The 67,962-nt window shown below is 50.0% G+C and overlaps 1 protein-coding gene across 2 annotated transcripts; it reads left to right on the forward strand.

Moving 5' to 3' along the window:
• The first annotated feature begins 7,704 nt into the window (after window positions 1-7,704).
• On the forward strand, window positions 7,705-44,245 carry Slc6a2 (solute carrier family 6 member 2). 2 transcript variants are annotated; one of them, XM_046435309.2, is made up of 15 exons: window positions 7,705-8,011; window positions 9,042-9,361; window positions 20,283-20,414; window positions 22,237-22,474; window positions 28,098-28,236; window positions 34,726-34,860; window positions 36,231-36,334; window positions 37,397-37,521; window positions 38,819-38,931; window positions 39,845-39,973; window positions 40,422-40,521; window positions 41,524-41,624; window positions 41,897-42,064; window positions 43,366-43,437; window positions 44,064-44,245. In XM_046435309.2, the coding sequence occupies exons 2-15, from the start codon at window positions 9,094-9,096 to the stop codon at window positions 44,085-44,087; spliced, it is 1,848 nt and encodes a 615-aa protein (XP_046291265.1). In that variant the 5' UTR covers window positions 7,705-8,011; window positions 9,042-9,093; the 3' UTR covers window positions 44,088-44,245. The 2 variants fall into 2 exon arrangements, with proteins under 2 accessions (XP_046291265.1, XP_058431897.1); XM_058575914.1 differs by lacking the exon at window positions 7,705-8,011 and adding an exon at window positions 8,361-8,539.
• Window positions 44,246-67,962: the final 23,717 nt, after the last annotated feature.

Below are 67,962 nucleotides of genomic sequence, written 5' to 3' on the forward strand. Positions count from 1 at the left end.
ACTGTGCTGCAACCTCATGAGCATCACCCCCAAGAGGGTGCAGCTCACACCTGCATCCCACGCCCATCCCACACACCTGCTCGGGGGGGGGGGGGCTATGGGTGCTGCTGGTGCCCTCAGGATGGTCCCCTAGATAGTGAGCGTGAAGCCATTTTTCTCCCTTCTTTGCCCCAAAGGTGACGCACCTCCCTGGGAAGACGGTTCAACTAGGAAATGGCTGTGTGTTTTCCACTAGGTGTGGTCAGACATTCTGGGGCTAGAGAAGAAGGGACTCAGGGTGGACAAAGAAAGTGCAAACCTCTAGGGCCACTCTGGGCCAGGCCAGCAGTTATGAAATGTATATCCCGACTCTGGAATTATAAAAAAAAACAAAAACAAAAAACAGGAGTGAACATGCTCTAAATATACAGATTCCTGACCCCACTGATGACCCACAGGATCCAAATTTCTGGAGGGGAGCCTGGGAACCCATGCTTTTAATAATCTGCTAGATTGACATGAAAAGTGGCAAAAAGGCAAACTATTTCTAGGAAAAAGCAGTGACCTTTGAGGATATGATTCCTCCCAGCATCATGGAGACTTGATAAATGTGACCCCTTGACTATCCTAACAAGTGTTGTTACCCCCCATTTTACAGGTGGGGAAACTGAGGCTCAGAAGAGGAAGTTCATCAAAGGCAAGGCTTAAAACCAAGCTTTTATTTGGGAATAAAATCACTGAAAAGATCACATTCATAATTGTTAGACCATTCCACATTTGCTATTTCAACTTAATCTTGAAATTTTTAAAAAAATTATTTATTTATTTTTAGTTGTAGTTGAACACAATACCTTTACTTATTTATTTTTATGTGGTGCCGAGGATCGAACCCAGGGCCTCGCAAGTGCTGGGCGAGCGCTCTACCACTGAGCCACAACCCCAGCCTTTAGTCTTGAAATTTAAAGTCAGATAAACCTAATTTAAAATCATGGACAAGATCTCTGCCTCCCACAGACACAGAGGAATTAAAGATTTTTGGTACCAAAAACCAATAACCCATATGCTACCTAAGTTGCTTTGTATATATTTATTCATTTAATCATCTCAACAATTCTGTGAGGTAAGTACTATTATTCATCCTCATCATCTTTCCCAATTTACAGGTGAGGGAAACCGAGACATAGAGAAAAAAGGGAACTTGGTCAAGATTTCATGGATAGTTAGTGGTGGAGCTGGGACTGAAATTCAGGCCATGTGCCTTCCAAGGCCAAGCTTTTATCTGTCTTTCCAGGCTGCAGAGAAAGCTCAGCCTGTAAGTTTCCCAGGTGTAGACACCAGTGGAAAGGGTAGGAAGGTAGTTGTAAGAATCAAGGTCCCAGATGCTTTACTGGTGAAGCCACAAAACTGTGTTTCCTGAGGAAAAAGGGTGAGCACAGATAATTAAGGGTGGTGATTTTATGGGAATCTGGAAATCACCCCCAATCTGTTTTTTTCCCATATTTTATTGATACAATCTAATCTCAAAACTGTATTAAAATGTGTTATACATTAAGGAAGACAAATACATGGAAATGTGACCTCTGTTCTTGGAAGAGAAAACTGAATATTGTAATGATATTCATTCTCCCCGAATTGATCTATAGAGTCATTGCAGTCACTGTTAAATTGCAATAAAATCTTCCAAAAAATTCTGAGTTGATTCTGAAACTTGTAGGGAGGAGCATTGTCAAGACATTTCCAAAGAAAAAGAGCTGGAGATCCTTGCTCCATCAGATAAGATAGTGTGGTACTGCTCAAGCACAGATAAACAGATGAAGAGAGAGCCCAGGAAAAGCCCAAACATAGAAGGAATCTTGGTTAAAGATGTAGAACTCTCTGCTGATCAGAGCAGAGATGTTAACTGCATAATGACTGGATGAGGACAATTTGTTTTCAGTTATTTGCATAAAAAATAATGAATTGAAATCCCTACCTCACACCCTACCCAAAAAGGAACTCTTGGTACTGACTAAAGACATAAATATGAAGGGCAAAGCTCTCAAATTTTGAAGTATAATTTAGGAAATTATCAGTTAGGAAAGGACTTTTAAAAATTAGACATACATATTTAAAGGATTTAATTATTGTAAAAATAATAATCTCTACGAAAATCACCCTCAGTAGAACAAAAAAAGGCTATAACACAACCAAGTGAAGGTGTTTGCAACATATTGGACAGAGGTTAGTAGGACCAGAATATTTGATGAACTACTGTGAATTAGAAAAAGTCAAGCCAATGAAAAAAAAATGTGCATTTCACAGAGGAAAAATAAACACAAATGAGCCACAGCACGTGAGAAGACGCTGAGTGTCTTTAGAAATCAGGGAAATGAAATTAAAACTAGAATAAGACACCATTTCATACTCAAAAGATAATCCAAAGTTAAAAGCCTGGATACTACAGGTTAGTGAGGAGGTGAAGAAATTAGAGGTGAGGAATTGATATACTGCTAGAGGTGTAAGGGCCATAAGCACTTTTGAGAATAGTTTAACATTACCTGGTAAGGCTAAACAGACACCTACCCTACAAACTAGCAATGCACGTCTACAAAGAAACCCTGGACAGATTTGTGCACGTGTATAGAGGAGACATCTCGACATCATAGACTGCCTGGTTTAAAGTTTTAGAAAGAAGACAAAAATACAAATGTCCTTCACATCGAACAAGTAAAACGATTGTGATTATTCATTCAATAGAGCCAATACGTACAGCAATGAGGATAAGCCAACTATGGCCAACCCCATGCTCACAAATAAATCTAAAAAAATTATAGTGAACCAGAGAACTCAAGGACAATATCTACACTGTAAGGCCTTTCATATGAAATTCATAAAAGAATAAAACTAAACAGAGTATTGTTTAGAAATATATTCATAGGTGGTAACACTATAAAGAAAAAGAAGGAACTGGGGATTGCTAAATTCAGGACAGGGGTGACCTCTCCGTGGAGGGAAGAGAGGTGAAGGAATCTGCTGAGGGAGAGACACAGGGGACCTGTGGGACATGGATGTATCCTCCTTAAACTGGAGAACTGGGTGAGTTCTTGTAGGTTCCTATAATAATAATTACTATTATTTAAACTGAGGACTGGTCACACCTGGGATCTAAACTTTTTCTTACGTATGATAAATTTCATATGTAAATTTAGAAATGCTGAGCTTCTCTGCACATTCATGTGTTTACCTTTGGACTATCTGGTCTCCTGACAGAAGACAACAGGGCATGAAGATTTCTGAGATTTTGTCTTATTCTGTGGTTCCTAGAAGGACAGAGACCTCATGTCAGGCAGATCATGGCTCATCCCTGTCAAGTAGCCACAACCCCCTCTGCCTTGGAGAGGAGCACTATCCAGGTGTGAGACTCTCTCCCCATCACCTTCACGATCATGGTCAAAGGGCGTGTCTAGGAACTCAGAAGGGAGGGAAAAGCTCTTCCTTTCCTGGACACTGAGCTCCTATCTGGACACCTTCTTGTCTCCTTCCGGGGCTCTTCTCCTGACATGGGCACTGTCTTCCGTCTTTCCACGGTGCTGCCCATCTTGCTGGTCGACTTGACCACCACCACAGTTTCCAAACACATCAGAGCTGGGTGACGGCTCCCAGCCCGGAGCCCTTTCCGCCACACCACCTGCACTCTGTCCTCTGCCCCAGCACCCTGCTCTTCTTGCTCCACTTGGCTTCCCATGCATTGGCCAAGTCCACCCAAGGATGAGTTCAGTCATTCATTCCTATCAGCCCTGGAAGGACTTGGATTTTATTCTGAATGAGACAGAGAGGAGAGAGGGGGTGGAGTTGGGGGGAGAAGGATCCAAACTCATTCCCAAAGGTCTTTCTAGCAGCTGCGTAGGGCTCAAGCTTCAAAGGACAGAGGGAGAAATCGAGGAGGCTACTTAGAGGCCATCATGTCATCCCAGCAGGAGATGGTGGCTTAGAACAGAGAAGTCACCCCAGCACAGAGATGCAGAGATGTGACATGACCTGGAGCCCACAGAGTGTGCTGCAGGGTCGCATGTGGCAGTGAAAGAAGAAGAGTCCAGGCTGACTCCGGGGTTTGGCCTGAGGGAGGGAGGAAGATGGCCATTCCCTGGGACGGGGAGCAGGGTGGAGAAGCCGGCCTGTGCCTATGTTAGGGAGGGGACCTCCACGACTCTGCTTTGGACATGGGCAGTTACAAGGGCCTTTTATTACCCACATAGAGATGTCCAGTCTCCTGTTGGATGAAGGCATGTGGAATTTGGTGGGGGTGGGGGAGACACAGACAGAGGACACACTTGTGAAGGTCAACAGTGAAAGACATGCCAGTACCTGGATGGGGTCAGCTGGGCTAAGAACTTTAGGGAGAAGACTCTAGGGATTGAGTCACATCGGGATGGGATGGACACCTCGAGGATCCCCCAGGGGGCTTTAGTCAAAGTGCCCTGAGGGAGATCGATTTCAGCTGAGGACAGTCTTCTTTTTGTTTTTTTGTACCAAGGATTGAGCCCAGGGGCACTCAACCACTGAGCCCCATCCCCAGCCCTACTTTGTATTTGATTTAGAGACAGGGTCTCACTGAGGAGCTGAGCACCTCTATGTTGCTGAGGCTGGCTTTGAACCTGCAATCCTCCTGCCTCAGCCTCCAGAGCCACTGGAAGTACAGACGTGCTCCGCTTGCCCAGCTCAGAGGGGTCTTGTGATGAGGAAACTTTCATGCTATTTGTGAATATTGCACAATTTGAATAAATGACCAATGACCCTAGGGAAAGTTAACTGCAATGAAACAGATCTAATGTCCCTAAAGGAGTGGGGAGAGGGAGGGAGGCAGGAGGCAGACTCCTTTCCTCTTTCCCCTTCTTTTCCCCCTTGGTGCAATGGAGGTGAAGACTGACTGTATCCTGAGGACCCAGCCCCCTGTGCCAGGCCCCTGGTGTCTGCAGGGAGATGGCCAGGGCTGGACCCACAGCACCAGCCATTGCCGTGCATCCCATGGCCTGTGTCACCAAGGGCCATAGTAAGTGGAAGTGACGCCTCCCCAGAGACCATGTTAGCTCTGATAATGCTCCAGCCTCCTGCCCACCACTTGCCCTCAGGCTGCCTGGGGGGCAGGATGCAGGGCACCAGGAGAAGCCACATGGCCCCATGGCTTTTGGAGCTGGGAGCGGGGAGTCTGGGCCGGAGATGTAGGAGACGCCTTCCCTTCTGCTCAACCTCAGCCTGGTGTCCTTGGTGCTATATCCCAGATGTCTCTGAAACCACAGAAGGAACTCTTGCTGATTGGTCCTCTGAGGTTGTGCATATTGCGGGTGGCGGGGGGGGGGGGAGGGGGGCTCCTCTGGCCCTGCAGCGAGTACTTCTTCCAGGGCCCTGCCCACACCTTCCTCGCCAGTGCAGACCGGACCCTACAGCTTCCTGCTGCAAGTGTCTGGGACTCTGTGGGAAGCCTTTCCTTGGCAGCAGAAGCATGATTGCCCCATGTCAGGTGGGCTGGAAATGTGGGAAAGACAGTCCTCAGGTGCCACCCAGGTGGATCAACACGCCAGCTTCCTTGCCTCTAAATGAGACGACTCCAGGCCATACTCTGTGTCTCCAAGGTCCCAGCAGCAGACATACCAGATGCCCCCAGCACTAACTAACATTTACCCTCTGTTGAGGGTTCTTTCCCTTTCCTGTCTCACTCCCATAATTCTCTCCCAATGCTTCTAGCAACTACCTCCTAAATAAACTACTTGAATTTGAATCTTTGCTTCAGGTTCTGCTTCTAGAAGAATCCAATACAAAACCACCCTCAACCCAATCAAAGAATGAGATCTCTTCTAGTTCTGTTTTATAAACCTTTTCTGGATACTATTTATATACTAGGATACATCCAGCATTGTCCTTGTCCCTGGTAGGGAAGTCCTATGTGTAACTGAACTACACAAATATATACAGCAGTATAAAAGCAGCCAAAAGGTATTTGACTCTGTTGTGAGAGACAGTTATCAATCAGGGAAGGCTTCAGAGGTGACGTAGGAGGTTTGGGAGGATGAATAGGAGTTCTCCATAAAGACAATCAGATGGAAATAGCATATTTAAAAATTTAGTAATGCATAAAAGAAGAAGCATGAGTTCAGGGAACTACGATTCATGGAGTTTCCCATGTTGCATGTGTCAGAAGTAGCAAAATCTTTAGTGAAAATGAGGAATTAGAGTGGCAGAAGATACGGTTACCCAGACAAGTCGAATCTTGTCTACACAGCTGAACATGTTTAGATATTGTCTTGGAAAGATGAAAAGGTTTTTTGAAAGTTGTGGGTTATCTTTTCCTGATTGCGAAAATATCAACTTCTCGTTGTAGAGAAGTTGGCAACTACAAAGAAGCATAAAGAAGAAAATAAAATTACCTCGAGTCCAAGGTTAATTAAATCACATTGATGTCTTGGTGTGTCTCAGAGGAGTCTTAAGCAGAGGAATGAGGTGGTCAGGCTTGAGTCGTAGAAAGAATCCCGGCAGCTGGTGATGATCATGTGGCTGGAAAGATACTGGATGTGGGGTGACCAGTCAGGAGACATGAGGACCCTCTGCTGGGCTGCTGTGGGAGGGGGGGTGGGCTTTGCAAGGATTTTAGGAATGGGAGTCTCAGAGTTTGATAATCAGATGGATGGGGCAGGGGGTGGAGGGCAGGAGGGACCCAAGTGTCTCCAACCATAAGTTGTGGGAGCCAGGCAACCGGGGTTCTCATTTCAACTCTGCCACTTCCCACCTGTGGGAACTAAGATAACTTGTGCCCTCAGAGCCACAGTGTCCTAACCTGAAAACTGGAAAGATGATTCTGAGCACTCTTCCTTACAGACTTCTCACAGTGGTCCATAGTCCAAAGGGGATAAGTAGCCTTGATGGATGGGAACCTGTGTTCCCAGAGCTTATCCTAAAACCTCTACTCCTCGCTTCCCCTGGTCTCCTGCCCTCTGCCTTCCGTCTCATTCATTCACCTCACTTACTAACTGATGCTGTATTACTGTATGTCACAGGTCCTGGGAACACAGTGGTGTATCAGACAAAGTCTCTGCTCTCGTGGAGTTCATATGACACCCAAAGGGAGTTGTCGAATCAATAATTTTGGACTGTGATGTCATGAAGGGAACAAAATAGGGTGGTGTGTTTGAGATGGAGAGTGTATTTTTGGATTTGAGAGGTTAGGAAGGGATCTGAGTAACTCAGGCAGAGGAAACAGCAAGTGTAAGAGTCCTGGGGTGGGTTTTATCTTTGGATGCTAAAAACAGGGTGAGGGCAATGTGGCTGGCTTTATCCAAATTCCTACCACACCACCCCTTACTTGCCTATCCAGCTTTACCAAACTTCCATACTCTTATGGTTACAATCAGTCCCCACTATACTAAGATGCGACCCTCTCTTTACACACTGGGTTGGGAACTCCCTGTTGGCAGGAACTCCCCATAGCTCCTCCAGCCTGCTCTGTTGAAGCCGGCGGCAAGTGATCATGAATCCGGTGTCATGAATGAATAAATTAATCACCTGACAAGTGAATAAGTAAGCAAATGGCCACCAGGCAGTCAGCCACCAAGTGGCCAACTCTTTGCTAAACCCTACCTTCTAGAGTTTGCTGACCCCACTCCTCCCCCACCATCCCCTTACCTTGCTGCGCTTTCCCCCATAGTGCACGTGACCTTCTTCCCTACTACATAATGTGTTTGTTATGTTTCTTGTTTTCCCCTGTCTCCCCGGACTAAATATCAACTCCATGTCATCAAGAATCTTGGTGGTGTCATCCACGAACGGGCCTCAAGGAGCAAGTAGGAGGAAAAGGCAAGAACCAATGAGCGAAAGGGTGAACTAATGACTAAATAGATGAATATCAGTTCTTCACCTTATAAAACAGGGGTCACAACCTCAAAGGTCACTGCTCAAGACAGTAACCTTTCCGCCCGCTGAGCCCGTCAAAACCACCCAACGGCCCGAAGACCACCAGTTGGAGTCCAGGACAGCGAGCAGAGCTTTCGTCCCCACTGAGCAGGTAGTGTAAGTGGCCTGCTGCGGATGACAGCGCTGGCTGCGCACAGGTCGCCCTTGTTCAGTCCTTTCTTGGACCTTCTTTGAGGCGACTCAGACCCCAGTTCTAGGAGTCTGTCGTCTTCTGGTGAGAATTCGGAATCCTTTGGAGTGCTCCAGCGCAGGATGGAGAAAGTGCGCTCCCGGGTCCCCTGAGTCCTCGGGTAGCCCGCTCCGGCCGCCCTTGGCCCGCAAGGCGCCCCCGCCCCTGCCCATCCCCGGCTGTCAGTCTCCATTAGTGCTAACAGGCTCCAGACAGAGCGGGCTGGGCGCTGGGCTAATGCAATCGGCGCGTTACCTGGGGCGCAGGCTACATTACCAAGCCGGCCCCCGCCCAGCGTGGCCAGAACCAGCCAGCCCACGTCCCGCCGGCTGCCCCGGACTCCAGCGCTCCTCTGGCCGCGCCCGAGTGCCACGCGGCGGAGCCCAATCCCGGCTCACTCCCCAGAACCTGCAGAGCGCAAGGCACCCGGGTCCCCTTGCTGCCCCACACGTGAGTGCGCCTTGCGCGCGGGACCGGGTTAGGTGTGCAGGGAGACAGACCCAGGCTGACGCCCACGAACTAGAGTGCCCACAAGTTTGAGTGCAGAGGCTCCTGGGGCTGTTGGAGGTGGCCAAGACCCGCTGTGGGGAGGAGGGCGGAAAGCGCAACGGGCACTGTCACCGCGGGAAACTTCAGCCTTGGTATGTCCAGACCCGGCTGTTTGAGGGCGAGAGCGAGCAAGAAAGTGAACCAGAGAGAGCGCTGCGGGGTCTTCTTCAGTCGCACTCACAGGGAGGTCCAAAGCGGTCTCCACCTCTGAGTTTTGTCCCAATGGTGCGCGTCACAACCTCTATATCCAATATTTTCCAACAGACGTAATCCCTTTTCTGCGAACCGCGAGTCCGCTCAGCGCGCGCCGATCCCAATCTCCCCAGTGGTCTCTGTTGGCACAGGCAGGAAGGACCCCCCCGCCCTCACCAAGTGACCACTTCTTTTCCTTTGATACGAGCAGAGCTTCTGCGTGTCTCCGGTACCGCTGAAAGTCCCTCTAGCCAGCCGCACCCATGCTTCTGGCGCGGATGAACCCGCAGGTGCAGCCCAGCGGGGAGGACCCTGAACCCGAGCAGTCCTTGCCCGCTTGCCAAACCGCGGATCTGCTGGTGGTGAAGGAACGCAACGGCGTCCAGTGCCTCCTGGCGCCCCGCAACAGCGATGCGCAGCCCCGAGAGACCTGGGGCAAGAAGATCGACTTCTTGCTGTCGGTGGTCGGCTTCGCGGTGGACCTGGCCAACGTGTGGCGCTTCCCCTACCTCTGCTACAAGAATGGTGGCGGTGAGCACGGGGTGGGGCTGAGGCTTTAAACTCCGGAGGCTACCTGCTGTGGCTGGTAGGGAAGCCAGGATACACGTGGGGGAAGAAGGAGGAGACACACGGGCAAGTCTGGGGCATAGGAAGGTACCAGACAGGCCCAGGGAAAAGAGAATTGCCCCAGGGGAAGAAAGAAATCGAGGAAGGACCTTGGGCCAGGGCAGGGACAGGGGTGAAAGGATGGATCTGGGGCACCTATTGAGTGAGGAGCTCTGACCCTTTAATGGTCCCCAGGAAAGGAGGTGGAGATTTGGAGAGTTCTGGAAGGACCCCCAGGAATGCCTGTGATGCAAGGTGATTAAACACTCTGAGCCTTGGGGCAGGGATCTTGGGTAGGGAGAGGATAGAGGATTTGGGTTGAGACACAGGGTGATGGAAGCCTGAAAGAGACTCTGGCATCTGAGACAGTTGTTTTGCTGCTGAGGCAGTTGTTTTGCTGCAGGGGTCCGTGTGTACCCCCCCCCCCTTGTAGGATTGGGTCAAGAGATGCCTCAAGCTGGCCTGGGCCTTGAGGTGGGAGTCCTGGGTAATTGGGTGAAGCCTCTAGCTCCACAGGTCCTGGGAACATTGCAGGGCCGAGTGGGAGAGGGGCCTGGAGAGGACAGTGGAATTGTCCCCTGCTCCTCCTGCTGGGTGGTCAGATTACCACTTGCCCTGGAATGGGAGCCTGGAGATCACCAATAGTCCAGTCAAGTAAGATAAGGCAGAGCCCTTGGAAGCAGCCTGGGAGTCAAGAGGCTATGTCCTTAAAGACTAGCTCCTTCCCAAGGGCCCTTGTTCCTGGGGTATCCATCCAAGTCACCCCAATCCTACCATTTGTTCAGGGATGAGCTATGGGATGCCCTGCAGGGATCTCAGGAAACTAAGAGGAAGACATTGGTCCAGTTCTGGAAAGTTCTCTATCCCCTGGACCATCCTTCCAGGTTGTGGCTGTGGCCCAGCACTTGAGGGAGGTCAGTGGGAGGGAGCTGGGTAAAGGGAAAGTGCATGACTTTGTCCCACAGGGCCTAACGCTCACAGTTCTTGGCTTCCGTGTGTACTCTGGACATTTGTCTGGGGATGGGCAGTGATCAGTGCTTGCAGCAAGGGGCTGGTCACCAGCAGAGGATGCTGTGTATGGAAACAATCCCCACCCCCTGAAAAAGTAGATCCAACGTTTGAGCCAACAGATGAGGGTTTGTGTCCAAGATCTCCTTTAGCACTTCCCAAGATGAGTCTGTCACTGTCAGATGCTCCAGACAAGGTGGCTGGGACAGCAGTCCTCAGCTTCAGGAGCAGCTGGGGTCAGGGGCCTGATCGAGGGCCCTCTCTACTCTGCAGGCTCAGCCCTTGTGTCTGGCTCTAGGATAGCCATGGGCTACCCTAGAAAGGTTAAAAAAAAAAAAAAGAAAATTCAATCCAGAGGTGAGACTTTTCCACATTTGCCTGCTGTAGTTCCTCAGGGGTTTCAGGGCAGAGTTGAGCTTTCTGTCCCCTGGGACCCAAGGAAGAAGAAAATGCAGCCGCTCAATATTTTTAGCAGACAGAGAGATGATGAATGAAAGACAGATTGGGAGACTATAGGACGTGCCAGCCGGCCTGTCCTCAGTGACCGTCCGAGACGACTTGTCCCTAGACAGCAGAAGCCTCTGTCATCAATCAGCAATATTTATCTGGGTCCCCTCAGTCAGAGGCACAGTTCTCGACTCTGTTGGGTCACCTAGATGAATGAACCAGAACTTTTGCCTGCCAGGAGCTTGAAACTCAGAAGGTCCTCGTTGTCATGCTGTGATAAGTCCCTTTCCTTGTAACACATGTTTGTTGAAACTAAATGCACCCCAGATAGCCCACTGGACACCTGAACTAGATAAATACTCTGGGGCTTTATTGACACTGTGTTCATTCTGCCATTGCCACCAGTACAGACGGAGCACCTGCTGTGTGCAGGACAATAGACCAAGTGTCTCGGGGACAAAATGGAGCAAATTGGTCCCAGGTTTCAAATCTGAGGTGAAGTTGGCCAGAAGCTCCCTGTCCTCGGCTAACCAGCCCCTTAATGGCCCAGAGTGGCCCAGTCATTTGTCTCTCTGTGGGTCTTGTCTCCCAAACAGGACGGAGCCCTGGAGGGCAGAGACTGTAACTGTTTTCTTTTTTTTTTATCTCTGGATTTCTAATGCCCAAGATAAGGCCTAGCTAGACTCTGGAAATGTGGTGGGAGGTGCCCAACAAACTCCTGTGGAATAGATAAATTGGTGAAATGGTCCAGGCTCTCAGAGACCTGCTGCCAATCCAGAAAGCACCACAGAGATACAATGATGACTAAGGAAACAAAGCATCATGTGCAGGGGCCCTGGTGGCCTGGACCGTGGAGATCTTGGCTGTAGAGTCCAGGGCTCCAGTTTCTAGCCAGGTGGTTTGAGCAACTGTCCAAGCCTCTATTTCCTCCTCTGTCAATCTGAAGTGCTGGTGTTCAGCTTAAAGGGTGCTTAAGGTCCAAAGGCAAGAGAGCCTGGCCCAGAGTGTGACCTAGCAAAGGTGGCTATGGCTTTTTTTATTATCATCATCATGATGATGAGTGACATGGATGGGAGAGGGGACATGTGCTGTAAAGGTTTAAGGAGTTGCTTAGGAAAGGTTCAGTGGAGAGGGGCTGTGTTTGGAGTTGAGCTGCCCAGGATGGAGGGGGCAGGGGCAATCTCCAGGGACAGGCAGTATTTCTAGCCGTGCATCTGGGACAGGCATGTACAATTCCACAGCCATCTCAGAACAGGAGGCAGGCTGAAGAGATAAAGTCAGAAGAGATAAAGATGGAGAGGCAAGTTGGGGCTAGGCTATGGAGGCCGTGACTGCTAGGCTAAGGGCTGGGGATGTATGCCAGTGGATTTCAATTGGCAGGCAGGAGAGCACAGGCTCCCATCTGGGAGTAGGCAACAGCTACTTTTCTAACTTACTGCTCCAGGAGATGCTTAGCAGGTCCCCTCTGGGCTTGGTCTCTGCTGACACCTCCTAGCTGGCTACTCCTGTGGATCAATTCTCACCCAGGAATTCTGAAGTCAGCCCCAGAGATGAGAAGTGGACAGGCAGGTGGGAATTCCTGCACTCGTGGAAACAGTCCAAATAAACTGAGTTTGAATCCTGGCTCTGTCACTCACGAAGTGACCCCAGCCATCACTCAGTCCCTCTCTGAGCTTCAAGTTCCTTAGGATAGAGGGACATGCGCTTAGAGGATGCTCAAGATCCATCCATCTGCAGTGCCCTGGCTTAGGGCTGTACCCAAGCCGTGTCTCACCACCCTGTTCTCTAACAGCCTCCGGTCTGTGTGCTCTTCCGGTGCCAGTGTTAACACAGACACTCTCAAAGTCTTGCTGTTCACACTGGCCCAGCTTGGAGGATGTTTTCAAATGATGAAGGTGCCAATAGTTTAGGCCCCTGGCTAATATTTTCTGAATGGATTGCTGGGAAAGATCAGCCTGTCTGAACATCTTCCCGAGGCCAGCTGCTGGGATGACAGGCGGTGGGTGGTGGTGGGAGGGGAAAGTCACTCTCAGTTTGGGGGCTTTGTTTGGACCCTCCTGGACTCAATCAAGAGGCAGCAGCAAGCAGCGGGCTATTTCCAGGATCTGAATTTTCCCTCTGGTGATCTTGGGGCATGCTGGGGATTTGAATCATTGACATTTGCTAGAAATGTGGCCTCGGACAAGTCACACACCCTCTCTGATCTGAGCTCAGTTTCCTTGTGCAGGAAAGCTGAACAACCACTGTCCCACAGTGCACCTGAAATAGTCTCATAATCAGGCCTCAATAATATTGATGCGACTCTTTTGCTATTGGTGGATGAGGGCAGCTGTATTGGAGATCCAGGAGTGGAATCCAGGTCCTGATTTTGCAGGGGGCAGAATTGATCCTAAGAAGGAACAGATGAAGGTAAATAAGGTATTGGCCTGGGGCCCTTGCCTGGTAGGAAGACTTAAGAATCAAGAGTTGGGCTTTGTTCCAGTCCCTGACAGCCTAACCTTTTCTCACTCTAGATTTTTTCCCCCTGGAAATTATGGATTGACCTTCCTGGAGGTGGTCCATGGGGGTCCCATGGGATGCTGTGGTTCTGAGCCCCCCGTGGGTTTCTCATCCTTCTCTAAGAAAGCTCAGGGTCTCGGGTGCACATGGGCCATTGGAAATCCTCCTGGCTAAAAACCTTGGGAGTCTCAAAGCCAAGTGAGGTGGTGACTGGTACAGAGGACTGGGGTTTTCCAAACTCAGTGTCTTCCTATCCAGCCTGACAGTGGGGGGGCGCTGTCTACACCCTGGCCTTGCCAGGCTGACTCTAACGGGTTAGCTCAGATGCACAATGAACCAGCCCACTCGCGTGACACCAAGCTGACACGTGTGCCCACTGCTTTACAGGAAGGAGGACCTCATCTAGGACCTCAACCTGGAGTTACCAACTTGATTTGTCCCTGAGCAGGAAAAGGATCTGAAGGAGCCGTTTCCATCGAGATGGAATTTATAAAGAAAAATGTTCTGTCCTGCCCTGAGGTCCCAAACCTAACTGCCTAAGTAAGGATTAGGCCACAGCACAAGTAGAGAAAGACCCCGGGGCTGTCATTAGCTGCATTCTCAATGTGATTCATTGCTGAAACTTGTTTATTTAACCAAAAATCACTTACTAAATGCCTACCATATGCCAGGAATACAGAGGTGAATGAAAGAAAATCCCTGCCTTTCGGGAGAGTTCATAGTCTCCTGGAGATAACCCAAAAGCTAATGCCATTTCATTTATTTATTTATTGGTACCAGGGATTGAACCCAGGGGCACTTAACCACTGAGCCACACCCCTAGTCCTTTTTATTTTTTTTACCTCGCTAAGTTACTAAGGCTGGCTATGAACTCAGCTGCCTCAGCCTCCCAGGCCATTGGGATTACAGGCATGTGCCACTCTGCCCAGTTGCCATTTCAGATTCTGTAATCTAAGGTATTATATCCCAAGTGAGCAAAGGTGAGGTCCTCCTCTGTTCTTGGTGGGTCATATTTTCCTCCAGACTGTGGTCCTGAGCATCCCAAACACCTTCTAATTTGCTCCTCTTAAAGAGATCAAGATGGAGGAGACAGGAGATCTTCAAGGATCTTTTAATGAAGTCACAGCTTTATCAGTAAAAATCAAGTCCAGATGGGACCGCCACATAAGTAGAAATAGCTCCGCCTCCATTCCACCCCCGCCATCCGCCACTGGAGCTGGGTTTAATCTACCAATAGAGTGGGTCTGCTGCTTCTCTGGGGATATTTCTGGGTCTTGGAGCTGAGGCAGGAGGTCAAGTGGGGGACCCAGGGTGAAGGTGAGGAATCGAAGCCAGTTCCCATCGTTTTGTGTAGAATTCTCTTGTGTAGCACCAGAAATGAATGCAGTTTGGTAACTCGTGCCGATGGTCCCAGCCTGTCAGTGAAGTCCAGGGAAAGGAGCAAAGAGATGCGAGATCCTACTTGGGCTGAGGCTGGAGGGCCCTTGAAACCAGTGGGCAGGGCCCTCTGTGGTCAGTGACGGCCCCGAGAAGATCATTCTTGGGGAGAAGGCTGGAGTTGACACCACAACTCAGTTGCCCCACGCCAGAGGAGAGTCTCCGTTGCCAAACTCGAATCATCTGGGTTTGGTTTATTATGGGAAAAGAGTGTTTTCCTGCAGAAATGACCACGGGAAGCCAGCCATTTGACTGGCAGAGATTCTGAGGGGGATCCTACATCTGACGTCAAAGACACAAAAATTTGCTTTAGAAAAAACTCATTTGTCTTGTTCTCCATGGATGGAGGGATAGAATGGAGCAGAGGAGGCAGGCAGAGGGGGGAGGCTGCAGGGTGGGAAACTTGGCCAGAGGAAGAGGCTGGGCACTCAGGCGGTCTTGGCTGAGTGTCAGCTGACCTCGGGGAAACCCTGAAACCAGGTGGCTACTCTGACTGGTGCAGAGTTGGGGTGGGGGGGCTGGGACTCTATGCTCTGTGTTGGTTTTTCATTGGATGGGGACAGGGTATGGCCTTGGATGAAGCACTCTTTCCAGATGGCTCCCAAAGGCCAGCTGTGGAGGACTGAGCTCTCTCAACCACACATGGAAGGTCCTTCATCTCTGAGGGGGGTCTGGACAGCTCTATGGGAGCCCCTTGGGGAACAGAGTTGGCTGTGGCCCAGGTGTCCTTTGTCCTGTTCTTGCTTGTGGTTAGCATATTTGTTTGGACCCACAGGTAAATAGATTCCCTTGGGATGGGGACATGAGGGGTCTGAAGGATTGTTCCCTGCGCCTCCAGGTTGTGTGCATGGCCACGTACCACACAGGCCCCCCCGCCCCCACCAACTGCATGGTGAACCTTCACTGGCAGTAAACAGTTGATAAAGGTGTTTCCCATCAGGCCTTGTGTGCGATGACAGGACCCGTTCCCATTTACAGAACACTGCCACGTCCCTGCACTTCATCTCCATTGTATCAAATTATCACAGCAAACCAATGACAGGTTTATTTCCCTCATTAATGAAGTGGGGTGGGGGTGGTGAGACTCAGAGAAGGCGCATTAATGCAGGGATTCGTGGGTATAAGTAGAAAGTTGGGGTCGAGGATCATCCTTAGATCTACCCTTTAGAAAGCCCAGCCCTGCCCGCGCGAACCATTGCTCTCACCCGCAGCCTGCTCCAGGCAGGTCTCCCTGCTCAGTCCGTCAGTCCCAAGCCCCCTTCCAGGTCTGCGTGACCCTCGGGCTTGGTTCCTTCTCCCTATGTGTGCTGTGTTGCAGGTCTGCTCAGCCCCAGGTCTGTGGGGCGGCCAGCGGCGCATGGGCTACAGGGGCTAGAGACAGAGTTTAGATACAGGGGTCTGAGAGTCCACGCTTTCATGCTAAATGTAAGCTGGACGTGGCTGGCCAGAGCTGAGGTGGGAGAGCGGAGGGCAATCCAGTGGAGTTCCCTCGGGGCCACCAGATTCTGACCAAGAGCTGAAAATTTCAAACTTGAAGTTTGTAATAGGACAAAGACCACGGCAAAGATCACTCTGTCAAAGTAAGAAGATGCCACATGCTTCAGTTAGCAGTGGTGGCTTGATTTATCATTTTGAACTTGTCACAAAAAGGACGACGGACCTCCCTGTGCTGTTGGCTCAGTCCTGAAAGCGTCTGGCCAGCCTGTGGCAGGCAGCCCTGCTGCTGACGGATGCCGTGCCTCCCTGGCACTCTGTACACTACGCCCTTGGGGTACTGGAGGACAGGGACAAACCTAGCTCCCCTAGGAATTGACCAAGATTTCCTGTTCTCTGGGGAAAGCCACAGTCAGTGACAGCCTGCAGCTGAGCTGCAGCATCAAGGGGACAACTTTGCGGACTTTCACTCCTGGGATCCACCTGGGTGTGGCCAGAATTGACAGTTTGAGGAACCCCGTTGTCCACAGACTGATCTCAGGGCACCCACCTCTCCTTCTTTAGCTCCTCCCTGACACACTTCTCCACCTCCCCCCGGCTCCCCTCAGGCCTGCGCCTCCCCATTCCTTGCTGAGCCCCTCCTACCCGTCCCCTTTCCAGAGGATCTCCTTACCTGCCCTGGTGAGCACTTAGCACTCTTAGTAACCACTGGGCTTCCCTCCTGAGGGCTTGGCATTGCACAGAGGGCCCAGGATTCTTGTGTGGCCAGCAGGGTTCCTCTCTAACGGTTCAGTGTCAGTGAGTTACACTCATGAGACAATCTTTTTTTTTTTTTAAACTAAGTTTGTCCGAAGGCCCCTGGCCAGAAGCTCTTTCACCACAAATATTTCTTTTTCCTTGTGAGGCTGTGTGAGTGCGTTGGTGTGCAGAAGTCTGGGTGTGTACTGCTGCATTCGTGTGCACAGATGTGCATTTGTGTTTGTGCGTGTCACGTACTCCCAGTCGCTGAGCCCCTTACGAGGTAGGCCCAGCTCAGCCCCTGTCAGCCCAGCGTCACACAGCAGAGCAGGCCGGAGTCCAAGCAGGACGCCGGGCTCATGGCCCCTGAGACTCTCAGGCCCTGTGTGAGACTTGTTGCAGCCCGCATGGCCCCGTGTGAGACGTAGCAGGGCCACAAGAATGTGGCAGTTATGGGCTTTGCAGGGCAGTGACGTCTAGGGGGTTCGTAATAAGCCTCAGGTTCCAAGGAGCCACTCCAGGGTCCTTTAGGAACAGGCGGCCTCAGCTGACCTCTTCACCAATGAGGCCCGTTTCTGACTCTTGAGCCCTGCCCTGGTTCCCCACCACAGGGGGCTTGAGCCAGCGAGCTGGCCACATCCTCTTTCAGAAAAAGGGCCTGGCAATGGGACAGCTTTCTGCTTTTTATTTGTGCACAACCGTTTCACCATTCCTTGACAACCCCGCGGGCTCCTGCAGACCCTGGGGCGACCCCTTCCTCTGCTGTGACTCAGCCAGCAGGAGAGGAGGTAGATCTCAAGCGGGGACAGTTACTGCTGGCTGGCAGTGCCACCCAGAGGAAACCAGTAGAGAGCACGGGCCTGAAGGACGCCTGGTTGGTGGCCGATGGTGCTCTCTCCCTTTGCTGGCGCTGTAGGAGAACCCGGGAGTCGCTCACAGCAGAGGGCAGGGCCAGGACCTGAACCACAAGGCCCGGCTTTGTCCTCCTTCCCGCTCCCTTGGCCCTGGCTTCAGTCTTCAGGCTCCTGAACCACTCAAGTTTCTATTTCCCTGTCTGCTCCAGCTCTGCCCCCTGCTCCTGGTGTCCAAGAGGAGCAGCGGGTGGCCCCCAAGGCACAGGGGAGCTCGGAGCAGGTTGGAAAGCACGCCGCAAACTTACGAGTTAGGATGAGCACCTGGACTTTTCTAAGTCTCAGTTTTCCCACGTGCAAAATGGAATTGGTGGCAATTATCTCTTAGGGGTGGTTTTAAATGGTTATGTACATGAAATCCTGCATGCGGCTTGGTATACAAAAAGTGCTCCATAATTGATACTTGTTACTTTCACCACCCCCACTGCCTACCTTTACCACCTTCACCACCACTGTTAGCCAGGTGCACAGGTGTGGGTTTGAGTGCCAGACCAGCCTTCTCTGTGTGGGAGGGGGTGAGGGGGGCAGGGAGTAAGTGGAAGAAATGAGAATTTTCCCCAGAATTTCAAAGAAATCCAGCCTGGAGCAGGGACTGGAGCATGAACAAGCCTATAACCAAGAGACTAAGTGGCTCCACTGGTCCCAAACCCCCAGAGCATCTCCTTCTCCCCACATCCTATCCACACTCATGTCTTTCATCTAAGATGGAATGTTCTGGAATTTTCAGGGTATGTTGGGAACAACTCTGGAACTTGGGGAGCCAGGAAGGTTTAGGCCCAGATCCTAGATGCATTTAGCAGTTGGATGACCTTGGTGAAGTCAGTTCTCTAAGCCTCAGCTTCCTGAGAGCACCAGAGCTGTTTTCTCAGAAGGTTCTGGATGGTGTAAATGGGATCTTAGATATCCAATGCCCAGCCCTGCTGCTGGATACATAGGAGGTGTTCATTTCCTATAGTTTTCCCTATTCCCCACCTGCAGGCCCCTCTCCTACTTGGAAGGGCCGGGTCAGGCAGCATTCAGGCTGACACTACACCCTTCATCCTTGAGGGCCCTGGGCTTCCTGAAGAAGGCAGAGGCCCTGGGTGAATTTGCCTCTGGTCACCTTAGTTCTTTCTAAGCTTAGAGCCTCAGTTTCCATCTCTGCAAAGTGGAGATAGTAATTCTCTTTCTTTGTAGAGTCATTATGACATTGTGTGGCAAGTGCCTGGAACTCAGTAGGGGCTCAGCAGGTGTGAGCTGCTGATATCTGATGTTAAAATTTCATGTAACTGTCTTTAATTATTTCCCAGTTTCCCCATTTCAGGGTGTGGACAGGTCAGAGTATTTGGTTTCCAAGGTTACAGAATTTCAGCCAAAAGCCAATGGCAAGAGGAGTTTGGATCTGGCCTGGCCAGCTCTGGCTGCATCAGGATAAGGAGCTGGCATATTGCTTGGGTCACACTTGGCAGCCCTGGCTGATGTGGCATGCACCCTAGTGAGTCACCCCCCAGTGCCAGAGCCCACAAAGCTCACTCCAGGCTACCAGGGCACCCTGAGCATTGACTCTGGAACTCAGATGTGTCTAACTTCACCAGGGACTAGCTGTAGTTACTGCCTGTTGCCTAGGACACCCTGGAGTTTCTGCTGGGCTCTGGGTGGGCATCTTTCCTGGCTAGAGATTGGGCTCTCTGGCCCCGTTGCCCTGGGCTTTGCCTTTAGCCACCTTAAGAGGTAAGCCCAGTGGATTGGATGACCTAAATACAAGTCCTGCTTCTGTCACTCACCAGCAGTGCCAACAGGAACAGTCAACTGCTTTCTCTGTCCCTCAGGGTTTAAAATGAGACTGCCTGCATATTGGGTCTACAGGCTGTTGTAAGCATTGGGAAAAATCCAGTGAGCTAGTGTTTGGGAAAGCTACGTGCAACCTAAAAGTGATATTCACATGAGAAAAATCAGAAACCCAGTTGGATGTACCTTTAGGCACTGTCTTTCCCTCTCTGGTCTCAATTTGCTTACCTGTAAGAGATGGGCGTTCCTGGAATGATGATCCATAAAGGAAAGATTTTCTGCTTAAGCAAATTTGGTGAAAGCTACGCCTAGGATTCTTCTTGTGGTGTTTCATAGCAGAGGCTAGGAGAAACCTACAGACTTTACCAATTCAACTAGAGTCCCTCATTATTGCAGTTAGGACTACTACTGTTATTATTCCTGGTCCTGTTTGTTGTTATTCACTTCTCGGCATGACTCTCTTTACCTGCCACACAATGCTCCTTGTGAAATGGCCAGGTGATAGAGCAGCTGATGAGGGACCCTGGTAGCTCTTGCAGACACTGATCCAAGTGCTGTGAGGGGCAGGGATCTAGTGGGTCACACTCTGCCTCTGTGTCCCCCAGGTGCCTTCCTGATTCCATACACCCTGTTCCTCATCATTGCTGGGATGCCCCTGTTCTACATGGAGCTGGCTCTCGGGCAGTACAACCGGGAAGGGGCGGCCACCGTCTGGAAGATCTGTCCTTTCTTCAAAGGTAAAGAAGGAGTCTGGGGGAAGTCAAAGTGCATTTGGGGAAATGCACTCCAAAGATGAGATCTGAGATAAACCAACTATCTGTGGGATTCATAGGCATCAACAAGGTCAGGAGCGTCCACCATTCAAAGTTACACAGGGAGCATTTGATGTGTCAGGAAAAGGAGCTGGTAACCCAAGTTTCAGAGTCTGGAGTCCCAAGTTTCAGTCTAGCTCCATCAGCTGAGTGGCCAGAGAGAGTCTATTTTCATGAAAGACAGAAATGTCAGAAACCCAGCATATACACCTCTGCTGCTCCCCTCTGGCTCCCGTGGCAGACATGACAAATTGATTGTGGAGCTTCTCAAACTCAGCTGGAAAGCTGCCTCACAATTCTTAATGCAACAGCCATAGCTAATTGATTGAAGATGGGATAGGATTGAGCCTATTTGCATTTGGAACTTATTACACATCTGCAGAAAGTACCATGACAACCGTCATCCCTTGGCCTCCAGATATCTGGCAGAAGGGTGTGGAGCAAAAGTAAATATTGCCCAAGCGCTGGTTAGAGAACCAGTAGCAATAAGGACAAATGTGACTACCATGAGCCTCTTCTCAGCTGGCAAGTGTCCATGGAGTACCTTCTGTTTACTCAATCCTGAACTAAGTTCAGACTGATACAAGAGTCTTGTGTGTGTATTAGCATCATTTTTGTTTACTTGCTGGAAATATGACTCAAACTGGCTTTAATATAACAGAGATTTTTTTTTTTTTTTTGCTGGGGGAATGCTAGTCTACTCAGGTACAGTTTGATCCAGGTGCTCAAATTGTACTCTTAGAATATGTGTTTGCATCATTCTCTGGTACATTTTTCTCAGTTGCTAAAAAAGATGGCTGTCAGCAACTCCAGGCTTAAATCCTGCTGAGTTTAACAGTGACCAAAAGCAAATAAGCAACGAATAAACTAACAAAACACCTTTATGCATCCGTGGCTTCATTAAAGTTCTGGGTGAAGACTTTCCTTGGTTTGATTTGAGCAATATGCCTATCTCTTAACCAATCATTGTGGTTGTGAGAAAGCAGCACTCTGATTGGCCAGGTCTTCACAAGATCATGAGCAGATCAAGGAAGTGAGGGATTACTTTTACCCAAGCCTCACAGGCTGAGTTACTTAAGGAAATCCCTTAAAGCAGTGCTGAGCAGGCAAAAATAATTTCTGCTCTAGGCAAAACTGTAGAATTAGCGTTAGAGGTGCGTTGGACACATTCAGGAAGATAATGTGTGGGCACGTGAAGCAGGTGATTGAGAATGAGACCCAGAGAACTCAGTGGGCTGAGGGCTTGCTTGAGATCCCCCCAGAAGCAGATTCGGAGGTAAGGATTTTAGTGTAAGTACTTATTTGGGGAAGTGGTCCCAGGAAGTGCCAGATGGCGTCAGGAAAGGGGGGGCAGCCCATGAAGTGTGTCATCAGGTCAAGTCCACCATGGGTGAGTGGAGAGGGTGTGAAACACACCTCTTCATTATCGGGTCCACGGGGCGAGGGAGTGGGGGAACTTATATTCCAGCTTCCAACATGGCTGCTCCCTGGGGCCATCAAGGACCTTCTGACCCATCAATCAACAGGCAGAGAGGGCTACCGTGGTGAAGGAGAGCTCTCAGGCAAAGGGGTGGTGAAGGAGAGCTCTCAGGCAAAGGGGTGGTCGGTACCCAAGGAATGCGGGTAGGACTGGAAATCTGCTACAAAACAATGTAGGGGTTGGGGACTGCGGTGTTTGGTGCCAAATCCTCAGGGGGAGGTGGCTCTGGGCCTGGGCTGGGGGCTTGACCTCTGTGTACCCACCCAGGAGTCGGCTATGCTGTGATCCTCATTGCCCTCTACGTTGGCTTCTACTACAATGTCATCATCGCCTGGTCGCTCTACTACCTCTTCGCCTCCTTCACCTTCACCCTGCCTTGGACCAACTGTGGCCATGCCTGGAACAGCCCCAACTGCACCGACCCCAAGCTCCTCAATGGCTCCGTGCTGGGCAACCACACCAAGTACTCCAAGTACAAGTTCACGCCAGCAGCAGAGTTTTATGAGTAAGTCGTAGACTCCTCGTCCTGGGCTGACTGAGGCCTGGGCAGGATCTGAACCAGACTCCAAGGAAGACCTCAGGTGGAGAGAGACAGGGCACGGATCATGTGACAGGCCTGAGGCTGAGGGGGAAGCAGAGGATGCAGCCCTGTCTGCGGCTTCCTGGGGGGCTTTTGATGTGGGTGGGAGAGTGGAGTGGGGGAGCAGTACCAGGAAACACACGAGGACCCCAGGAGGTGTTAGTTCTCTAGGAAATAACCGTCAGTTTGGAGAGAGAAATTGCTCTTAAGAAACCACAGCCAGTTGTGAATGAGGAAATAGGCACAAACAGGAAGTGTCTTGTCCAAGGTCATCCAGCTTGAAAGTGGTATTGGAAAGTGAGTTTGAACACAGGAAGTTGGGTCCCAAGGCCTAAGCTCTGAGCTCAGTGGTTCTAAACTTCAGCTGCATGTGGAAATCACCCAGAGAGCTTTTAAACACACTCCTTCCTGCTGGATCCTGTGTCCAGGGACTTGAGTTTCGCAGGCGTGGGTGTCACCAACACAAGTACATTATTATTAACAGCTACTTCTGGGATTCTAATACCTAGCCACTGCACCCACCTGTCTCAGAATAAGATACCTGTGGAGGTCAGGCTGACATCTCTACATGTCATGGAAAAACTAGGGTTTCTTCACTTTTCCCGAGGAATGTAACCTCAGAAGACCCCAGAATGTTTGGAGAACGTGCTGGTGGAAGTCTTGGTCTTCTCAGTTTGAGTGTGGTCTGGACAGGGAGACAGTAAGGGCTGGGGGGCGAGGAGGTTTCTGATCCCTGTAAGTGGTTGCGAGCTTCTCCCACCTTGTTTTCTCAGGCAGAAAAAAGCATGATCTTTCTTTAGCTCTTGGCAAACTCTGTTCTTATTAATCACAGTGGAAACTGATAGCCTGGTCATCTCTAGTCTGGTGGGTATCAGATTTCTCCACGGGTGTCTTTATGACCAGCTTGTCTGCCCCTGCAGTGGCAGGTCTCCTGCAACAGGTCTGGGGACCATGGTACCTTTCATGCAGCCACCCACTTCCTCCAGGCCTAGCTGTGAGCAGAACACAGTGGAGGGTGACATTCCTGTGTGCAGGCTTGGAGAATGCAGTGAAAGAGGGGTGCAGACCACCCCTCTTCTCCTCTCCTTAGCCCACCCCACTGCAAACCTTCATAGCTACCCTGAACCAGGGACTGACAATCTCTTCATATCCAAATCCCACTTCATCTGCACCGTTCACAGTGGCGGAAATTACCCTGCTTCACAGACAAGAAAGCAGAGGCTCTGTTTTAGGTTCCTGGCAGAGTTATCTGAGCGCCAGCTCTCTGACCCAAGGCGCCACCCCGTCCACAGCTCTCTGGGCTTTCTCCTCTCCAGTTAGTCTCCAATTAGTTCTTGTCCAGTTAGGTTCCCTGCTGATAGGTGGGACCCCTTCTTGGGCATGTCTGTCTCCCCTCTTCCCTGCCTACGGACTGCAGAGAGCATAGCCCTAGGCTGCGGAGTGCCTCTGGATTTTCCATGACACATGAACTTTCTGTCTAAAGGCCTCTGCTTTAAGACAAGTCAGCTCAGTCGGGGGAGCCAGCAAGTGGGGCTCCCAGGACCGATACTAAAAGATTAGATATTTTTTTTCTCTTTCCCCAAGACTCCTGGCCAATGTTGCCCCCACCTTGTACTCTGTTAGGCAGATGGATTGAACCTATCATTTAAGGGAACAAAAGTGCTCCTCTCCCCAGGCTCCAGGCCTGAAGCCACATGGCTCCACGGCAAAAGAACCTCTGATGCTGTCCCTTTATCTGTTAATGTGCACCCTTGGTGGATATGCGTTCAGCAATAGGAAAGTTCTGCCTCGCGCTGGCTCCTAGGGGAAAGAGGAACCTTTCTCTACCCCAATCCTAACCCTCTGAGCTTTTAAATGTCAAGTGAAAAATTGAGCTTTTTGGCCCATAGACTTTGGAAAGCCTGGACTGTACCCCTCACGATGATTCACTTTTATTAAACTGCTGGAAAACTAAACCAAACCCAAGGTTTTTGTGCAACCCCCCCCCCACCCCCCGCCCCTCGCTCAGGCCTGCAGAGGAAGCCGGATTCACTTCTTTTCTTGGAAATCAGCTCTGGTGTCTGGCTCTTTTTACTGATGAAACATCTAGTAACCGTGACACCCCAAAGTGGCCTTCAAGTGCACGTAGGGCTCATTTTGGCTATTCCAGTGGACACTAGGAGACATTTTAGCAAGTTTAGGGGCAAACAGATGCAGGCCATTGCTTTTTTCATGATTTTAACAATAAATCAGGGAAATGGTGATTGACACCGTTCAACACTTTGCCCCCGAAAGCACGGGAAGAAGCCGAATGAAGCATCAGGCAGGGTCAGGATGCTGTCTTTGGATAGGCCCAGCTACTCGATTTTCCTCTTCCCTCTTCTCTCTCTTTCTCGTTCTCTCTCTCGATGGGAGAAGAGCCTATGTCAGGGGATCCATCCATCCTTCCTTCCTTCCTTCTCTTTCTTTCTTTCTTTTCTGAGATGAAACTAGCAGAATAAGTTTTGCCAGGCTGATAAATTGGGCTGGAAAGTGTGTCCTAGGGTGCAGGAACAGGAAGTCCCAAGGCCAGAGCCTGGAGAGCAGAGGAGATTGTGGAGAAGTGGTCTGCTATTGTCATGAGCAAATGGCAGGGATGAGCTTGGCGGGGTGGGTTGCGACAGGCCTCAGATTCTGCAAGGCGTACATTTGCATCCTCCGGGCTAGGATTTCACTTGACAGCCTCACCACTGGACATTTTGGGTTAGAGGAGTCTTTCTTGGGAGGTGGGGGTTGGAGGGGGCGCCGTCCTGTGCATTCTGGGTGTTTAGCAGCTTCCCTGATCTCTACCCACTAGTTAAAGGGCCTTTGAGGATTTAGGGCCAGGATGGGAACCAGGTCTGTCTGACCCCAAAGCCTGGATAACTTCTGTATGTTAGTCTTCTATTTTCCTTCAAGTTCTTGCAAATATTAGATGTCTGTTTGAATGAATGAATGAATGAATGAATGAAGCAAGCAGACACAACATCAGTCATGGCCTGCAGTCCCAGAGCAAACTTTAATTCCCACCTGAGGATAAGCTGGATGGGTTTCCAGGCGGAGGGTATGTGTTGTCCTTCATGAGCCTGAAATGGACCCTCCCATGTCCTCTACTCTGATTCCAGCAAAAACCATCATCCGCCTCTCCACTGTGGACTCCTCTGACCACCCAGGCTCCTGAAATAGTTACACGCCTATTTCTTAAGAGCCTTTCTGAGACTTCTTTTCCTCAAATTTAGAAATCCAACTTTATTTTGCCAGGAAAGTAAAAGTTTCTGGAAGGCTCAAGTTGGTCTAAAAGAAGCCTATAATTTGGGTGGGCCTCTGACTCAGTGGGTCCGAGATTTGGCTGCCAGTTGGCATCGGCAGGGGTGGCACTGGTGGCCTGGTTCTGTTGCTCAAGGGTTATGAATTAATTGGTTGAGAACAGGGCCCAGATAGTAATATTTTATGACATAAAAGATCTAAATTTTTTTAAAAATTTTGATATCAGCAATTTTTAAAAAGCTGAGCCTTCAAGGATTCGGTCAAGGATAGAGTGCAAATATTTGGAAAAAAAATACATCTGTACTGAACATGTACAGTTCCTTGTCATTTTCCCCTACATGAACCAGTATAGTTGTTATTTGCATAGCATTTACTTTTGATTAACCAAGTATAACAGCTACTTATACAGCATTTATTTGCATTAGGTATTATAAGGAAGCTGGAGATTACTAGAAGTATACATAGGTATGAGTGTAGGGTATATGCAAAGATGATACCATTTTATGCAAGAAACCTGAGTATCCATGGATTTTGATATCCATGGATACCAAGGGACAACTCTATTAGCCTTTATGTTGCAGGGGCACACTGCTGACAAATGAGCCAAGAAACACAGAAACTGAAAGGATTAGAGATTAGGATCAGGGGAAATCAGGGAGCCCTCCAGGAAGAGGTGACATTGGAGCTGGGCCTGGCTAGGTATCCAGCAGTAGGCTATAGCTTCTGAGCATCAGATTCAGAGGAAGATGGGGGCAGAGACCCATTCTGGGGGCCTCTACAGCTCCCTGAACCCTCCCAACACTTGGCACACTTTATTGCTGTCTTTTGCAGTTAATGCTACCTCTCATGTTAGAACAGAAGCCCACCAAGGCGGGGACTATGTGCCAGCAGTTCCCTGAGTGTGTGTGAGGCCCAGATGGGCCAGCTAGCCACAGGCCCGAAATGAGGAATGCATGATTGGGGTGCAGAGCCGAGATGCCACACCCAAGTGTTCCCAGTCCTGCTGCTGCATCTTGTGAAGGTGTAGAATTGTTGGGGTACCCTCCCTCCATGGAGCCTGCTGTACTGGATTATCAGTTGGTCTTATTTGACCTTGATCCCAATGGATTTTGATTTGATTCTAATTAGCAAATGGACATCTTGTTCGCAATTCTATTTACCATTCCTTCACTGTATGAGGTGCCTCAATATTCTCAAACATTCTAAATGTTTATGGTATATTTTCCTTACCTAAGAAACATGTTATTGTAGGTGACCGTATTACAGAGAAGTGACAGCTTAATCAATATCACAAACTGAATGCATCCATGTGACCACGACCTAGATCAGGAGTCAGAGCATGACAAGTCTCCTAGAAATCCCTAGGAGTCCCTCCCAGACAGGAAACTTCTCTCCCATTCCAGAGCATACCTTTTCTGATTTCTAACCCTAGGTGAATTTTGCTTGTTATTGTACAGTGCTTTACTTGGATGGAATTGGACTTCTGTCTCTTTTGACTTTGACTACTTTTTCATAGCATTCGTTATGTGTGAGAGTTTCACCCATTTGGGGGTAGATGCTGTATAATGATTCATTTTAGTCAATGTGACATAATTTATCCATTCTATTGTTAATGGGTATTTGAGTATTTTGCAATTCGGGGATATTATGCTCAAGGCTGTGATGAACTTTCTAGAACATATCTTTTGGTAAACATATGTACAAATTCTATTGGATAAATACCTACAAGTAGACTTGCTAGGACACAGAGTATGCATATCTTTGATTTTAGCAGATATTCTTAGACAGGAGACTTGTTTATTCCTGTCTTAGTCTCTAGACAAGAGATTCTCAGGTTCAGCAAGATGAGCATTTTGGATGGGATAATTCTTTGTTATTGGAGACCGTCCTGGGCATTTAGGATGTCTAGCAGCACTGGAGTCATGTCAATAGAAAGCACCTCGGACATTGTCAAACATGCTCTGGGGTGCAAGATAGGCTCTTCCTCCTCTAGAGACCTGCTGCTGCAGAGGGTGAGCTCTAGAAAGCAGAGACCTTCCCTGTCTTATCACTGTGTCCCCAGTGCTAGCCATGCAGCAGGCACTTTGGAGAGCCATCCTGGGGTACAGGCCATGGCTGACCAGAGCCAGTCCATGTGATGCCTGCAGTGGCCAGTGCCCCCGAGTCAGGGAGAGTGGCTGACCCCTGTCTCCATCAGGGTGCATGTGGGACAGGCCCATGAGCCTGGCCTTGGACATGCTCCTTGACGCTGTTTTCCCTGGCCCCCCACCTCTCCTCCCCACAGGCGTGGTGTCCTGCATCTTCACGAGAGCAGCGGGATTCACGACATCGGCCTGCCCCAGTGGCAGCTCCTCCTCTGTCTGATGTTTGTTGTCGTCATCCTGTATTTCAGCCTCTGGAAAGGTGTGAAGACATCAGGAAAGGTAATGTCCCTGTTTTTCTTTCAGTTGGGAGCTTGGCCTTGGGGGGAAAAAAACTTCTAGCTATAACCATGTGGTTGATGAAAAGACAAGGGAACTCTAAGAATACTGAGCCTCGTTCAGCCCTCAGCTCTGCATTGACACGGATGAATCCCTTCCTTCCCTAAGCCTGAGTCACCCCAACAGCAGGGTGAATGGGTGCAAGTAGATCTGGGCTCTTCATACTTTTCAGCCAAACTCCCCTAATAGCAGAGACCAGGTACTGGGACACCCCTAAAGACTTGGGGATCAAACCTAAAACAACACTTGACCCATCTCTACCTTGATAGATCTTGAATTTTGACCTAAAGCTTCATGCAAATGTTGCATAGAACATAATTATTTGGAATATAATGGAACCTAATCATTTGTCTTACTATAAAATTAGTAAATCTCCACCCTTCTGAATTTTTGAGTAAAAGAGAATGCTCCAGAAGATATCCAGCTGTATGCTGTGGGCTTGTGTTTCCTCTGAAACAGTGCTGAGGGCCCCCAGGGGTCTGGGTGCTTTGGAAAGAAGCACACAGGGTAAGATGGTCATGGAGGCCCAGCTGAGATGGGGCATTCTCAGCTTGGGTGACACTGCCCTCTACAGTCAGCCTCTAAAAGTGGAGTATACTCAGGGAATGGCCTGCACTGACTTGTTAGCCTGTGGAATATCATGGGGACACCAATCCCTCTGGGTTCTAGAACTTGAGTGTATGAAAAAGAATGAAGCTGGGGAATGTCTTTCCAGTGTTTTTCTTAGCAATTGGTGTGTAATGAACCACCCTGAAATGTGGTGATTTTAATTATTTAACTCTCATTCTGGGAGTTGACTGGGCTCAGCCGGGTGGTTCTTCTGCTCCTCTGTGTTGCTTGGGTATCTCGCAGCATGGTGGCTGTGTTTCCAGATCACGTTCCAAGCAGACAAGACCTGATGTGCAATAGCTCTTCCAGTCTCTCTTGCATGATGCTAGCTATTGTCCAATGGAAAAAGCAAGTCTTGAGATGAAGACTTTGAGTTCATGTGGGAGGAGATGACACACAGATGGGAGTTCATTGGAGGGGTGGGGGGTCACAAGGCAAGTCTGCCATAATCAGATAGGGATGAATTTGGAAGAAGCTTCATTCAATAACTGGCTTTAGAAAGCAGGATGCATCAGTATTCTGTCTGGTGTCTTGAAATTTTTATTATGCCTTTGAGAGCAAGGACAGGGACAGGGGACCAACAGCCACTGGGAATGTAATCTGTTAACAACTGGAGGTGAAATTTCCTATCAGCACATTGGGGAGACAGGATTTTTTCCTAAGGAAGGACTAAAATGAAATGCAGATCAGGATTGGAAGGAATTCTGGAGTGTAGAGCAAAATCAGTCTAGGACCACCACCATCCCAACAACTGGCACACAGTAGGTCTTCAGTAAATATCTGTTAAAGGACTGAAGAATGGGTGGGTAAATAAGTCTTTAATACTTTATTAAGGATTCTTTTAAATTCAGTTCAACTCATCAAACTTAGTAAACTTTTTAACTTATTGTGGACACCTACTGTGTGCTAGGCTTGATGCCAGTACCAATGATGCAAGAATAAGTAAGACAAATGTTTTCTTCAATTTCTTTTAGTCTATATTCATTATGGATGGGTTGTGGGTCAGCCAATGTCAAAGTGTCTTGGGACTCTATCCAGAGCTATATATGGGTGTCTCCCTTTACACTAATATTAACGGTTACAATCTACACATGGTATTATGTATTTTGCTTATTTATATATTTATTTATTTTGTGGTGCTGGGGTTGGAACCCAGGGCCTTGTGTGTGCCAGGCCAGCGCTCTACCACTAAGTCACATCCCAGCATTTCTTGCTTTATATTTTAAAGTTAATTTTACCTTGGAGATAATTTCCCATTATGTGGTCAGGTTATACCTTAATAGAAATACAAACAGCGGGTTTTTAAGCTGTCATTAGATCAACTTAGTGGGTTGCCACAAGTTGTTAAAATGGTATAGGCTAGATCATCAGAGGGCATTGCATAAAGAAGAGATGAGCTGTCTCGAGCCATTCAGTTTCAGTTTAGGCAGCCTATATGTTTATGTGTAGTTGAACTTGACATAGAAAGTATTCCTTACCAAAGGATATGGTTAAAAAGCCTGAGATGCTGCATTAGTAGAGGAAGGGAGATCTTTGGATTGAGGGAGTCTACAAAGACTGTGGAGAAGAGGGCATTTGTGCTGGGTCTGTGAGGACAGGCATGGGTAGAAATGAGGAGGAAGGAAGAGGTTCTCTATGGAAGGATCCACATGAACAAAGCCACAGAGGTGTGGAAGCCCCAGCCCAGCCTGAGTTAGTGCTTTCTGTAACTCTCTAGCTACCAGAGCAGGACTCTCCTGGCCTCCTCAGAGGCCCACGGCAGAGTCATAGTCTATCCCTGTGAACGACAGAAGTATAGTCTACTGGCCCGTGTGTGGGGTCACCACAGGCTTCTAATACCGCAGGCCAAGATTAAGTTCCCCACAGCCCCTGCCAAAGGGGTGCAGCCTGCACCATTTAGCTTGGAACTTGGCCAGAGCAGAGCACAAGCTGTCTACAGCCAGCCAACTGGATGCTACAGAGAGGCCAGGAGGAGCATGATCAGTTTCTCTTGCCAAATGCACTTTCAGAGGCGAGGAGGAGGAGTGTAATGAAGGGCGGGACGGTTGTGTCACCCCAGGGAAGTCCCCCATGTGGAAACAGGAGGAGCGGGGAATATGAGTCCCCCCTTGTATGCATCCGCTGAAGCCACAGCCCACACTCTGCACAAGTCCCCCAGTGTTCTGGCACTTGAGCAGGCCGAGGCCCCAGGCAGTCCGTGGGGAAGATTTTTAGAACAAGCAGCTTTGCTTAGGACATTCCTGTGCCCTGCTTTTAATAGTTTTTATAAAGTGGCTCAGGAGGAAACCAAGAATGTTGCTTATCTCTTCCCGGACGATGTCTGGAACAGCACACAGCTTTTCTTAGCAGCCTTCCACGGCTGCAGAGCCTGCCTGAGGTGAATCATGAATGCACACACTTCCCATCTGGGCAAATGGAGGCTGGGATTCAGAAGATGCTGACTCCTGGGCCCCGGAGATGGTGGGAGCAGGTCTGAATGGGACAGGGGTTATCCCAGGCCACTCACCCGATGACAACTGGGTTGGCCCATCCGGCACCTCAGGGTGGAAGGTGAGGCCTGAGCAGTGCTTGCTATGCTGGAGCCCCACCCTCTTTCTGGATCTCCCGCACCTGTCTACTCTGTGAACATATTGGACTCAGACCTCAGGCTCCCCTTCCCTGGAGAGAAACCAAGACATTGGAGTTGGCTGGGATCAGCGTCACTCATCCACTTCACTGCCAGCTTTTGGGCTGTTTGGGGGGTGGCCCTAGATGGAGCACCTCCTGAATTCAAGCAGAGATGGTGCTACTGGGAAGAGAGAAAGCCAGATCAATTCAAAGGAAACCTGAGCTCTAGAATATTTAAATTAAAAAATAGCCCTGTTACTTTCATATTCAAGTCATAATTCTAGCCAAGCCTTCCCACTACTGTCTCAATTCAGGCTGGTCCTGGCTTGCCTTGGTAACTTGTTTGGACCCAGTTGTGATGAACAACATCATTTGCATATGAGCCACACATATACCAAAATACGTGTAGCTCAGTGTTTTCTTGAGTAACATCAGTGCATAGCGCACACCCCATAAGTCTTTTTTAAAAAAAACTGTGCCTTCATTATTAATGAAAATGTCCCTGAGACCCAGTTCAGAGGTCCACAAATTCTAAGTCAGTAAAGGTTAAATTAATGCGGTATGGACATTTATGTTCTCTATTAGGCCTTGGAGTAGATCAGGAGCTTCTCTAACATGAGTGTATGTGAAGATTATTTGGGGGGCTTGTTAAAACTCAAATTCCTTGTCCTTTCTTGAGAGTCTGGGAACTCTTGGAGATGCTGATGCTGATGTTGCTGGTTCACCGACTTCACCTGAGTCTAGGCAATTCTTTTCCCAATGCCAGGATTTATTGTAAGGCTTCTATACCTTCAAGTGAGGTACATTTACCTCACTGTTCTCCTGGGCAGCTCAATTCCATTAGAGAGCTCTATCATTCAAAAGTTCTTCCTTTCTTGGAACCAAGATCCTCCTCATTTTGATGATAAGCAATTGGTTTGGGTTTAGTACCCCCAGAACTTCACGAATTATCCGCAGAAACATCAGGCGGTTAGGAAATTTCAGGTGATAGAAAAAAGTGACATTCCTTGGGGTCTAGGAACATGCTTTCTAAGACCAATGGGCTGTTCATTGTCTTATGCTCAAAGTAAAATTTGCACTCAAAGTTAAACTTTTAATAGGAGTTTGGTTTCTCGTGGCCAGAGATGCATTGTGAGTTGAATTCTGAGAGCAGAAAGGCCTGGGATGGAGACAGAACCCAAATGTCCCTCTGTTTGACCAAGGTGCATACAGGGCTCCTGTGGGCAAGGGTGAGCTATGGCCTGAGGATCTAGGAGTCTCACTTTTGACACAAAGTCTTAGGCAGTGGAACTCACATAAGCCATCAATTCTGAGAACCTTCGACAAGACTCGGATGCTTTAGTTTTGAAGATGTGTGCATGGGCAGAGCAAGCTCCTGTTCTCCGTGCTTGACTGTTGTCACGGTCAGCTCGGTCACGCTCTGACGTGTTCCCATGTTGGAACCTCACATATGGCCAATGCAGGGCCACCTCCAGGCCCAAGGAGAGATCCTCTGGAGTAAAAAATGCAAGATTTATTTTTTCTTTTTTGAAAAAAAATAAAGTTTGTGTGGTTACCTCTGACCTGTGGAGATGGGCAGGGCAGCTTGGGCTTCAGCTACTGACAAGAATTGTCGGGGCCCATAGTAGATAGGACCGCCCCCCACAAAGGTATGGGAGGAATCTCTGTGATTGCTGCTAAGGACCCACTTGCCCTGGTTAGGGAGACCAAGTCCAGGGCCATTGAGTGAGGCCACCCAGATTGAACAACTCCCTTTCCAGGTCATGTTTACCTCCCCAGTTGTCCGATCCTTCATCCAATAAGTGGTTTAAAGGACCCATTCAAGCCAGGTGCTGGGCATAATTTTTTGAAACTTTTGTTTCTAAGGTGTGACAGTCCAGTGGGAAGGACAGACAAACAAACAAAGAGAATACATTTCCGTCTTTAAGCGTAGGCATGGAAAACATAGGACTTTACTTTCTGTGTCTTGATTTTTGTTTTGAGCCCTTATCTTTCAAGGTGGACAAAGAACTTGACTCTCAGTCATGTACTGAGGGTTCCCTTTTCTCCCAAGGGACGTGCAAAGACCCTGGGGGCTGCAGAGTGCCAGAACTTTTGAGGGGAGGAACCGCCTGGTCTTTAATTTATGTGTGCTCTCCTGTTTCAGCTGAGTCTTCCTTGGGTCTGACCACCCTGGCCCTGGCTTGATTTTCTGTTCAGGGTACAGTATTTTATTACAAGGATGCCCACAGCTGCATTTGCCTATAGCAGGGATTTTTAACCTTGAAATTGATGTCACTTGGGAAGTTTTTGAAATACACCGAAGTTCAGTCTGGGTTCAGATATCACCTCAGACCAGTTAGATCGGAAACTCCGAGACTGAGAACTGAGCATAGGCATTCTTATCTAGAGCTTCCCCAGGGACAATGACATGTGGCCACCGGCACCAAGGAACAGCCAAGAGGCCTGCATAGCCCTTAGCATCCACATTTTGTAATCTCTTCCTCCGAGTGGGCAGGAGAGTGAAGTGGCTCTTTTTAGTCTGAGGATGATCTCTTCCCCTTTGCGTTTCTGAAAAAGACACTTTGTCTTTGTCCCAAATCTGCTCCAGTTAATATGGAGAAGGGACAGAGACTCTGCTTTCTGCCCAACCACAGACCTGCTTGGGCAGTGGGCTTCGGAGGGTGTGCTTAAGTGGGGGTAAAGGAAAAGCGGGAGAAGCCACAAATTTGGAGAAAAAGAAGGGAGGAGAAGAAGAAGGAGGAGGAGGAGGAGGGAGGAAAAAAAATGAAGATCTTTAAAACCCTGCCTGGGTCCAGAAAATACCTGTGGTCGGATGCATGCAGGACTGGCAGGAACAGTGGACACAAAAATGGGGATCAGCTTAGTTCTACCTGAGGCAACTCAAAGGGACCAGGAGAGGTGGCTTTGTGAGGGGGTGGCACCTGTGCTATGAGAGCCTGGTCTTTGCCCATGGCGACCTCAGCTTCCGTCTCAGCACTATGGAGATGGCCTCGCGGGTTCTGAGCTTCCCCGGGTGCGCCAGCTCTGTTCAATGTTCTGTCCCTGGAGTCTGGCTCGGGGCTGACCTGGAGGTGGAGCCTGGCACGTGTGTTGGGTGAAGGGAGCTGGCGGGAGGGCCTGACTGGCTCTCTGGGAGAGGACCCTGTGTCCCTCCAGCACCCTCCCCTCAGCGGGAGGCCGATGGAGGGGCTCACAGCCGCCATCCGTTGCCAGGTGGTGTGGATCACGGCCACCCTGCCGTACTTTGTGCTCTTCGTGCTCCTGGTCCATGGCGTCACGCTGCCCGGCGCCTCCAACGGCATCAACGCCTACCTGCACATCGACTTCCACCGCCTAAAGGAGGCCACGGTCAGTGTCACCCCGACTGGGCCAGGGCAGGGAGGGCTCTCAGGAGCAGACGGTGATGGGAGAAACTGGTCCCTCGTCCACCCCGGTCGCCCCTTCCCTGTTTCTCTAGTCCCCAGCCATGGCCTTTCCACCAGCCTGTCATGTCAGCAGAAAGAGCAGCCTTAGCCCCCAGGGAGACCTGGACCTGCCACCTCTCTCCCCCAGCAGCCTCCTCCAGCTCACCGTCCTGCCTAAAGTCCCAAATTGCAATGAAGAAGGGGTGAATTTGGTAATGAAGTCCAGGGCAGTGGGTGAGGATGGGTGCAGAGACCATCTTGGAGGGGCCTAGTGCCTTGAGCATCTTTAAATAACAGCCAAGATCACTTCCAGCCTCTTCCCACTGGTCCCCACCAGGGAGAAAACCTCAACAACTTTCTCACAGTTCTCCAGGGCTTCTTCGCTTTTTATTGGAACCCACAAAGATCCTGGCAGGCGGCAGCAACATAGAATTAGGAGAGATATATCCCAGTGTGCTTCCTGCCCCGCTCAATGTCCCAGCACATCACCATGCTATAGACCAACGGCCAAGAGAAAACCTATTGACTTAGCAACTTCCAGAAATGTAACCCAGCATGAATCTGCCTTGTTAATTGTGAAACATATGAGTCCTCTTGTTCTGCAACTGTCTCGCTGTCCCCAGTCATTCAGACACGTGGAGATCAAGCCCTTCATGCAGTCTGAAGGAGCAGACCCCCCCCCCCCGTGAGAGTGCCCCCCTCATTGTGCGATGGGGAGAGAACAGAAATCTCCCCATTCAAATCTGAATTGCAGCTCAGTTCCTATGGACTAGGTATAATGACCCCCACTACACAGAAGAGGGGTGACGATATTAGAGGGGTGACGATATTAGAGGGGTGAGGTTGACCAGGGCTGAACCTGGCAGGGAGGTGGGAGAGGGGCTCATATCTTCAGGCCTCCAGCTGTGTGCACGCATCACCCCAAAGATGCGATCAATAAACCCCATTGCTTCCCAAGGCCACCATTTGTCCTAGACTCGGAAAAGTCCACTCATTAATCCCTTGCTGTGGATGTCAACCCCTTAACTCCTACGGTGGTCAGGACCCTCTGCTCTTGCCCTGTCGACCCCCTGGCTTAGAACTAGGAAGCTGATAAACTGTCTTGGAAAATTAAGGGCTTTCAGCTGATGCCGTGAGTTCCTCCAACCTGAGGTTGCCCCTGACTGCCCAAGGCTGGGAGATGCTAGGGAGACCCCCGCTGTCTCTGGGAGAGGGGGCGTTCCCTGGTCCCAGAGCATCCCGGGGGCTTTCTGTCCACCCCGAGCTCCAGTTCTGTTGGCAGCAGAGGGTGACGGCTTTTGTCTGCGCTTTCAGGTGTGGATTGATGCTGCAACTCAGATATTCTTTTCCTTGGGGGCTGGATTTGGAGTCTTGATCGCATTCGCCAGTTACAACAAGTTTGACAACAACTGTTACAGGTAAGTTCCTTCTCCGAGCTATGAAAAGCTCAGACCTTTGTGGGGATGGAAGAGGGGTCTGGGTCTGGTCCGGATGTTCTTGGACAAGCCAAATTTCCTTGCCGTGGACATCCTGGGCATTCTGTGAATGCTGATGGACGTGTGGTGTCCTGATGAATGTGTTTACTCCGGGATGCTTTTTAAACGGTCATGAGGTACCCATCAGGGAAAGTTGGGGTCAGTAGGATCAGGAGATCCTGGATATGGGTCAGAGGAGCACCGTGTGACTTTCAGAGCAGACGGTGCTGCCTGGCTCTGTCCGTCAGATGACCAGGCAGCCAGGGGTGGAATAGCCCGGCTGATCAGGCCTGGCTGGGTCAGAGGTAAGACTGGAGGGCAGAGTGAGTCAGACCTGCTCCAGTCTGGGTCAGTAAGTTCTCAGTGCTGCCCCCTGCAGGCCCAGTGCTATGAGGACTGCAGAGATGGGTACAGATCAGAGTCCATCTGTCACCCCATCTGAGGCTTAAGCAGAATGACAGTGTCTTTGGTACAAGAAAGAGTCGGATGACTATGTGCCATCAGGGCAAGTTTCAGGATGGGGAAGGAAGGGCATGGTGGTCGGCCTTGGATAGACTACGGCTGGCAGACCTGGGGTGGAAGGCACGTGTGGTGAGGAGCAGCGTGCACCAGGGCTGGGACCAGCAAAGTGACTGGCCTGGTTCACTTAAGGAGTACATATTGGAAGTCGTGGGAAATTACCCTGATTGATGCCCAGGTGAGCCGTTGGGAGACCCTGGGGAGCCATGGAGAGTTTGGAAGAAGAAGCCTCATGACCTGATTCCCCAACAAGAGTTGGATACCAGAGTCTGGCATTGAACTATTCCCTCCACAGCTATTCACCTACTTCTTGCACCAGCAGCTACTGACCCAGCGGAGGTCACTAGGGGTCCATGTAGCACCAGGATATGGCATTTGAGGCTAGGTCCAGGCTGCAGATTCCACAGATGGGCAGAGATCTGTGGTGGGCAGCGCTGGAGGGTGAGAGTCAGGGGGACTTGAACTAGCAGCACTTCTTTCCCCCAGGGACGCCCTGCTGACCAGCACCATCAACTGTGTCACCAGCTTTATCTCTGGGTTTGCCATCTTCTCCATCCTCGGTTACATGGCGCATGAACACAAGGTCAACATCGAGGATGTTGCCACTGAAGGTGGGTGAGCAGACCACTTTGGCTCCAGCCAAGGGAGGAGGGACCAAGAAAGCCACCTCATTCCTGGCTGCAAAGCCCTCCCCTGGCTGTAGGACTGTGAGGGCTGGCGTTTCCAAACCGTCCCCTTGATAGACTTTTCCTGAGGCTGTCAGTGGGAATTCCAGGCAACGCTGGGCCCTGGATAGGCAACAGAACCTTCTTCTGAGTTGGACTAGGGGGAACAGTTCTCGAAGTGCCCCACTCTGGAAGCCCCTATGCTAATCATTTTACATATGTCTAAGTCCATTTTCTGTTGCTATAACAAAGTACCTGAGGCAGTGTGATTTATGCGTAAAAGAAATTCAATGAGTTCACAGATCTAGAGATTTAAGAGTGTGACAGTAACATCCACTGAGCTTCTGGTGAGGGCCACATGCTATTCAACTCACCACAAAGTAGAAGGGGAAATGACTGTGAAGAAGGGCTGGGTGTGGAGCATTTTAAATAATCTGCTCTCCCATTAACAATCCAGTCCTTAAAGAGCAATGTTCACTCCTACAAGAAAAATGTTAATCCTAATAACCTAGTAACCTCTTTAAGTCCCCATTGCCTCTTGATATTGCTATACTGGGGACTGGACCTCAGCATGAGTTTTGGTGGGGACAACTCTACGTTCAAACCATAGGAACTTAATTCCATTTAGTGCTCACAAGACTGACAAAAGTAAGACAACCAAAGCACGAGGACCAAGGTCACCCAGTTGGTGAACAATGATGCCAGCTATTCATCAGTCTGGCTTTAGGATCCATGTCCTTCTCCACTGCTTCCTGTATTCTTACCACCACAAAGAAGCTGAGACCTGGTAAGGGCTCCCTCTAATTGACTCTGAGGACCACCAGCTTTTGAAAATAAGAGTGGATCCTTCATGGCGTGTAGGAGATGGGTTTGCCTCATGTAGCTTATGGCTGTCTAGGCAAAGGCACTGCTCTTTGGCTGGATGTTTGAGGTCAATTTCCTTGATATGCTGGCTGTGTTAGCCAGCTATCGGTTACTGTAATAAAATACCTGAGAAAATCAACTTATAAAGAGGAAAGGCTTATTTTGAATCAAGTTTTGGAGGTTTTAGTCCATGGTTGGGGACCCGGTGGCTTATGGTCCTACAGGCTTCACGTGTCATCTCCTGACCTTGGGTGTGCACTACCCACTACACATGACTGACCAAGTGTCCTGGGGCCGAGCTTGAGCAGATGTTCCCCAGCTCCCTGCGGTTCTGATCAGTAGTTCCAGCCATTGATCAGGACCTTGATGTGTGTTACAGGAGCTGGCCTCGTGTTCATCCTGTATCCAGAAGCCATTTCCACCCTGTCGGGATCGACATTCTGGGCTATCTTGTTTTTCATCATGCTCCTGGCCCTGGGCCTTGACAGCTCCGTGAGTGACCCTGCTCAGGATCTGCCCCATCCCTGGGCCTGACCCGCCTCCCTGAGGGTCACCCCGACTCAGCCTGCAAAAGGAGCATTCCTCGTTGTGCAGACAGAGCTGAATGCAGAGGGGACATGGTGGCATCTTCTGGTCCAACCAAGCACTTTCCCATTTATTCTATTTCATCATCGACAACCAACAAAAACATATCTTAGATCCTTTTGTGAGGCTCACATGCAGGACTGGATTTCCTGACATCTTTTTATATCTGTGACCACCCCTTGCACATCGTGCCTGAGGTGTGACAAACAGCTTCCTCCCGCTGCCTTTCCGTTAACTGATAGATCTGCCAGGAGCAGGTGTTGAGTCCCAGGGGAGAAATTCTGATTTTGATTGACAATGTCTGCCAAGAGGAGAGGACAGGAGCATGGTGGCCCGTGTCTTCTTCAGCCAGTGGCTCATCCCTTAGGGGATGCGTGTGCCCAGAGCAATAGGATTGGAGAGCCATTCGGACCTAGAGTCTGGAGTCCGAGGTGACCACTTGATAGATTAGAAAGGCAGCTGAAAGTCCTTGTCAAAAACTGCTTCTTTGAAGTTGCCCAAACTAGAAGCTCTTCTCTGGTGGATATTTCTAGAAAGCCCTTTTTGTATGCAAATGTGTGCCCTGGGGAATACACTGGACGCCCTTCACTCTCTGCGGGGTCCTCAGTCTCCTTGGGGCTGAGGGAGCCATCAGGCAGCTGGAGGTGGGTGGACAGGTCAACTTAATCCTCCACCCTCTATGTCTGAGTTTGACTGACAGCAGGGCAGGACAGGGGGGAGAGGAGGGGGAGGAAGGTAGGACCACGCACTGACTTCTTGAGAGAGGCCAGGGTGCCTCAGACTGAGGGCCACCTGCTCCACACCTACCTGTTCCCTCCAGATGGGAGGCATGGAGGCTGTCATCACGGGCCTGGCCGACGACTTCCAGGTGCTCAAGCGACACCGGAAACTCTTCACGTTGGGCGTCACTGTGGGCACTTTCCTTCTGGCCCTGTTTTGCATAACCAAGGTGAGGAGGGACTCGGGCCACTTGGAGCTTCCGGGACTGCATGTCAGTCCCCAGCGGTGGAGCTGGCGCGTGCAGGGCTGGGCTGAGCCCGTGGAGCAATGGGGTCTGAGAGCAGGGGCCAGCATCGTCCTCAGCCCTGCGGCCCCTCCTCTGGGTGACCCTCCACCTCTGAGCCCGAGGATCTCCAGGCTCCCCTGCTGCTTATTGATTTGGGGGCAGCAGAGCCCCTCTGAAGTCCATCTCACCACCCCTAGAGCCCATGGCTCTCAGAGGCCTTGGTTAGAACGCAAATAGGTAGGTCCTATGTGTAGGGCCACAACCCTGTCACCTGCATTCCCTAACAGGGTTCTGAGCATGTGGGTCAGGGGACAGGTAAGACACGGTAGTTGCAACAGTCAGTGGCCTCTTCTGGCCAACGATGGCCCCAGGCCTGCTCTCTGTGCCCCAGGGTGGAATCTACGTGCTGACTCTCCTGGACACGTTTGCGGCCGGCACCTCCATCCTCTTTGCTGTGCTGATGGAAGCCATCGGAGTGTCCTGGTTCTATGGTATGTGAACAGCTCTGGTCCCCAGGGCTCCTGGGGCCCTCCAGGATGTGAGAGGACATTCCATTCCTAGGCAGCCTCCTGACTCTCCAGCGTTGGGCAGGCCTCATGTGGGGAACACGTCTCCCTGACCCCAGCTCCTCTTTGGACAAACTCCCTTTAACAGGAAGCGACAGAGGCCCTCAAGGCACCAAGGGTCCGGGTCTAAAGAGGAGCCATAGGAGTTACTGAGCCCACCCTTGGAATTCATTCTCACCCAGGGTTGTCAGGCTGAGCAGGCAAAAGACAGAATGCCCAGTTAATCTCGGATTTCAGATAGACAATGTTTTTTTCCTTTTTGTTTTTTAGTAAAATTATGTCCCAAATGCTGCATAGACGTATTGATCCTACTCCTTTTCAAACTCAACTGGGGATCTTGTGTTTTATCTGATAACCTTATTCTAGAACCTGAGAAAACATTTGATCAACTGTCAGATGCTAATTTCTGTTTTTCCCCTCTATGGGACACCCAAGTATGAGTCTTGTTCTGACTTTTCTTGGGAGGTGATTGCAGTGTAGGAGCCCGACCTCTTCTATCTGATTGCAGCCAGGGATACAATACACGTATGTATACGTGGGCATGCAAAAAGGGTGTGCACACGGTTGTTATTTTCAGAAAAAGAATAAGAAGAAAGAGCTGGGCTTTGGAGTCAGGGCAATGTGGCTCTGTAGCCTGGGGCGAGTCCTCTGCCCTGCCCGAGCCCTGGCTTCCCTCTTACACACTAATTGGGGTGGCTTATAAAAGGTGACACTGTCCTTGAGTTTGTCCTTTCCCTTGCTCTGCATCAATAAAGTGCCCTCCCAGGTCTCCTCAGCCCCGGCGGCTCAGTCTCTGACCCCCCTGTCCTGCCGTCTACTTGGAGCCAGAACTTCCAGGGATGGGGGACCCAGGGGATACCCTGGCTCTGGGGGTCCAGCCTGCCATGGGGAGGGACTGCCGTGACAGGCGTGCCCTCGTGTGCCCAGGTGTGGACAGGTTTAGCAACGACATCCAGCAGATGATGGGGTTCAAGCCCGGGCTGTATTGGCGACTGTGCTGGAAGTTTGTGAGCCCTGCCTTCCTCCTGGTGCGTACTGTGTGGCTGGGAGCCCAGGGTGGGCTGGGGTGGAGACCTTTGCTTTCGGGGAGGAGGCACGGGGCCTTGGAGGCCAGCCGTGCCGACAGGAGCCTGGGGTGCTCAGCCTGGGGACATGGTGGGCGTCCACCTCAGCAGTTGCCCTCTGGGATTCTCTTCCTCCCCCCTCTCTCCTTTCCCTGGGATCCACTCCCTCCTGCTACATCTCTCCTGGCTCGTCTCCCCCCCACGCTCTCCTCCCCCTCCCCTCGTACCCGCCCCAGTTCGTGGTGGTGGTCAGCATCATCAACTTCAAGCCGCTCACCTACGACGACTACGTCTTCCCGCCCTGGGCCAACTGGGTGGGCTGGGGCATCGCCCTGTCCTCCATGGTCCTGGTCCCCGCCTACATCATCTACAAGTTCCTCAGCCTGCGGGGCTCCCTCTGGGAGGTGAGCTCTGGGTTGGTCGTGGGGGTGGGGTGGGAAGTGACGTTTCTGTTGGGGTGAGACAGAAGGACAGGGCTGCTGGGGCCAGACAGATCTGCCTCACTGGCCAAGTTATCCACCTCCTTGAGCCTCCGTGTCCACCTCTGTCCCCGAGGACCATGTTGTGCACCTTTAAAGGAGAAAGGACGTCCTCAGCACAGGGCCCAGCATGTAGGAGCTGGGCCAGCTGTCACCATGTCACCATGGCTGTTCCTGCCACTGTAAGCAAGGAGAGGCTCAGCCCTGGAGTCAGGAAGGATCCATCAGCCGGACTGCCCGAGCTGGGCCCACTTCTGGGTCCCCTTCTAAAGTTGGCAGATGTCCCAGCTCTCCCTACCCAGCCCACTGATCTGGTCATCTGGGTTTCCGTACTTCTTTCCTGACCATAATGACCTGAGCAGCCTAAATCAAGGACTTCTAACGTGTTTTCCTTTTTTACACACATGCACACGCACAAGTCCCTGTGGATGTCTGGGACATGGAGCCCGCCCGTGTTCTGAAATTATGTCATTCCCACTATTTGACTGTGAAAATCCACCCCCCCCCCTTTTTTAATTAACTAATGGCCGTAGTCTTTCCTTCATGTCCTTACTTTGTAAAACAAAGATCCCATTCCTTCCTTCCTTGATCTGCTCACTGGAGAGGTATTCATCAAGACTCTAGTGTGTGGCAGGCACCGTTCCAGGAACTATCTTAAGAAAATCCCTGTCCTTATCACGCTGAAATCCCAAAGTCAGACAGCCGCCTTCCTGGCTCACGGGGCGGACCGTGTTCAGCCAGCTTCACCCCGGATGTGGGAGCCAGGACCTGGACCTTCATTCCTCACCCGTTGGGAGCGGAGGGCTTCCCGTCATGGAGGGTCAGCCGTTGACTCAGGCTCCCTCCTCAGTCCCTGCATTGGGTCCACCTCGGGAGGCCCTCCCTGATCCCACGCCAGCCCAGGCGCCTCCTCCGTCTCTCACTGTCCACTCACTGCGACCATAGTTTGAAGTGACCTGTATGTGTTGGCTCAGTGCCAGCCCCTAACGGCTGTCAGGTCCCCAGGGGACCCCGTGGGTCTCCTCCAGCTCCCATCCGCAGGCCTCCCCAGCACCTGAGCACAAGAGCAGGCCTGACAAACGTTCCCAGGATGAAGGACCCGAGGGGACCGAGTGGGAGGGTGTCTCTATAGATCCAAGAGGGGCTTCAAGTCCAAAGGTGCCAGCTGACTGCTGGGAAGGTGTCCCTGGGCCCAACTGAGGCCCCCCACTGCTCCATCTCCACAGAGAGTGGCCTACGGCGTCACACCGGAGAATGAGCACCACCTGGTGGCGGAGAGGGACGTCAGGCAGTTCCAGGTCGGTGCAGCCGGGGGAGCACAGGCTTGGGGTGGGGTGGGCCCCAGCTGTTCCCCGCTGTACAGCTTTGGCAGGACCCTGGAGCCAGAAAACTCAGCGACAGTGGCCGCAGCCCCCAGGACCGTAGTGATGGGTGGAGGAGGAGAAGGGCCTGCCCTCTGCCTTCACCAGCGTCCTCCTGCCCTCTGGTCCTTGGACCCCGGATACCCAATGCCACATTTGCCTACATCTCTATTTTCCTTCCATGAGTGGTCACCATGGGGTGCCCCCAAACTAGGTGAGAATGTCTTATCTTGAAGAAAGAGCTGCAGGGACATCAGTAACACATTCCTGGCCTAAGCCCTATTATATCCCTTAAAATAAAAAAAGCCCAGGACTTGGATATCAGGGAGTCCTGTGAGTAGCCAGGGTCTGTGTCACACTTCCATATTTGGGAAGGTGCCTTTGTGCCTTCCAGGCCTCCGTGATAAGTATGGCATCCACCTGCCTGTCCCCTGAGGGCACTGAAGGGACCGGCTATTTTTCCTGTCTCCCCTTTGCTTGCTGTGCCCTGCCCCACTGACCCTGGGTGCTCCTGGTCCCTGCCCCTGGGCCCTGTCTTAAAGGTCTGCTGTCTTCCTGTGCAGCTGAAGCACTGGTTGGCCATCTGAACCTGACCCCAAGGAGGAGGAACCCACCGTCCAGGCCAGAGGCAGCTGCTTCCCTCCTGCCCCGGACGCTGTCCTGTCGTTGCTCTCCTGGAGATGCCCTTTCTGACCCCCATATTCTACTTCTCCCAGTTACAAAGAATTGAGTGGCTCTGACTTTTGTTCTGCCTCTGTTCCTCTGGCCTGGGGGCTGTGAGCGGGGAGGACGGGTAAGCCTCAGGGCAGAGGAGGAAAGGAGGACAAAGGATCATGACTTCCGGGAACCCCCTTTATTTGAGGGGGAGACTCACCTCTTTGGAAGCCCCCCTGAATCTGAGCTCCATGGCTCAGGCTGAATCTCCTACCACATTCCCTTGTGCTTTGAAGAAATCCTCAGTTTGCCAAAACTGCAAGAGGATCATCTTTTGTTCAGATTAAAAACAGAACAAACCAACAAAGCAACCAACCAGAGCCCAGCTGAGCGTGGTGAGGGGAGACGGGGTCCACAGGTCCTCTTTCTCTGACCCACCCCAGGTAGCGTGCTGAACCTCAGTGTGGGAGTTTGGATGAAGTCAGCAGATAGATACTTTGGAGGATCTTGAAACTTTCATAGTTTCCCCTCTGGCTCATCCGAGTTTGATGTGTCTGTGTGTTCCAGAACATTCCACTGGCTTCTGGTGTCCAGATAGTCCAGGGCCATGGATGTCAGGGAGGCAGGTGGATGAGCCACAGAGAGCAGGTTCCACAGAGGTATCTGCACTAGGCAAACCCCTAGAGACCCCAAAGCCCTGTGCTGGTCCCCTGTGTCAGAGGCATGGCACCCACAAACCCATCTGTGGTTCCTAGGACCTTCCTACGTAAACGGGGCAGGCAGAGACCCAGTGAAGCCACCTGTGTGTCTCCTTCACAGGACTCTCTGCTGTCCTCATGGGGCCAGGTGGCTGCCCAGGGACAGCCTGAAAGGCTGTGGTGATCACTGTCCACTAACACCTGCAAGGCCTTTCCCAGCCGGGGATCTTGAGCCATGGGGACTGGCCCTGAATCTCCCTTTTGCATCTCTTCATAAACTAACTTGGCACCTTGGAGGGGAGGGTGGGGACCAAGCACCTGGCCACCCAACCAAGAGCACCTGGGTGGCTTGGAGATCCCGGGGATTCACTAACGAGCCAGCGGGGCCCTCTGGTGGTGGCTCGCTGCAGTTCCGTGGGAACCGATGGGTGGCTGTGAGGTTTCTGTTTGTGGTCTGAGTGTCTTGTGCCCTCGCTGGACACACAGATGGCGCCCTGCTGTTCTGACAAGGGGAGCCCCTCTGCAGAATTTTGGGCAAAATAAAAGAGGCCACTGCATTACACGGGGGAACGGAGGGGACACATGGAGAAGGGGTGGGGCCTGAGACGGGGGTGCCTCTGTACCTGCCGGGTTTGTCCCTGAGGGCCCTAGGGTGTCCCTGCTGCATCAGGGAAATCAGGAGACTTTGGGTCTTTCCATTCACGAAGGGCAGCTCCAGCCCAAGTGTCCTGGGCCCTGTGAAAGGTGCGGCCTGTCCTGTTCCACACCCAGCAGGTGTGGCTGCTCCTCCCATGGTGACAGTTCCTCTTAGGTGTTGGCATTTACTTATTTTTCAATAAAGCACTTTCACCCACGTCGCCTCCCAGTCCCCAGGAGGACAGCAGGGCGGGTTCCTGTCGCCTGGTGTCCCCCCCCCCCCCCGTGAGCAAACTAAGACCAGGCCTTTCAATGGCTCACGTTCGAGGTCTCAGCTCCTAAGGGGTCGAGTCGGCCCTCGGTCCAGGGCGCCGGGCATCCATCGGCCTGTGCCATGGGGTTCCCCTGACCCAGACTGACGTGACCAGAGAAGCTCACTAAATTCTGTCCCAGGGCAAAGGGATAAGAGGGGAGAGGCTGTCACTCACTCTCCCCTGGCCACCTGCCGCAGGAAGTCGCTCAGCTGCTCCTCTTTGGAGGAAGGTAGTCACCCCTGGAACAGGGGCACCCCACCTGGGAGACCCCTTCGCTGGGGCTGACAAGAGCACACACCCAGAAAGGGATCCGACCACCTCGCCGTGGGCACAGGACCCTCTGGGAGACCCTCGGGGTTCACCTCGCCACCCGCGCCACCTGAGGGGTAGGGATGGAGTGCTTGGTCATGAGTATGGCTTGACTTCTTTTTTGTGACCTTTCTTTAATAGCAGAGGTCACCCAGGACCAGGGTGCTCCTGTGTACTGTATATGGCACTTGACGCTTGGGATATTTTACCAGATTTTTAAAGAATTATTATTTTCATGAAATATGAGACACCATTTCAACAGTCCTGTCCTATCTACCTGGCGTCTGTGATTAAGCATCTACCTGCGAGTCCTCCTTCTAGACACAAAGGAGACCGAGGAGAAGGGGAGCTTCCAACTCCTCCCAAATATCCTGCTGAACAAAGTCCCCAAGCTGCCTTAATTCTCAGAGGGATTTTTTTTCCCAAGTGGGAGCCAATATCCTGCCGTATGATTTGTCTTCCAGTCTGATAGTGTAAGACGGGAGCATTCTCACCAAAGAAGTCATTTCCTATAGGAATTTCCTAGAAGAATCCCACTGGATCCACTCTATATGTTTGTTTATTTCTTTTGAAAGCTACAGAATGGAAAAGAACAGAGAGGGTGTTATGGCGTTGTGAAAATAGCACAGCATTTAGAGTTGCACAGACCTGGGTCTGTGGCTAACTAGCTGGGTGCACTGGGGTGAGTGGCTTCACTTCTTTGGGTGTTAAGGCCCTTGTGTGTAAAATCAGGGATTATATCAGATAATCAAAGGTCTCATTCACTTAAAAAAAAAAAGCCTCTGCATGTCTCCATGACAATATTCTTGTGCTAAATTTATGGTGAAGATAGCATGTCCCTAACTGCAGGGCTTCCCAAAGCGATCCCGTCACCAAAGACCTACTGAGCTTAAAAATATCAAATTTCCAAGACACTTGCTGTTTGAATAAAAGAAAAGTCTGACCCTTTGTCTTGAGGCCTGTTTTGTGGAATTGGAGGCTGGCTGTGGAGTCCCATGGTATTGGAGGCCAGTTGAGGAGTCCCACTCTGTCCCCGGACGTCCCAGGACTGTAGCCCTGCTGATGGGCCACTCGGGCTTGCTGGTGACTATGAAGTCGTTCCTGGGGTGCCTGCTGTCGTCCCTCTGTCTCTGTTTCTGTGTAAACAAGGAATGTTTCAATAGTGTCCTCTCTGAATCACGGGCCGTTTGGTGTCATGCAACTCTCTATGTCTGGTTGAGTTTATTTTAAAAGTTGTTCTCTTCATAGAAATATAAGTGTACAGAATAATAAAGGATATTTCCTGTGCCCCGTATCTGCTGATGGAGTTCAAATGCTTTCTGTCATGAGGTAAAATGCTGCCAATTATGTGAGGCAAGTGGGTTTGTCTGTGACCAGCCTCCAGCTAGTAAGGAAGAGCTTTTGGTCTTAGTGGCCCACTTTTCACCCCGATGATTACTTTCATAACCCATGGTACCGGAGACTGGAAGGGGTTGAGTCTGTGATCTTAGCTCTGAGATTCATGTCCATTTTACATTTTTAGTGCTAGGAATGAAACCCAGGGCCTCACACACACTGACCCAGAGCCCAGCATATATTTTTACCTAAATAAAAAGCGGCTACCAAGCAGCAGGTGTAGCTCTCCAGTTCTGTGTTTGGTTCTAGGACTGACTTTCAAGGGAATCAGAACTTCCAGTTGGATTGAATCAATGCACAATTTTGTGTGTGTGTGATGTTTCCTGGGACAGGGGCCACAGTCACACGTAGGTCCTCAGAGCTGAGTACTGTCACTGCTTGGGGACGACCTGAACTCACAGAGACTTGTTTTCAACCATGACGATGACACCCGTCTGGGAGGGGTTGTTAACAGAAAACCAGTCTGAGCCTTGACGTATGCGGAGGCCGTCAGAGCGGGCGGCTGGGCCCAGGGCTGAACGGAGGCCAACGGTAGGAAGCCCCAGAGGACAGCCCAGAGCACCTCAGGCCGGAACGCAGGAAGGACTGGTGCGGGAAGCCGTGAGCGCCCAGCCCTGGAGAGGCGCAGGCAGAGAGCAGGCAGTGTCTCTTGGGACCTGGTAGAGGGGACACTGTCAGGAAAGGGTGGAGCAGCAGGTTGCACACCTCTAAGCCCCTCTGTTTGAAACTTCTGGGCTCCTCTCTGACAGCCGTAAGCCCAGGCCTGGGCAGCGGTGTTGGGAGAGGCAAGGTCACTTGTGCCCAGGGGCCCGGCGAGGAGCCGCTGGCCCCCAGAGACGCCGTGACCATTCCAGCCACCTGTTCCCATGCGACCTGCATATGGAGCAAACGGCAGGGAGCAGGTGTCCCTGTGGGCTCTTGTGGGGCGATGGGGGTTCTGGAAGCTTCCACCCTGCCCCCTGGTCTGACAGGGGTGGGGGGAGCCAGAGGAGCACGGGGAGTCCTGAGCCTCACTTTTGGCCCCTGTGGGGTTCTGAATTCCCTGAAATTTAATCCCTTGCTGTGCTCTTTGAGGACATTGTGCAGATTCATCGTTACTGTCCCCAGAGGTGCCCGTTCGCCCAGTGGACCCCGAGTTGCCCAAGCCAGACGCTCAGGGTGGGCTTCCAAGTGCAGCCCCTCCTGAAATCTGATGTTGGAGGAGTTCACGTCCGGTTTCCTAAGGAAAGGACCCCCGTGGTCCTCAGATCCTCAAGTATTTCAGAGCCACAGGTGGATACGGTCAGCCCTCCTCTGTGGGTCCAGCGCCTGCAGGGTCAACCATCGTGGATCGAAATGCTGGAGAAAGCTCGGGACTGCCCGGGACTCCGGCAGCCTCCTCCCTGGTCCTCATCCCCTGAGCCTCTCCCTACAGGGACGTCCGTGGCCTTCGCATCGTGGGAGGTGTTATAAGCAATCTTGAGATGATTTAAAGCGGGCAGCGGCCGGGGTGGGAGAAGGTTCTGTGCAAATCATGGGGGGCTTGAGCGTCTGCTGATCTTGGTATTCCTGAGGGCCCTGGAACCAATCCCTTAGGGACACAAGGGACAACCATGTTGCCTCTGGCCTCTCTCTTCTGATGGTCCTGGGCATCTGTGTGCACCACCCCTTACTAAAGGTGATGTCCACTGCCCTTTCTCTGCCCACCCCACCAGTGCCTCCCGTGTTTCCACTGGACAGACCTGACGCCTGGCGCTGGGGTGAAGAGTGACCTCTCTGAAGTCGCCCTGCTGCTGACAGGCAAAGCCAGGTCCCTCGCACCTGGTCAACACTGTCCTCATCCCGTGCTCCCTCCTGACAGGAGCCCTGGGCTGCAGGAAAGGGCAGCAGGGTCATCAGGACCAATTCATGTGTCGGGGCTTGTTGCAGGGGACCGGGAAGATCACTTTGTCATCTAGCCCCAAATAGGACTGTCCAGGGAGGTCTGGATGGATCTGTGAGGTCAGGGTCAAGGGTCTGGGTAAGTTTGAGACACCCAGTGCCCGTCTGAGACAGCTCCTCTGATGTTGGGACCGAGTCCCCTGGTGCCACTCACCACTCAGGCCTGTTTTTTTGATCTGTCCAATAAGTGGCTGCCCCTTGTCCATCCTGTGCTGGTCTCCCTGTGAGAACTCTGTTTTTACAACACGGAGGCAACTTGAATTAATGGTGGTGGACTGGGTTGGGGCTGTAGTCTGTGGTTCTCAGGTCTTTGGTTTAGTAGAAAAGGTGAAGGGCTTGGGATTAGACTAGAACTGAATCTGCATCCAGCTGTCTAGCCCTCTCTTCCTCCCTCCCTCCTTCCCTCCCTCCCTTCCTTCTTCTCATGCTGCGGATGGCCCCAGGGCCTTGGGCATGCCAGGCAAGCACTCCACCACGGAGCTCCTTCCAGCCCTCAGCTGGATGTTGTGGATATTGGATAATAAGGACGATGCTGTGGAATCTCAGGCCTTCCTGTCTCAGAAGGGTGGGCAGGAGACCACCGTAGCCGAAGGTGGAAGTGGGTAAGAGCACTTAGGAGCAAGCTCTGGGCCCGCGGTGCCTGGATCCAAACCCTGGTCCCGAAGCCTTGGGCAAGTTACTCAGCTTCCCTTTGCCTCAGATTTTCATGGACAAAGGGGAGTGACAGGAGGACATCATGGGCCATGGGAGGATTGGGAGTACTGTGTGTCGGGGACAGGCCTTGCTGCACCCTCAGCTATCCTACGTTGGGTCCATACCGGCCATGGTGACCAATTTCCTCTTGCCCAACTCTGCCCATGTTAAGGTGACTTCCATGTTGTGTGGCCAGAACAGCTCTGTCCCTTCTCGTCCTGGCTCTTCCTATCTAGGATGGTGCTGCTGAGGCTCAAATTTGGGTCTGGGCAGCCAAATCCAAGTCTCACTGGATCTGAGCGCCTGTGACCACCTTGGGGGGGGGGGCTCAACCTTCAGCAAATGCTGGCTCCCTGGGCCTGGCCTCTTGCAAGGCCCCTCAAGCCTTCCGTCATCAGCCCCCTCGATGGCGGACAAGGGAGACACTACACCCTGCTGGCCCTGACCTCATCTGCAACCCAGAGGTGAAGAGACAGACACTTGTGACCAGAGACTCCGAAAATAGCCAGCAACTAACTGGCTTCTGGTGTCCTGCTTGTCAACTGCTGGCTCTGCCGGTCCCAGGCTTGGGAGGGGGCTGGGCGAGGCCAGGATAGCAGGGTATGAGGGTAAGGCTTGGGGTACAGGGAATCCAAGAGGGCCTCCCCTGTCCCCAGCGATGGTCCCAGTGAGGGCCGTGGTCTTGGCCTTCCCAGGGACCACAGAGCCTGGGGCTCTGCTGCAGAGGACAGCTGCCAGGTGAAGAACATCCCTCGCGCTCTGAGGCTCCAAGCTCTAGCCCAGAGCCCCAGCCTGGGACAGCAGCCTCAGGGGAGCTGAGGGGAGGCCCACGGCAGCCCCAGCACAGCCACTGTCACCCAGTATCGGGGCCTCTGCCTGCTGCCCACCCTGAGCCCATTCCCAGGACCCCACTAAACGCCTCTTCTTGCACCCTGAGCAGCTCTGGTAGGTGCCAGAGAACCCAGGCCACATCTCCAGCCACTCCACAGTAGCCAAGTCCTGTCCCTGGGAGGAGTGACAGGGTGGGGGTGATAGCTGAGGTCCTTCAAGGACATTGCAACTCGGGGTATGTCGAACGGGCTGATGATTCAGGTCAGCGACACGACATCTGTGAGCATCAGGGGACACCCCCCACCCCCACCCCCTGCCAGCCATCTTCAGTTTGGAATTGCAAAACAAAATGGCCCAAGGTGTGCCTGGCTTTATTCAAAAACTCCACTGGCGGAGAGGAGCCAAACCGCAGCCACACACACCTCAGATTCCCAGGAGGACAGAGACCTGAGGACATCAGCACCTTGGACAAGGCCAACGACTGGGCTGACGTTGAGTTGGCAGAGGGGTCGGCTCCTGGGGTGCCAACTGCTGTTCTTACTGTTTCACAAACACCAGCGCTGAGCCCCCTAAGAGCCCCATGGGGTAGGAAGGCTTCCCTTGTCCAGACTGGGAAACTGAGACCCAAGGAGTTGTTGGAACTAGGGTTTGAATCCAGGAGGTATGGTTCCCGTCTGTGCCGCTGTGACACCCATCTTCCTTGGTCCTCAGGGAGAGTTCCAAACCCTCATCAACGATGAATACATAAGGCACCCTTTATATAGACATATATGTAACCTATTTACAAGGATAGATAATTTCCATGCATATTTTAAATCAAAACATGCAAATGTGTACATCCAAGTGCCTACAATATGCTAAGGATAAAATGAATTCTTCTGCTAGTGTTTTAGTCAGCTTTTGGGCTGCTATGACTAAAACACCTGACAAGAACAATTTAAGAGGATGAAATGTCTATCTGGGGTCTCACGGTTTCAGAGGTCTCAGTTTGTAGAAGGCCAGCTCCATTCCTCAGGCTGAGGTGAGGCTGAACATCATGATGGAAGAGTCTGGAAAAGGGAAGCAGCTCACATGGCGACCAGTGTTGAGAGCCACAGCTGAAGGGGCCCCAGCAAATTTCCAGCTGATTGGCTCACCATGGCCCCAGCAAACTTCCAGCTGCCAGCTGATTGACTCCTCTGTGGTGATGCTCATTGGGCTGTTTCCCTGCCCTTTCAGACCACGAAGCTGCTCATTGGGGGACTCTTTTGGCTCCACCCATGCGACCCAGCCAATCGGCCTCAAGAGCGGGAGGAGTAGGGGTTGAGAGGCTTGTGGGAAGCCGGTGGTGGCAGTTGGGCTCTGAGGGAATTCCTGAAGAGGAATGTGTGGTGCAGCATGTGTGGTTCTAAAAATAAAGTTTGTTTCTGCTTGACAAGTGGCTCCTGAATTGTGCCCAGCCAGACTGCGGCATTTGGTGGCCCTCACGGGAACGACTGAGGGTAAGTGATAAGGTAAACTGCTCGCCCCTGAGGGCAGGGCGAGAGGATGGGTAGCCATTTTAAGATTCTTGTTTCTTTTTGTTTCGCTTTTAAGTTGCCTGTCCCTGGAGATGGGTGAAACTGAAGAAAAACCGCTCACATCTGAGGAAAAACTATTTGCATCTGAGGAACAGATAGGGAGAAAGGACGGATGGACATTTCAGGAGGATAGAAAGGGTGATATAATGATTTTGTGTTGTTCCATTTTTGTTTCTTTCTGTCTCGGCTTTGTTTGGCATCATCTTTTTGAGTTGTATTATAGTAGAAATATGGGATCAGAAATTAGTAAAAAACAAACTGAAAGAGTGTTAAGTAAATTGTTAGAGGAAGGAGGCATCCCAGTAAAATCAAGAACAGTCAGGGCATACGTTGATACAATACAAAAATGTAGCCCATGGCTTTTTAAGGAGGAGTTGTTAAATATATCACAATGGAACCATCATGGTGAAGATTTTAAAAGAATAGAAAAGAAAAGCCCAGGAACTCTGCCAGTTGGCATATTGCCATTGTGGATGTTGGTATCTTGTTTGCTTAGTCCAAAGCCTTCAGTTCAGACAATGGTAGAGGAAGGAGAAGACATATTGATTCAAGTAAAAGAGAAGGTCTTTCAAGTTAGTCAGACAGAGGAAAAGATTCAAGTAAAAGAGAAGGTCTCTCCAGCTAGTCAGACAGAGGAAAAAATTCAAGTAAAAAAGAAGGTCTCTCAAGCTAGTCAGACAGAGGAAAAGATTCAAGTAAAAGAGAAGGTCTCTCCAGCTAGTCAGACAGAGGAAGAAAGTTTAGAGCAGAAAAAGCCATCGGGGGAAAAGTTACAACAGGAGACTGCTACTAACACCTTTCTATCACCAGAGGGCGTAAGTGTCCAACCAAAAGCTCCACCTCCATATGCTGGGAGGCCCCCAACCCCCGTAGTTGAGAGATGGGATCCTGAGACAGGACCTCAAAGATTAGCATGCCCTGTACCCACGATATCATGGAGAAAGGCATCGGGCTCCTTTGCCAAAAAACGGACAGGGGGGCCCAATGCTCCGGGGCCCATGACCACAATTATACGGGGCACTGGAGGAACCCAGCAACACCATCAGGGTAGTGCCCAGGACACATTATCCATTAGATCCCTCACTAGACAAATCAGAGGAAGCGCAGGATTGGACATCTGCGCCTCCGCCAGAGCAGTACTAACTCCAGAGATTGAAGTTGAAATCATTCCCACAGGGGTGAAAGGACCTCTTCCCCAAGGAACAGTAGGCTTATTATTGGGACGCAGCTCTTCTACTCTAAAAGGACTTATGATAAGTCCTGGGGTAATTGATCCCGATTATGAAGGTGAAATAAAAATTATAGCCAGTTCTCCAAGGGGTATATCAGTAATTTCACCAGGAGATAGAATAGCACAGCTACTAATAATACCCAGCCTACATGATAAATTTTCCAGTCGTACTGTAGAAAGAGGTTCTAGGGGATTAGGCTCCACAGGTGTAGATTGGGCTATGCTTTTTTTAAATTTAGATTCTCGCTCCATGCTAAAACTAAATATTCAAGGACATGATTTTAATGGGCTACTGGATACAGGTGCAGACCTTAGCATCATCTCTCGTCAAGAATGGCCAAAACATTGGCCATTACAACAAGCCACTCAAATGCTTCGAGGCCTAGGAGTGGCGACTAATCCCCATAGAAGTGCAATGGTATTAGATTGGAAGGATCCTGAAGGATGTAAGGGAACTATACAGCCATATGTATTGGATCATCTTCCTGTAAATTTATGGGGATGAGATGTCCTAGATCAATTAGGACTAACATTAACAAATAACATCAATTCAAATGCGTCCACTATTATGGCTAGACAAGGTTTTAGGAAAGGAAAAAGATTAGGAGAACAAGAACAAGGTATAACAGCACCAATACAAATAGATCAAGGAACAGACAGACATGGATTGGGTTTTCAGAAGGGGTCACTAAGACAATAAAAATTACATGGAAATCAGAAAGGCCAGTATGGGTTCCTCAGTGGCCCCTGACTAAAGAAAAGATACAAGCAGCCCATGACCTGGTCAAACAACAATCAGCGGAGGGACATATACAACCTTCCATATCTCCCCATAATACTCCCATTTTTGTCATCAAAAAGAAATCTGGTAAATGGAGATTGTTGCAAGATTTAAGAGTTATTAATAATGAGATGGTTATTATGGGACCTGCTCAATCAGGGATTCCTCAATTGTCTGCTTTGCCAAAAACCTGGTATGTTTTAGTTATAGATATTAAAGATTGTTTTTTTTTTCAATTCTAATTCATCCTGAAGATAGTCCACATTTTGCATTTACTATCCCTGCACTGAATCATGAAGGTCCTGATCAGAGATATGAATGGAAAGTACTCACTCAAGGGATGGCTAACAGCCCAACTATGTGTCAAATTTATGTTAACAAAGTAATCCAGCCACTTAGAAATCAAAATCCTGAACTACAGATATTTCACTATATGGATGATGTATTATTAGCACACAAAGATAAAAACACATTGCTAGAATGTTATCCCACACTTACAAACTTATTAAAAAATTATAATCTAGAGATAGCAATAGATAAAGTACAATTAAAATTTCCAATTAATTACTTAGGAGTTCTATTATCCTCAACCATGGTCCATCCACCAAAAATTCAAATACCAGTAGATCAACTCAAATCACTTAACAACTTTCAAAAGTTATTAGGAGACATAAATTGGATAAGGCCTTATCTAGGCATACCAACAGGAGAGTTGGGACCTTTATTTGATATCCTAAAGGGTCCATCAGATCCAAATTCACCCCAAATGTTAATGCCTGAAGCAAGAAAGGCATTAAAAATCATTGAAACATATATGGAAAATATGCATTTGGAAAGAATTGATATAAGTTTGCCTTTATTATTTATTGTACTACCAACAAAAATATTCCTACAGGAGTATTTTGGCAAGAAGTTTCATTATTATGGATACATTTATCTTATTATCCTAACACTATTCTTACTAGGTATCCTGAGGCTGTAGGACAATTAATACTCAAAGGAATAAAAGCAGCAAAGGGAGTGTTTGGAATTTCTCCCAATAAAATTATTACTCCATATACTATGGATCAAATTGATGAGTTAGCTAATGAGTTAAATACTTGGGCAATAATCATGTGCAAATGTAATGTTTCATTTGATAACCACTTACCATCTAATCCTTTATTGTCTTTTTGGTCATCGCATCCTGTAATTTTTCCAAAAATGACAAGAAAAACACCTATCATAAATGCTCCAAATATATTCACTGATGGGTCAAATAATGGTACAGCAGCAATAGTTACACCTGATCAAACTTTTACATTTTTAGTACCCAAACAATCAGCTCAAAAGGTAGAGCTTAATGTCATATTACAAGCTTTTGTGATGTTTAAAGATTCTGTATTTAATTTATTTTCCGATAGTCAGTATATTGTTAATGCTATAGTATCCCTTGAAGATGCTGGTAGGATTTCTCCTTCCTCTACTGTTTTCTCTTTGCTTTCCACTATACAAAGTCTAATCTGGGACAGAAAAGATCCATTCTTTATAGGACATGTCAGGGCACATACAGGATTGCCTGAAGCCCTTAGTTTGGGCAATGATTTAGCAGATAAAACTACACATGACATACATATTTTCTCTACACTAGAAGAAGCTACAAATTTTCATAAAAAGTTCCATGTCAATGTTAATACTTTACAAAAGCATTTTAAAATAACTAAGGAACAAGCCAGACAAATAATAAAACAATGTCAAAATTGTGTGACCTTTTTACCACAAGTTAATCTTGGAGTCAGTCCTAGAGGACTGATACCTAACCATATTTGGCAGAAGGACGTCACACACTCGCCAGAATTGGGAAAATTAAAATATTTGCATGTTACAGTTGATACTTCTTCTGGATTTTTGATGGTCTCCCTTCATACTGGAGAAAAAATTAAAGATATTATAGCTCATTGCTTACAAAATTTTGCCACTGTAGGCATTCCAAAACAATTAAAAACAGATAATGGTCCTGGCTATACTTCTACCTATTTTAAACAATTTTGCTCATCATTTGGCATTACTCATATAACAGGAATCCCATAGAATCCACAAGGACAAGGCATAGTTGAAAGAGCTCATCAAACTATTAAAATGTACTTATTAAAGCAAAAATAGGAAATTGGGAAAGAGGTATATATCCCCCAAAGATAAACTTAAAATAACGCTTTTTACTCTAAACTTTTTAAATTTGGATTCATCAGGGCTTAGTGCTGTGGAAAGACATATGTGTCCAAAAAATGAACATAATCCCAAGGTACTTTGGAAGGATATTCTAACAGGACAATGGAAAAGTCCTGACCCAGTGATTGTCTGGAGTCGGGGATCTGTTTGTGTGTTTCCACAGGGAGAACAGCAGCCAATTTGGATTCCAGAGAGATTAACTAAGGTCCTGACCCAGTGATTGTCTGGAGTCGGGGATCTGTTTGTGTGTTTCCACAGGGAGAACAGCAGCCGATTTGGATTCCAGAGAGATTAACTAAAGCAATTTCTACAGACCAAAAAAAAGATGATTTGGCTCAAATCCATATCAGCTGATATCCAGAACTCCAGCTTGGCTATCCTTACATCTGTGACTGTGGTTCTCCCACACCTGGAGTCTAATGAAACCAGGATGTGTTTTTTTCAATATCTATTTTATTATTGCCCTTTCCCACATCATGAAGTTCTATTTTGTTTTTTGAGCTCATACAGACCTAGGTTAATGTTTTGCTGATCAGTTCTATTTTTTGACTATAGAGTTTTTAAACATTGCAATGGAGATTTCACCTGTAAAAAGTTATAAGGCCTTTACTATTATGTTATGTGTTATATGTATTATATTATGTGTGCACACTTGTGTTTTATGTTGTATGTTTGTATGTACATATGTCCATATATCATATATGATGAGCGCTCATGAAAAAATGGATCCAAATATATTTTTTTTATTCACGTGATTTAAATGGTTTAATTTAAATTGGGTAAACAGCTGTTGAGGATTGTTTTAATATGTGAACAAAAAAGGAGGGTAACAGATCTGTTTGTTTACTTTCACTTTTCCTTTTTATTATATTTAATAATTCTGTTCAAGATAATGTAAATTGTTCAGAAAATTGTTTTCTTTTAGTGCCTTCTGGAATGTTACATAATTTTTTCTTTAGCCATTATTGCCAGAATTCCTATCTTCATCCCAGTGCCGGTGAAGACAAAGATAAAACCAATCTACAGCTTCTGCAATAGCTATCACTGAACTGCTTGCAGAACTTGCCTGGACTATGTATCGCTTATATGCATTGTGGACTATCTGTTGGTGCAGTGACTTGTGGTAGTGCCGGGGTATTTTTGCTGATGGTGTCATCGGTGGTACAAATTTTCCAAAAGGATCCATCAATTGGCTTGGTGTATCCTCCTCCCTTCTGCTTGTGATGGTCGTTCAGCTAAAATTTGGGGACCAACAGAGGTGAGGCAAAGAACCTCACCACCCCACGCCGCCCCCCCCCCCGTACAAAGGCCTATCCACAGGTGTGGCTGTATGCTGGACCGGTAGTCAATGACGGGTAAGATCCAATTGCAATGGTACCAACCTAAGACAGGAGGCTGACGCCTTGAGGTCAGCTCATCCGATGATGGGTAAGAACTATATGTACTATTGGACAACCTAAGGCAGGCACGGTCCCTTAGCCACATGCTTGTTGTTTAAACAGAGAGGGGGAGATGTTGAGAGCCACAGCCGAAGGGGCCCCAGCAAACTTCCAACTGCTAGCTGATTGGCTCCTCTGCGGTGATGCTCATTGGGCTGTTTCCCCACCCTTTCAGACCACGGAGCTGCTCATTGGGGGACTCTTTTGGCTCCACCCATGTGACCCAGCCAATCGGCCTCAAGAGCGGGAGGAGTGGGGGTTGAGAGGCTTGTGGGAAGCCGGTGGTGGCAGTTGGGCTCTGAGGGAATTCCTGAAGAGCTGTGTGGTGTGGCGTGTGTGTTCTAAAAATAAAGTTTGTTTCTGCTTGACAAGTGGCTCGTGAATTGTGCCCAGCCAGACTGCGGCAGACCAGGAAACAGGGGGAGAGACTCCACTCTCCAGATATAAAATATATACTGCAAAGGCTCACCCTCAATGCCTACCTCCTCCAGCCACACCCCACCTGCCTTCAGCTACCACCCAGGTAATCCCATCAGGGGATTAATTCACAGATGGGTTAAGTCTCTCTTAACCCAACCATTTTGCCTCCAAATGTTCTTGTCTCACAGATGAGCTTTTGGGGAACACCTAATATCTAAACCATAACAGCTAGGTCACTTAGTAGCAGAGAGTTCCATTTGAATAAAGGTCTCCAATTTCCCTTGGAAAATAACTCAACTGGCATTTTCCAAATACACCCCAGCCCTGTGCCCTCAGGTTGTTGAGGCCCAATGCAGACTGTGCCTGGGCTCACTATCAGCACTCGAGGGTGACAAGTGACTGTGACAGAAATGTAACTAGGATTTCTTAATAAGTGAGGTTTTCCTGCTCTCTCGTGACATGCAGGCCACGGGTCAGGGAGGGGGTGGTCTGCAGGGAGAAGAGGGAGAGTGTGCTTGGTTGGAGAGAAGGGTTTTAGCAAGGGCTCCTGCTGGATGGGCACCAGGGCTCAGGATGACTTTGGAGCTGCCTAAAACACTCATCAAGTCTCTGGGCTCCTTCTGGTCCATAGCACCTGGGTTTCCCTGCAGACATTGGGTCATCTTTCAGGCAGGAAGAAGAGAATCAAGAGAAAGGGCAAAAGAGAAATCAGGCACTGAGCCCCACTTGGGGAGGTCAGAGGGCCCCCCCCCCAACAGGTGAGTCTTAACATTCTAAGAAATCCTTGCACTCTGGAGAGGAAGAGCTTCTTGGACCCCACCCGGATGTCTGCCTGCATTGGCCAGACCTGGGTCATGTGGCAGCCGTCACCTATACAGGAATCTGGGCAGGTACACGGTTGCCCTGCACAGAATCCGGCTTCCCCAAGGGAGACCATGCAACAAACACAGGGAGGACATGGTCATTGCCTCCCTCTCTGTGACTTCCAGTATCTGAGAATTAGAGGGACCCTGTGGGCAGCACCATGGACTGAGACCTATCCTGGTCATTTATTAAAATGAGACCTTGTAAGGGATCTGCAACTTTGGGGACAAGAGGTAGCAACCACTTGTTTACACAGTGCCAGGCGAGTATCTGGAATGCCGAAGGTTCCCCCCCACCTCCCCACCCCGTGGGTGACTAGATCTTACATAGATGAGTGAGACAGGCCATCTCATAACGTTGCAGAGAAATCAGGCACTGAGCCCCACCTGGGGAGGTCAGAGGGCCCCTCCTAACAGGTGAGTCTTAACATTCTAAGAAAGGAGAATAGCAAAGTTATCCGCGCAGAGGCATGAAGCATAAAGAGCCTGCACCATTTTCAGGTTGGAACGGATGAAGAAAGTAAGATCCAGAAGATGAAGGGCATCCTATGCTATAGTAGGGGATAACTTTCTCTAGGAGGCACAGGAAGCCATTGAAGGGTTTCAGGTTTGCACAGCGATGTGATTATACTTAGGCATTAGACTGTGTATCCACCAGCGACCTCTGCACGACAAACCTAGAACCATGTATTTAGTTGATGCATCTGTGGGCCACCTAGGGCATCCTGCTGGTCTGGACCAGCCTCAGCTGGTGGGTCCCCCAAGACATTTGCCTGTGACATGACCATGGACTGGACGAATCCATGACCCCAGAAAGTCTAGTAATGTGCCCGTGTATTTTGAGCTGTATATGTTTCCCAATAAGTGGTCCCTAGTCAGAGTGACACAGAGGGTGGACTGTGACATCATAAGAGATATATTTGATTTCTGCCTCCCCCTTCCCCTTTCCTGGCACACAACTCCTGAAACGCTTGCAACTCCTAAAGCGATGGTGTCTTTTTATATGCTAATGAGAGGGCTGATAACAGGGTGCTCCTAGGTAGCCCCAGAGTAGGGGCTTCTTGCCAGGGGGGTGCCATCATGTAATTAGGGGGCAGGAAGTTTCGGCCTCACCCCTGGACCTCCAGGGAGGAGAGAGAGGCTGGAGGTTGAGTTGATCAGCTATTGCCCCAGATTGAGTCAGTCGTGCCTACTTATGAAAGCCTCCGAAAAAATCCAAAGGACAAGGCTTAGGGAGTGTCCGGGTTCCTGAGCACGTGGAGCTGCTGGTGTGGTCAGGCTTCCCAGGGAGGTCCTGGATGTTCCTTGGTCTTCCCCACACCCTCTGTGGCCAGAACCGACGCCCCTCAACAGTTTAGCCATGTCATGATGCCCCAGTGTATGAAACCCAGGCAGGCTGCTTCCAGCTGTGATGACAATGTGGCACACTGTGCCCCGGGCAGCTCTCCTGGGGAATGGCCTGCAGTCAGTCCTCGGTTTCTGTTGTTTCTTGCTGCCCGTCTGTAAGCAGTGGACCTGCCTCCTATAGCTTGCTGCAGCAGGGTGTCTGTCCACCAGCCTCAGACACGTTGGTACCCAGTGCACCACGAACCCACTTCACAGTTAAGGCTTGGGATTCGTGTCTGGCATCTGACATGGGAAGGTCTCATGGGACTGAGCCCAGAATGCCCAGAATCTGACTCTAGCTCCTGGTAGATGGTGTCAGAATGGAAGTGAGTTGTGGGACATTCAGTTGGTGTCTGCTGGGGCATCTGGTGTAGGAGGTGAGGTATTGAGAGAGAGAGTTTGAGAAGAGAGAAGAAAGCAGTTGGCATTTCCTCATTTATGACCAGCCCAAAGAGAGAGGTGAAGAATCGCTCATTTGCAGAGAAATGTGACAGAGAGTTTGCTGAGCAATTTGGAGGTGCCCAGAACTGGATTTTAGTTCTGTCTTGGAAACCATTGGGCCAGAGGGCATTAATATCAGTTTGAAGGAGAAATGAGATTTTGGGAGTTCTCACTCACAGGCCTCTGTATGATTAGCACCCTGGATGCTGAAATAGGCAAGAAGCCAGTCCCTATGCTGTCCCTGGCTGTGTCAGCACAGGCATAACAACAGTATTGGTGCAGCTGTATGGAAACTTACCACAAGAGGGCAGCAGAGAACCACCAATCAGGCCAGTGCCCTCTGTCATAATCAGGTCTCTGACATTGGGGATCCAGACAGGCCCAGATAAGGATTTTCGAACAAGGTTCAGGGTAGGAAGGCAGGATTGTTTTGCACTTAAGGACCAGGCCCCAGGTTCATCCCAATTCTGTCACCGGGGATGGCTTCATGGTCATGAGACCTGGAAGTCAATAGGGCCCGGCTCTCCCAAGGGATCCATGGTGGTTTAAAGGCTCTGTATTTGCCGTCTTAAAAACAGCATACTGTAGTGACACAGCCACAGTTCACAATAGCTAAACTGTGGAACCAACCCAGATGCCCTTCAGTGGATGAATGGATAAAGAAACTGTGGTCTATATACACGATGGAATATTACTCAGCGTAAAAGAGAATAAAATCATGGCATTTGCAGGTAAATGGATGAAGTTGGAGAACTTTATGCTAAGTGAAGTTAGCCAATCCTAAAAAACAAAAGGCCGGATGCTTTCTCCGATATGAGGATGCTGATCCATAATGGGGATGGGGTGGGGGGGAGTGTGGGAGGAAACTTTAGATAGGGCAAAGGGAAGGGAGGGAAGGGGAGGGGGCAAGGGGTAGGAAAGACAGTGGAAAGAGATGGACATCGTTACCCTAAGTACATGTATGGAGACAGGAATGGTGTGACTCTACTTTGTGTACAACCAGACATGAAAAACTGTGCTCTATGTGTGCACTAGGAATTGAAATGCATTCTGCTGCCCTATATAACAAATTAGAATAAATAAATAAATAATTTTCAAAATAAGGGGTCCTGCATTTTTATTTATGCACAGCAAGTAAAGTAGCCGGTCCTGTCTGTCACTGGTGAGCTGAGTGTTCTTGGGCCTCGTGTTGAATTTCGTGGCGATGATACCAAGTATTAACCACAGAGGTTGCTCTGAAGATTTTGTGGATTAATATGAAAATTATCACGAGAGTATGTAACAGATATTCGATCACTTTTAGTTATCATTATCACTCTAGGGTTTAAAGGCATCGTTGGCAGATCCTCAAAGGCTCATGTTTCCTTCTCTGTGCACAGAACCATGTGGCTGGCCTCTTGTCCTTCAGTACATCTAGTTCCATGGTCAACTGATAACACCGATTATGGGTGACGAGTCCTGCTCCCCGCATGTTGAAGTCTGAACATTGGAGAAGCACGCCTGGGCAGGCATATCAAGCAGGGTTTCTTCCAAAAGGGGTCACATAGACTTCTCCCGGCAGGGAGAGGGGGCCATAGCTGGTTCCTGGTACCCCGAGAAGCGAGGTGTTCTGCCTTTTTATATGTCCTAGGCTTCCTTTGTTCTCCTGCCCTCGTCCCCTGATCTTTCTCCTTCCTGTGTAAGACTAGGCCCAGGAATGCTCGGCAGGGTGGCCAAAAGGTGGGAACCAGGTGGGCCAAAGGGGGAAGGGCAGGACACATTAATTAACAAGCTTCTACTCCATGTAGGGAGGGACAGTTCCCAGGACAGGTTACCTTAGTAACAGGCTAGAGCAGGGGCAGGTTTTTGATAAGGGTGGAGGAAGGAATTAACATTTCAGTCCTTCGGGGGACAGTCTCCAACTTCCTGGGCTCACTCAAAATTGGCCTCCTGGATCCGACCTGACTCGATTTACCTATCTACACTGACTGCCTGTCTGATTCTGGCTTCACAGCCACTAGCTAGGGCACCGTGAAGATAAATCTGACCTTGGTCCCCACCCCAAGGAGCTCACCTCTGACAGGAAAACCTCTGGTCACTAGCTACCTTATCTCGTCTTTTATTTGTATTGATGAATACAAGTGAGCAGAGGGCCCCCCCACAAACCACAGAGAGCCCGAGCCACCAGGATCTGAAAAGAGACAGTGCCTGTGTTCCTGCTTCCTTGTACCTGCCGAGGGGCCTGGGACAGATCATCCCCTCTCCCCAGAGACAGATCAATAAAAGTAACCACGCCCTGCTCCAAGGAGGTCATGGTTATGGACATGGCCGCATGGGTCACCAAGAGGTGCACGGGAGCTGGTTAGGACCAGATGGAGAGCCCCCTTCTTCCACTCCCCTGCTCACACTCACCCTCCAGGGGTGGAGGACGGCGGGGCTGAGTGAGGCCAGGGAAGGAGGCTCTTTCCCAGACCCAGTCCTGACAGGTCCCAGGGCACCAGCCCCTTCTTCCATGGGGAATCAACTCCTGGTCCTTTGCCTGAGACAGTCTCCAGAGCTTCCGCAGCCTTCGTGGGGTGAAAAAGGCAACCAGCGTGAGCTTCCCTTTGACTCCAGAAATGAGCTTAAAATAAAACCCACAAAAATGTCCAGGTCCCTGCCTGGGCCACAGAAATCAGGATCAGGGTGGACCAGGGACAAGGGCACCTCTTAGACACTGACCCAGTGATACCAATGAGCAGCCAGGCGGGGACCTCTGTGCCAGGGATTTCTCCCTGCCTCTGCAGGGCTTGGCTTCTTAAATCCCTTCTGCATTTTCTTATTTCCAATCTTTCCATTTTTTTTCTTTCTTTCTCCTTCCCTCCCTTCATTTTCCTCTGGTTGGGTTGCTATTTTTTTTTTTTTTGGTCACAGCTTGGTTTAGATGAGGGCACAGCTCAAGCCACTCATTCCCGGGAGGTTTGGCTGGTCACCCTTTTTGCAAGGAAACTGTCAATAGACGTGTCAGAGCCCCAGGACTCCGAGGGCTGCCCTGGGTGGGGGCAAGGGGTGTCTGACAATCCATGACGCACTCTGGAGCTAAGCGGAGAGAGGACCAACTGTGGGCAGATACAGAGGGACGGGCCGCAGAGTGTGGTCAAGGGGGAGAGTGTCATCCCGGGTGAAGAGAGCCTGGGGGCTCCAGGCACAGTGGTTGAAAGAACCCTGTATGGGAGTAAGGGGGCCTTGGCTTGGCCCCAGGGGCTTGGTTAATGGCTTCTGGGGGGCTTTGAGCCAGGTCCCCTCTCTGGGTGGCACTCTGTTCTCATTCTCTGTGGCCTAATAGACACAATGGTGTCCTTCCTGATCAACCTTACACTTGCTGTTCCCAGAGGCTGAGCAGCCTCCCTCAACAAGCACCAGTCACCCCACGGGGGGCTTCTCCTTGGGACAGGTCACATGCCAGGGGGAGCAGCTCCTGAGCAGTGGTGGCTTTGGTGCCTGAATACCCACCCTCCTCCTCCTCTGCAGGAGCAGCTCTGGGGGTTTGTGTTGGACCATCTTCTGGGACAGAGGACCAGCTGCTCGCAGCACACCGCTGGCTTCCCGTCTGTCTCTCTTCTCTCCTCTCTGAGTGCTTCCTGGGGTCACCTTCTCCCCCCAAATGGCCACACCCAAATCCTTGACCCAGGGCCTGCACTTGAGTGGACCAAACCCAAGACATCACGCTGGTCCTCGGTGACGCTGTTGTTGGGTGTGTCCACATCGAGGACTGCCATGGCTTCTCAGTGAGTTGACCCCTTTGTCTAAGGACATGTCCCTGTGGAACCCAGCTTTCTTTGGGGGGATCTTGTGTTGCGTCTCTTCTGCCTCTTACTCTCAACCCAGCTGTGTGCTTAGCTCTCTAGTTCCGCCCCAGGGTTACAGTCCCCCCGGACTCACAAGAAAGCTCAAGGGATTTTGCTACCTGTATGGTTGGGGTCTCTGCAAGGCAGGTCCAGCACGGCCTGAGAGAGCAAGGGAAGGACACTGGCCCGGGGCCTTTGTTTGGTTAGGGGACGGGCCGTGGTGAGCTTTGGGAGGTTTGGATCTTTGGCTTAAAGGAGGAAGCACCAGCCTGCTTATCAGCATTTCCAGATAAGGGGCAAGATGGGCGGGGGAGAGCTGTGGGCAGTGCATTATCCAGGAGCGGAGTGGGCGCCTCATTACGCACCACCGGGTTGGTCTAGCTTTTAAAATCTAATCTAATAATCTCTTTTAATTGAGAATTTTAAGACATTTTCATGTCACATGATTATCGGTATGGTTGGATTAAAATCTGGTTTAACAGAATATTCTATGTGGTTCTGTGTTCTTGGTTCCTTTATTTCCCAGTTTAACTGCTTGCTTTGGGATCGAATGTTTTTAATGCTTCAATATTTTTCTCTATTATTGGGCTGCAATTTTTCCTTTTCTTTCTTTCTTTCTTTTTCTTTTTTTTGTGTGTGTATAGTATTCACCCCCAGCTCCCAAAAGCTCATGCCCATCTCACAATGAAAAATATATTTAGTTCCTTTCCCAGAGTTCCCGCAGTCCTAATGGTTGTAGCGTTGCTCAAAAGTCCAGGTCCAAAATACATGTGAGACTCAAGACAAACTCTTAACAACGAGTCCCCGTAAATATTGAAAGCAAGTCACATGTCCATCGTAGACAGGAACAGAGTAACACTTCCATACTATAAGGGGAAATAGGGGCACAGCAAGACGAGATGGGACCAAAGCACACCCATATTCAGCTGGGCAGACAAGCCCCATGGCTCCATGTTCAGGATTCGGGGTACCTGGCATCCACTATTCTCTCCCAAGAGCTGTGTCGCTTGCTCCTGTGGCCTTGTGGGTTGCAGCCCAGTGGCCCCTCTTTTGGCTTGTTTGAGCTTGCTTTCTGCGGCCCTCCTTGGCAGACACTCCATGGTGCTGGCATTTCTTAATCCTGGGGCTTCGTCTCACTTCTTCATGCATTGCCCTCTCAGGGTCTCAGAGCCCTCGGGGACACTGGCCCTGCTGCACTTTGCCTGGCCGCCGGGCCCTTCCTTGGAAATCTCGGTGGGAGCCTCCATCACCCCCTAACTCCAGCATCCTGCGTTCCTGCAGAACCAGCCTCCCACAGATGATGCCATGCTCTGCTGCCATCTCAAGCAGCAGTCAGGCCTCTGGGGACCACAGTCACAACAGCTTCTGAGTGCCTGGGTGGCTGAACAAGGTGAAACAACTTCCCAGGCACCCCTGTGCAAGCAGAGTGCTCCCATGGTCTCCTCTCAAAGGAATTTTTACCTTTACATCCTTGAGTGTGTGGCCTTGCCAATTGCTGAGATGCCCGCAAGCCACATTTCCTGTCGTCTCTGGGTGGGTTATCCACCATGTCTTTAGTGGCTGCCATCTTCTTAACAACCACACCTTCCTTAGCCCCAGCTTTACTTGAAGTTTTCTGGCCAAACTGCAAGTTTTTCAACTCTTTCTGCTCCTGATTATCATAATAAACTTGGCTAAAAGCTGCCAGCAATATCCATGTCACTGCCTGCATGCTAGGCTGCTGTGATCCAAAGACCTGACAAGAACAAATGTAGAGGAAGAAAAGCTTATTTGGGGGCTCACAGTTTCACAGGTCTCAGTCCATAGATGGCTAACTCCATTCCTTGGGGCTCGAGGTGAGGCAGAGCATCATGGCAGAAGGATGTGGCAAAGCACTTCAGTCCCTGGTGATCAGGAAGCTCAGACAGAGCATTCTGCTCAGCAAGGACAAAATATATACCCCAAAGGTACACACCATCAGTCACCTACGTCTTTTAGTCACCCCCTACTTGCCTATAGTTACCACTCAATTAATCCATATAAGTGGATTAAGCCATTGATTAGGTTACACCTTGCATAACCTCATCATTTTGCCTCTGAACCTTGTTGCATTGTCTCAAATGTGAGCCTTTGGGGGACATCTCCTATCCAAACCGTGACATTACCCATCCGTTCATGTAAGCTTTTCATAAGATTATTTAAAGTCCCCCATCTGTTGGCTTGACACCTCAGTTATCTCTGAATCTGGGTCTGTTGTTTGCTTTCTCTCTTGTCGATAGATGTTTTCTTGCTCTGTGTGTGGGTGTGTTTACAATTTTTGGATTCAATGCTTTACATAATGTGTAAGAAAGTAGAAACTGAAGGCATTTAGAAATAAAAATGGGCGTCTTTTCTTCTTGATTGCGTGCGTGCATGCGTGCGTGCGTGTGTGTGTGTGTATGTGTGTGTATGTGTGCACACTGTTACCTTGGATATCCTAAGTGCACCACCAGCTTCAAATTCTTCCAGTGTGCCCTTGAGCTCTGTTCTGTATCCCCTGTGCGCGGGAAGGTTCTGAAGGGGTTTTAGAAATATTTTGCTCCGCCCTCAGCTCCACACCTGCCTTGTGCTCCTGCCTACAGGGAAGGTCTCTCTCCAGACCTCTACTCTTCCCCAGTGGGAAAGTCCTGGGACTGGGTCTTTGCATCCGGGAATTGTTTCTCTTCCCTGGTTCAGACTCAACCTTGGGGAGCCTGGCGTTCCCCTCAGGGATCCTGCCTCTCACCAGCACTCAAAGTTCTCTAATGATCTTGACCCTGGAGAGGCTGGTGCGCCATAGAGGTATAGAGCTCAACATTTTTCCTTTTGTTCGGCCTCAACAGGTGCTCACCAGTTCCTGAGGAGGGGTCAGGTCTGCTGC

The sequence above is a fragment of the Marmota monax genome, unplaced genomic scaffold (genome assembly GCF_021218885.2).
Source record: "Marmota monax isolate L192 unplaced genomic scaffold, Marmota_monax_Labrador192_F-V1.1 WCK01_AAM20220418_F8-fsc00024, whole genome shotgun sequence".
Taxonomy (NCBI): Eukaryota; Metazoa; Chordata; class Mammalia; order Rodentia; family Sciuridae; genus Marmota; species Marmota monax.

Bases quoted from the DNA above. Each gene is read 5' to 3' on its own strand.
- Slc6a2 (XM_046435309.2), top strand. From the start codon at position 9,094: ATGCTTCTGGCGCGGATGAACCCGCAGGTGCAGCCCAGCGGGGAGGAC. The intron at 20,415-22,236 runs GTAAAGAAGGAG...GTACCCACCCAG, and splicing joins GATCTGTCCTTTCTTCAAAG to GAGTCGGCTATGCTGTGATC. The intron at 36,335-37,396 runs GTAAGTTCCTTC...TCTTTCCCCCAG, and splicing joins TTTGACAACAACTGTTACAG to GGACGCCCTGCTGACCAGCA.